The 72,089-nt window shown below is 43.9% G+C and overlaps 1 protein-coding gene across 1 annotated transcript; it reads right to left on the reverse strand.

Moving 5' to 3' along the window:
* Positions 1-2,582: 2,582 nt before the first annotated feature.
* On the reverse strand, positions 2,583-55,778 carry ADAMTS3 (ADAM metallopeptidase with thrombospondin type 1 motif 3). Its single transcript, XM_070949174.1, has 19 exons — positions 55,736-55,778; positions 54,561-54,751; positions 50,977-51,060; positions 48,072-48,228; positions 42,432-42,537; positions 39,360-39,503; positions 37,287-37,419; positions 35,060-35,173; positions 32,774-32,919; positions 31,108-31,283; positions 28,263-28,396; positions 26,290-26,413; positions 19,947-20,027; positions 18,723-18,886; positions 17,665-17,830; positions 15,829-15,961; positions 12,356-12,563; positions 9,667-9,784; positions 2,583-3,160 (listed from the first exon to the last, which is right to left on the reverse strand). The coding sequence occupies exons 1-19, from the start codon at positions 55,776-55,778 to the stop codon at positions 2,583-2,585; spliced, it is 3,000 nt and encodes a 999-aa protein (XP_070805275.1).
* Between the last annotated feature and the right edge of the window lie 16,311 nt (positions 55,779-72,089).

Here is a 72,089-nt window from a genome sequence, read left to right on the forward strand (position 1 = left end):
GTTGTAACTTGGGAAAGTTTCCTAAACCAGGGGTCACCAACCTTTCGGACCTCAGGAACCACTAAATTCATAATTTTAAATCCCACGGACCACTAATACGATCTGCCTAATGATTGGCTGGGTGGGCGTGGCTAGGTGGTCATGTGACTGGGTGGGCATGGCCAATTCGATGTCACTCATGTCAAGGGGTGCCTCGCCAGCCTCTACTCATCCCTCTCCTGCCAGCCACTCCTCGCCACCCTGCCCAGGCTCCTTAGGGCCCCAACAGGAAGCAGTTGTTGGAGCTAAGCAGCCACCACGAGAAAGAGTTGGCAAAACAGCTCAGTTCAAATTGGATCTGGCCGAGAAGGCGGCTCAGCAGAAGCACCTCCCTGAGGACTAGGAGCATAGGCTTTCCAAGCAGAGGGAAGACCTGAGGGAGTGCAAGACCAGGTACCGGCGCCTGGAGGCTCAGTGGGCTGAGATGGTCAGCCAGTTCCAGGCCATGATGCGGTCCCACTGGAACGAGGCCCTCTGGCTCCTTGCCAGCAGCGGATCTTCCCTCTAACCGTCACCCAAAGCACCGTACCAGGAGGCTGAAGCAGACCCCAAATCGTAATTTCTGTCCCCCCTCCGACCCACACAAAAAGACCCCGAAGGGGGAGACTCTCTGGAGCAACACAAACGTTCATTGCATGTATCTGGCCCGGGGGCCGTAGTTTGAGGACCCCTGATTTAGTGCAATATAAAAAAAATGCAAATAATTTTTCTGCGGACCCCCAAAATTTTCTCGCGGACCACCGGTGGTCCACGGACCACCAGTTGGTGACCGCTGCCCTAAACGAACTGTTATAAGTCAAGGACTACCTTCACTCTCCTTCCATTGTGGAAACGGCGCTAATGAATATCCTCCAGATGTTTTTCCTCCAGCTGTTTTAGGTCTACCCTCTCCCGTTAACTTTAAACATTTATTATCAGTAAAGGGGTTTGCAGTACGAAAACATCTGGGAGCGACCAGCTTGCCTGCTCTGGTTTTTGAGCATTTCATTTCCCAAAAAGAGCCTTGGTAGTACAGTGGTCTAAGGCACCCTGTTATTAAGCTGGTTATTAAGACCAGCTGCCTGCAGTTACTGCAGGTTCGAATCTCGCCAAGGCTCAAGGTTGACTCAGCCTTCCATCCTTTCTAAGGTAGGAAATTGAGGACCCAGTTTGTGGGGGCAATAAGCTGACTTTGTATAAATATACAAAAGAATGAAGGCTATTGCTGAGCACATTGTAAGCCGCCCTGAGTCTCCGGAGAAGGGCGGCATATAAATCAAATTAAAAAAAAAAAAAACACACTTCAGAGTTAACAATCTAGATGTCCTCTGACCGAGTGACAAACGGGAACGATTCCATGAAATGCAAATGGGAACGATTCCACTAAATATTCTCCGTGCAACAATATCTTGGTAGTACAGTGGTCTAAAGCACCCTGTTATTAAGACCAGCTGCCTGCAATTACTGCAGGTTTGAATCTCGCCAAGGCTCAAGGTTGACTCAGCCTTCCATCCTTTCTAAGGTAGGTAAATTGAGGACCCAGTTTGTGGGGGCAATAAGCTGACTTTGTATAAAATATACAAAAGGATGAAGGCTATTGCTTAGCGCATTGTAAGCCGCCCTGAGTCTCCGGAGAAGGGTGGCATATAAATCAAATTAAAAAAAAAAAAAATGTGCTAGGAACCGAAGAGCTGCAGATATAATTTCCACAGCTCATTGACCTTCCTATCAAGTTCTAAGGCTTCTAAATTACTGTATCTTTTTCTTGATCTCGCTCAAAAGATTGCCAGTGGATGGTTTTGACGTGGCACAAGAGATTTTCTAGAATTATTATTATTATTTTAAAAAAAGAAACATGCTTTCATAGATGCCCAGACTCTCAAGGTAATGCATCTATCCATCTTTTTTTTTCCAGACTCTGGCTAATAAACAGATTCATGGGATGTAAATAAGGGCTGACTCTGATATGCCAAGTCCATGAATAAGTGGATGAGAAAAAGCAGAAAACTCTTTAAAAAAAAACCCCAAAGCTTCTCTCTCCATAATATACATTATGTACACGGCATCCAGTACATTCCATATTATTTGTTGGCAGAGATAAATTAGTCATACAATTCAGATGGACGTCAATGGTGTACAGTCAAAAGCAACAACATTCCGTAAGAAGTGTAAACTTTGGTTATCTTTGAATGGCTTCTTCCCTCACCCCAAAACCAAAATTCAATCACATCCCTTTGAATTAAACGTCTGTCGATAACAATAAGAACAATAATAAGCACCTGATAGGCAACGTAGATTGGTTTGTGGGTTTGTTTTCAACGACGGAAATTGACCAGGCTTTCTCGATTTCACGCATTCAAGAGAGCCAGGTTTGGAGAAGAGAAGTTGGACACGGACAGAAGAAGGACACGGCTAGAAGCATCTGTAAAGTGAACCTGCACTTTTCTTTCTTTTTTTTTTTCAGTTGTTGACTTATGTGAGTCTTGGGTTTGACGATTTTGCACGGCGTCTTGGACAAAGCAAGGAGATTACCTCCCCGCTTTAAAATTAAAATTCCTAAAGTTTCATCTTCCTAGAGTGGAAGATCTTAAGGGTTGCTGTCTTTCGGCTTGCTTTTCATTTCTCCTTGGGCTTCTGGGAGAAGAATGAATGTCCACAGAACCAGGATGATGTGTCACCACCGGCCCAGTGTCAAACAAAGGTGAGGAACGGTGACTGAGAAGAAGCCCATTGTTGGTGGAAAGGTTATGGTGCAGTGCAGCTGGCCCGGGCATCTTGTGTAGGTCTTGATTCCGAAATTTCCGATGAGATGGATTATTAGCTCCTTGGACCTTCCTGTCGATCGGAGAAAGAACGACTTGAGTATTGTCTTCAGCCAAGGACATTCTGCCCGAAGCGCTTTGTCGCTCGGACCGAGGAGGGGCTAAAGAAGTCGGAGTGACCGAAGACTTTGGAAGGACAGCGGGGCTGGTGACGAAACCCTCTTCGGTTTCGGCCGCTTCACTGTAGAAAGGAAGAGGAAAGTTGCCACTACGTTTGCCGCAGGATTCACAGCATAACTTTTTATAGCCCGGGATGGAGCAGTATCGAGCGAGCACTTCCATCTGGCAGAAGATCGATTTGTCTCCTTGACAAGGTTCATCTGAAAAAAACAAAAAAGCCCTTTGTGAGTTAAGATGGCCAACCTCTTGAGAAACATGGGGTTATGGAGGTAGAAGAAGGAGCAGGTTCCGAAGAAGCTGCAAACCATGATGAGAATCAATCTGGCCCCATTCTTAATGTGCAGAATCATAGAATGTAAAGTTTAGAAGGATCTTGGAGAACATCTCTTCATACCCACTGCTGGAATTCACTGTTAAGAGTATTGAAAATAGGAGGCACCCCAGCTCTGGTTCGAACACCTTCAATGAAGGAGAGTCTACCACTCATAACTGTTCTACAGGGACAGTTAGTTTAGGCATAAATTATTTTCATTTTGATACTGCTCAGCAAAGCACAGAGACAAATTCCTCGTGTATCCAATCCCACTTGGCCAATAAAGTCCATTCCATTCCATTCCATTCCATTCCATTCCATTCCATTCCATTCCATTCCATTCCATTCCATTCCATTATTTCTACTCTACTCTACTCTACTCTACTCTACTCTACTCTACTCTACTCTACTCTACTCTACTCTACTCTACTCTACTCTTCCCTACTCTATTCTACTCTACTCTTCTCTACTCTACTCCTACTCCTACTCCTACTCCTACTCCTATTCCATTATCAAAATGGAATCCAGGAGCCCGGATAGCTCAGCAGACTAATGCATTGTAATTTAACTCCAGCTGTCTGCAATTAGTAAATTCGAATCTCGCCAGGCTCAAGGTTGACTCAGCCTTCCATCCTTTCTAAGGTAGGTGAAATGAGGACCCAGTTTGTGGGGGCAATAAGCTGACTTTGTAAAAACATACAAAAGTATGAAGGCTATTGCTTAACGCATTGTAAGCCGCCCTGAGTCTCCGGAGAAGGGCGGCATATAAATCAAATAAAAAATAAAAATAAAAATAAATCCAGGCATGTTTTTTCCTCTCTCATTTCGAGAAATGGGTGGTAGACTTCAGAAAAATTCTCACCTGTCCTGGGACACCCATGCATTTTTCCTATGCATTATTGATAAGCTTAATTATGAACATGGCTGAGGACAGAATTATAAACAGTAACTTAGCACTCTCTTTTGCGTTTTTAGCAACATTTTGAAACGTCAAAATGCTTCAGAAGTGCATCTCCAGGGAGCTACTGCTTGGATAAATAAGATTAGAGGGGATTAAGTCAATTGGCAACTGAACCTTACCTTGCTTTCTTGAAAGAAAAGCAATTTCTAAATACGCTACTTAAGAGGCCCACTCCAAGTTGAATCCTACATCATACATTTCATACAGGTTGGCCTTTTTTTTGCAAAGGCCACTGGGACTTCTTAATTTTTTTTTTTTTCTCTGAAAATTGCCTCACGTCCTCAACTCTCGGCTTTACTCAAAGCCTTTGAGAAGCTTTAATGGGAATTGCTGATCCTTTCACTAAGTGTTGGAAAGCTTCTGGGATCTCTTTCTCTAACTAACTAAGTAACTCTACCAAACAAGAAGAATATTATATAACAAAGAAGATAGAAAGGAGAAGGGAGGAGAGGGTAGGAAGAGGAGAGAGAGTGAGAGGAAAGGAAGAAAGGGAAAAGGAGAGCCTTGGTGGCGCAGCAGACTAAACGCTGTTAAGTAACACCAGCTACCTGCAATTACTGCAAGTTCAAATCTCATCAGGCTCAAGGTTGACTCAGCCTTCCATCCTTTCAAGGTAGGTAAAATGAGGACCCGGTTTGTGGGGGCAATAAGCTGACTTTGTATAAAAAAGAACACCGCTTAGGGGCCCCCGAAAGCCCTACTAAGCGGGTATATACACAAGTATGAAGGCTATTGCTTGACACATTGTAAGCTGCCCTGAGTCTCCGGAGAAGGGCGGCATATAAATAAATAAATAAATAAATAAATAAATAAATAAATAAATAAATAAATAAATAAATGGAAGGACAGGGGAAAGGAGTAGGAGAGAAGATCAGAGGAGGGAAAGAAGAGAGGATTGGGGGAAAGGAAGGGGAAGTAGGGAGGGAGGAGAGGAGGAAGGAGAAAGTAGGAGAGGAGAGGAGGTTGGGAAGGGAAAGAAAGGAGAAGAAGAAGGCTTGTTGCGAAAAGTGGGAAGAAAAGGTAGAAGAGCAACTCCGAATGTAATTAAAATCTTTGTCTTAGTTTAATGCTTTCTTTAAGGAAAATATATACATATATGATTAATTCTGTATAAGAAAATTCTGTACATTTTATATTATGTGGATAAAAAAAAATAAAACTGAAAAAACTTTTTGAAAAAAAAAAAAAAAAAGCTTGTCCCCAGGCTTTTAAATATCCGATGTGCTTGTCTAACACTACCATTACTTGCTGTTTTATTGATTAGGTTGAGGTTTGTATTTCCAAAGAGCTTTATTATTACTTATTCTTCTTTGCTTTTTCTTTTACTTTTTTTTTTCTTTCTGTAAATCACCCCGAAAAAGGCATTTATTGTTGAGTCCACTGCAGCCTATGAGGCTAATTGGAAAGGAGTGACGGCATGATTGTTTCAAAGCAAAAGAAAATTACAAAACAACAAAAACAACAACAACAGACCCATCTTAGCTATAGCAAGTGTGCCAAGAGGAAAAAAAAAAAATAGAACATACAGTAGTGGCCAAAATTGTGGAAACCTTTTGAGAAAAGTGTATTTTCTAAAACTTAGCTAATAACACCACTTTTTTTGGGGGGGGGAGTAGTACCCTAAAATTATATATCCATGGAAAGATAATTTAATCAACAATGCATTGCAATAACTTTTATGAAGGATTTGCTCTTAGAATAGCAGTTACAGTATAAAAGAAGAAAAGTGAAACACGTAGAAAAAAATGAGATATACAAAAATGATCACCATGTCTGTTAAGACTTAGTTAGGTAATCTTTAGCCTTACAACATCTTCCCATGGAGTGAACCAGGGGTGAAATTCTCCCCGTTCAGACTGGATCGCCCGATCCGGTAGCGATGGAGGCGGGTGGTTCGGAGAATCGGTAGCAAAAATCCCTGCCCCACCCCCGCCATACCCAGCTGAGCCACACAATCATCAGAGGCTTTTTTTTTTTACTTTTAAAAGCATTTTTTCTACAACCTCTTTGGCCGAAAAAATGCTTTTAAAAGTAAAAAAAAAAAAGCCTCTGATGATCGTGTGGCTCAGCTGGGATCGTCAAAGGCTTTTAAAAGAAAAAAAAGTCTCTGCCAGTCAGGCAACTCAGCTGGGATCGTCAGAGACATTTAAAAGAGAAAAACTCTTTCTAGGGTCTCAACCAGGGGTGAAATGCTACTGGTTCGGACCGATTCGGGCGAACCGATAGTAAAAAATGCTACCTGTTCGGGCAAACCGGTATTTCCGACGATCAGCTGGGTGACGATCAGCTGTGAGGTGCGATTTATATTAGCTAGCATCGTCAGATTTCCTGCTTTCTAGCTAATCTAAATCGCGTGGCACAGCGGATCCCTCCCCCCCTTTGCTATTCTATTTACCTTTGCAGACTTGGAAGGCTTCAAAATGTTCTTTTTTTAGCGCTGCGCGGGCGCGTCTCAAGTGCACATGACTCTCAGACTCACAGAACCGGTAGCAGACTTCATAGGATTTCACGCCTGATCTCAACATCTTTTTTTGGTATCGTGGTGACCAGAACTGGATGCTGTATTCTACATGTGGCCTCCCTAGTACAATGTGAAGTGGTACTAACACTAAGATGTGATCTTGATATTCTACCTCTGTTGATGTAATCTATGACTGCATTAGATATTTAGCAGCTGCAGCACACTGCTGGCTCATGCTTAAGTGGGGTTCTTCAACCCCCTGCTCAGGCAAGAAACCATATATCATTTCATACAGATGTTTGCCCAATCTCTTCTTAAAAACTTCCAGCGTTGGAGCATTTGCAACTTCTGGAGGCAAGTAGTTCCACTGGTTAATTGTTCTCACTGTCAGGAAATTTCTCCTTAGATCTAGGTTGCTTCTCTCCTTGATCAGTTTCCACCCGTTGTTTCTTGTCCTGCCATCAGGTGCTTTGGAGAATAGATTGACTCCCTCTTCTTTGTGGCAGCCCCTGAGATATTGGAAGACTGCTATCCTGTCCCCACCATCTTTCTTTTCATTCAATTAGACATACCCAATTCCTGTGACTGTTCTTTCTATGTTTTACTTTCCAATCCCCTAATCATCTTTGTTACTTTTCAACTCCTATCCTCAAAACGACGCTATAGAGCACTGCACACCAGAACAATAGAGACAAGGACAGTTTTTTTCCCCGAACGCCATCACTCTGCTAAACAAATCATTCCCTCAACACTGTCCAACTATTCACTAAGTCTGCACTACTATTAATCTTCTCATCATTCCCACCACCCATCTCCTTCCACTTATGACTGTACAACTGTAACTTTATTGCTTGTATCCTTACGATTTATATTGATTTTGTTTCCTGATTGCTTATTTGTACCCTATGACTATCATTAAGTGTTGTACCTTATGATTCTTGATGAACTTTTCTTTTATGTACACTGAGAGCATATGCACCAAGACAAATTCCTTGTGTGCCTAATCACACTTGGCCAATAAAAAATTCTTTCTATCTATCTATCTATCTATCTATCTATCTATCTATCTATCAATCATCTATCTATCTTTTCTCTGTAATCTTTCCAAAGTCTCAAGGGGTTTAAGGCACCCTGTTATTAAGCTGGTTATTAAGACCAGCTGCCTGCAATTACTGCAGGGGTCGAATCTCCCCAGGCTCAAGGTTGACTCAGCCTTCCATCCTTTCTAAGGTAGGTGAAATGAGGACCCAGTTGTGGGGGCAATAAGCTGACTTTGTATAAATATACAAAAGGATGAAGGCTATTGCTGAGCACATTGTAAGCCGCCCTGAGTCTTCGGAGAAGGGCGGCATATAAATCAAATTAAAAATATATATATATATTATGATTGATAGGGATGTAAAGAAAATCCTGAGATGCTGCTAGCTTTGTTTTTATGGATGCAGATTCTTCCTACACTTTGTGCCACTAATGAAGTCAGCTTAATAGGATTGTTTTGATAAATTCTAAAAGGTTTGAAATGAAGCAGAAACATTCTATGGATTCCCACAGTCCCCAAACGGGTAAAGCTCTGCTGCCCTCTAGTGTCCACAATGTTAAAAAACGAAAAGCAAGCCATATATTCTATTCCAGTGATGGCTAACTTTTTTGCCATCGCGTGCCAGGAGACGGGGGGGGGGAAGGTCACGCGGGCACGTGGTCCCGCTCCTGGCACATGATGGCCTGGTAGACCCGTTTTTCTTTCTTACCTGGTTCCAGATCCTCTCTGTGTATCTGGGAAGGGCGAAAACAGCCTTTCCCACTCCCCTGGAGGCCCTATGGAGGCTGAAACGGCCCATTTCCCAACTCTCCGTGGGACAGGAAGTGACATTTTTTGCTATCCCCAGCCTCCAGAATCTCTCTAGGAGTCTCTAGGAGCCTCTCTAGGAGTCTCTAGGAGCCTCTCTAGGAGTCTCTGGAGGATGGGGACAGGAAAAAACGTGCCATAGGTGGCACGCGTGCCATAGGTTCGCCATCACGGTTCTATTCTATTCTATTCTATTCTATTCTATTCTATTCTATTCTATTCTATTCTATTCTATTCTATTCTATTCTAATATGCATGCTGATTCTTTACAATCTATAAAATGCTGGTGTATTTTGTTACTGCATTTTCTTTTCCTTATTTGACCCTGAAATTAGATCCTGGACTTTATTATTTTCATTTCATTTTAAAAAAAAATATGGCGATAAGACTAATCAGTTAATAATAAGAGAGTAAACCCCACTCCCTTCTAGCACTGATGATGTTACCCAGTTGGATAATGAAACGTCTTGTTGGGGAAACAGGAGGGGTCAAGAGAGAGCCTAGTTTGGAGTCCATGTGCAGCTGCAAGCAGCGTAAGCTTGACCTGCCACAAACTCCATGAAGCTTTCTGGTCATTCCTAAGAGAAGGCAACAGTCTGGGGAGTCTCTTGTAACATAAAGGTAAAGGTTCCCCTCGCACATATGTGCTAGTCGTTCCCGACTCTAGGGGGCGGTGCTCATCTCCGTTTCAAAGCCGAAGAGCCAGCGCTGTCCAAAGACGTCCCCATGGTCATGTGGCCGGCATGACTCAACGTCAAAGGTGCATGGAACGCTGTTACCTTCCCACCAAAGGTGGTCCCTATTTTTCTACTTGCATTTTTTTACGTGCTTTCGAACTGCTAGGTTGGCAGAAGCTGAGACAAGTAACGGGAGCTCACCCCATTACGCGGCACTAGGGGATTCGAACCGCTGAGCTGCTGACCTTTCGATCGACAAGCTCAGCGTCTTAGCCACTGAGCCACCGCCTCCCTTTTTTCTTGTAACATAGGTAGTAGATAATAAAGTTACCGACTTTAATTGTTTACGATTTGCTCCGGTTGCTTACACCTGTCAGCAGGAAAAACAACCAAGCTCAGATACCACCAACGACCAGACAATTAATAAATTACTACCACTACTACTTACCATTGCAGGGTGCAAGTTTGCAAACCCTCATGGATTCTGGCTTTTCTCCATCACACTGATCGCCTGTGCGGCATGACACCTGCCTGGATTCTGTCCCTTCACCACAGGTGACTGAGCACTACGAGAAAAAAAAAACAAAGATGATACAAATATCTAGGTTTCTGCATGCGAATGGCCAGTTATGTTACAGATGGGTGCTTCGGTATTTTTTTGTTAATGTATAGAAATATAGACAGAAAGCTTCCCAGGACAAAATCCAGAATTAGGATTCCTTGCTTGGATGTATACCAAGCTCTTGCCAAAGAGCTTTGTATATTTAGTAGAGGCTAAAACATATGAAGAACAGTTGCAGGAACTGGGTATGTCTAGTCTAGTGAAAAGAAGGACTAGGGGAGACAGGATAGCAGTCTTCCAATATATCAGGGGCTGCCCCAAAGAAGAGGGAGTCAAGCTATTCTCCAAAGCACCTGAGGGCAGGACAAGGAGCAATGGGTGGAAACTAATCAAGGAGAGAAGCAACTTAGAACTAAGGAGAAATTTCCTGACAGTGAGAACAATTAATCAGTGGAACGACTTGCCTCCAGAAGTTGTGAATTCTCCAACACTGGAAGTTTTTAAGAAGATATTGGATAACCATTTGTCTGAAGTGGTGTAGGGTTTCCTGCCTAAGCAGGGGGCTGGACTAAAAGACTTCCAAGGACCTTTCCAACTCTTGTTATTCTATTTTATTTGATATACTGCTTGGAACAAAGACATTATACCAAGCACCAAGATATTAAAACACAGGCCTGACTTGCTAATTGCATATCGAGTTTCACTTTTAATATCCAGGTCCATCATCAATTGCTTTTCAGAAACACTAAAATGTGGTTTACAATGGCAACAACTCGTTAACTGCCTTGTTCAGCAACAGAAATTCTGATCCAATTGTGGTTGTAAGTTGAGGACTGTACTTTGGGCCGTGTGTTGTTAACCCAGTCAATTCAACTAGTCCATAATATTGTCTTAGGCATGGTCACTGTTATTTATTTATTTATTTATTTATTATTTATTTATTTTATCATATTTGTATACCGCCCTACTCCCGGAGGACTCAGGGCGGTGAACAGCCAAGATAAAAATACAAAAAACATACAAAAGTTAAAAGCTATTAAAAATAGATTAAATAATTTGGGCTCAAGAAACAAATTTAAAACATCCAATTTATATAAAACATTTAAGACCCAATTTAAAAGGGAGAGTTAGGCCAGACCAGCCTGTTGAAATAAAAACGTTTTTAGGATGCGGCGGAAGGTGTGTAAGTCTTGGATCCTCCATATCTCCGGGGGGAGCTCGTTCCAGATGGCAGGTGCCCCCACAGAAAAGGCTCTCCCCCTGGGGGCCGCCAGTCGACATTGTTTGTTAGGGTTAAACGTACAGTCGCGGAAGAAAATAACAGTCACGAAAGTATCAGAAACTTGGAATTTGGCTCAGGTTGTGCTAGTTTCCAGAAACGAGAAGACTTTAGATCAGGGGTGTCAAACTTGATGTCAGCACTTCAAGCTGCATTTACTCTAGTGCGGACATAAGAAGGAGAAGCGGAGGTGTCTGGAAAGGGACGTTTGACTTTTCACCTACTTATTTCCCCTGGAGATAATATCCCCTAGGAGATGGGATGGGAGGGGGGAAATTCCTTTGAGCTGGAACAGTAGATTAGAGGTAGAGTGATTTGGAAGATGGCCAATGAGTGCAGAGGAGTGGGGAAAGGAAAGGGAGGGTTTTGGGTCAGGAAGTCAGTGTTGGCTGCAATGGAGTCAGAGTTAGAATGTCGTTTTAATAAATGGGAATTTTTCATCAAAGACTTTGTTTGAAATGCAATTTATTTGAGACGACCTCGAAACCTGACACTTGATTTCATTGAGGGTCGCATCAGGGTTGTGTTTGACCTCGGGGCGGTGGGGGGTGGTGGTCAGGGTGGGTATGGCCAGCTTGACATCACTCGTGTTGGGGGCTCCTGTGGCGGCCTGAGCACTCTGCCAGCGAAAACGGCCTCATGAGCTCCATTTTTGGCTGCAACGGCCTCCTGCAACCCTCTGCCAGCGAAAACAGAGCTCCATTTTTGCTGGCAGAGGCACTGTGGGCCAGTCTTTTGCTGTTTGCAGGGCAGCCCGGTGGGCCAGATCTAAGCATCCCACAAGCCAGATCTGGCCCCCGGGCTGTCAGGTTTCAGTGTCGTCTCAAAATAAATTGCATTTTCAAACAAATAGTCTTTGATGAAATCTTTCATTTATTAAGCACGACAATCTGTCCCCGATTATATCGTAGTCAACACTGACTTCCTGACCCCAAACCTTCCCTTTCCGTTCCCCAATTCTCTGCGGCTCATTGGCCATCTTCCAAATCACTCTCCCAATATCTACCACTTCAGCTCCCAGGAATGTCCCCCCTCCCATCTCATCTCCTAGGGGATATTATCTTCAGGGAAAATAAGTAGGTGAAAAGTCAAGCATCCTCTTGCCAGCTGCCCCCCTCTTCTCCTCCTTATGTCAGCACTGGAACGAATGTAGTTTGGAGTGCTGACACGGGCCTTGCGTTTAACACCCCTGCTTTATATGCTTACTGAGAAATTAGCCTTTCAAAAGTATCAGAAACTTGGACTTTAGCTCAGGTTGTGCTAGTTTCCAGAAACGAGAAGACTTTAGATGCTTACTGAATTCCACGGCCCTGTTTTCCACTGAGCTGGACATGGTGTTCTGTTACAAGGCCTGCGACTTTCCGGGCGTTCTCCACTGCAGTACTTAAAATGGACAGAGCGGTTTGCACCATCGTGAAGCGGCTGAACGCAACGTACGCTTCGGATTTGGTAACCGGACGTCCCACAGGTTTTGGTGCAGTGCTCCCATTCTTCTGCTACCCAGCTGCAGAACAGAAATAATGTTTTGTTTTGTTTTTAACGCTGAAAAATGGAAGCCGATGGACAGGCATCATTGATGATCCATCAATGATCCTTGCAGACTGTTAGGAAATGGCTATGGTCTAACTAGTTGGTCAGGCAATATATAAACTATCAATACATGTTTGTCAAAAGGTATTATATTGCTTTAAGACTGTATTGCATCATCCTGTATCCTGATTGGCTAAGCTCTGTAGCCAATGTATTTAAGGAGAAGACTGAATCATGGCTTGTGGACACTACACCATTTTATCTGCTTATTTGCTGTTACTCTCTACCTGATCTCTCTGTATGATCACTGTCTGATCATTGCTACTTGTTGCTTTCTACTATTTATTGAATGTTTTAATACTGAACTTGTTCCTGTTTGAAACTCAAGAACTGTTTTATTGTGTAATGACAACAACTGGTAAGAAGACTTTGTACTTGGAATATCCCTGAATTGATATTTTAACTATCGCCTTATCTGTGTATGACTTGGATTGTTATTGGACTTTGCTTTACTTTTTTCTAAAAAGTAAAAGACTACCACAACTCAGTGTGTCAGTATATTAACTGTGGTATTCACTCTCAGCCGCTTTCATGTGCATACTCAAGGGGTACTCTGATCAATAACCCATTACATCGCTTATGAGCCAAGAATATCCTTATACAAACCGAAGAATATCTGCAGGATAGCAATATCAATAGCACTTAGACTTATATACCACTTCACAGTGCTTTTTACAGCCCTCTCTAAGCAGTTTACAGAGTCAGCCTCTTGCCCCCAACAATCTGGGTCCTCATTTTACCCACCTCGGAAGGACGGAAGGCTGAGTCCAACCTTGAGCCTGGTGAGATTCGAATTGCCAAACTGCAGTCAGCCGGCAGTCAGCAGAAGTAGCCTGCAGTACTGCACTCTAACCACTGCGCCACCATGGCTCATGAATGAAACATTAACGCTGCAACCTATTTGATTTATCTGTCATAGAATAAATTTTCCAAAATGGACTTCTTGTTACTGGTAGTCCTTGACTTATGACCACAATTAACCCCCAAATTTACCTCGCTAAGGGAGAAAATTGTTATGTGAGTTTTGCCCTGTTTTACAATGTTTCTTGTCAATCGCTGCAAATTAGTAACACGGTGAATCTGGTTTCCCCGTTGAATATCCTCATCAGGAGGTCGGGACACTGCAACTGTCGCAAATATGAGTCAGTGGCTAAGCATCTGAATTTTGATCCCGTGTCCATGGGCGTGCTGCAACGGTCATAAGTCACTTCTTTCAGGGCTGTCGTAACTTCAAGCGGTCACTAAATGAACTGTTGTAAGTCGAGGACTATCTGCAGATTCACCGTTCCGGTGTTTTATATTTTGATACACGTTTGATATGTTCTTTCAATGAATTTGATGTACTGGGCTGCCTTTTGCTACGCCGCACGAAACAAATAAATACATCAATCCAAGGGAATTGAACGATTCCCATTTGCCAAGAATCAGCACTTTAATAAAGCGGAATAATAAAAGCTCAGTGCCGGAGTCTAAGCCAATATTTTTTCTTTGCCTACTGGAGAGTCACTCTAAATGAACATGACTCTGCATGACATTCTCTTGTAATGTACAGTATAGTTGAGCAACATTTTTTTTACTTTGTTTTTACAACAAAGGATGCATTATTTTTCCTCTGCTTTTTCCCTGGAGCACAGAGATGGTTGCACTGGGCTCTTATAATATTACAGATGAGGCTGGAATCCCATTTTATGGCTAATCTTCATACCTCTAGGTTGGAAGCTCTATTTTAGTTTATTTTAGGTAAAGGTAAAGGTTCCCCTCGCACATATGGGCTACTCGTTCCCGACTCTAGGGGGCGGTGCTCATCTCCGTTTCAAAGCCGAAGAGCCAGCACTGTCCGAAGACGTCTCCGTGGTCATGTGACCAGCATGACTCAACGCCAAAGGCGCATGGAACGCTGTTACTTTCCCACCAAAGGTGGTCCCTATTTTTCTACTTGCATTTTTTACCTGCTTTCGAACTGCTAGGTTGGCAGAAGCTGGGACAAGTAATGGGAGCTCACCCCATTACGCAACACTAAGGATTCGAACTGCTGAACTGCCAACCTTTCGATCGACAAGCTCAGTGTCTTAGCCACTGAGCCACCGAGTCCCTTTATTTTATTTTATTTTATTTTATTTTATTTTATTTATTATTTTATATTATTTTATTATTCTATTCTATTCTATTCTATTCTATTCTATTCTATTCTATTCTATTCTATTCTATTCTATTCTATTCTATTCTATTCCATTCCATTTCATATTTTCTATTCTATTCTATTCTATTCTATTCTATTCTATTCTATTCTATTCTATTCTATTCTATTCCATTCCATTCCATATTTTCTATTCTATTCTATTCTATTCTATTCTATTCTATTCTATTCTATTCTATTCTATTCTATTCTATTCTATTCTATTCTATCGTATTCTATTCTATCGTATTCCATTCCATTCCATTTTTTAATTTATTTACCAGATTTTCATTCCACCTTTATGACTTTATAAGTAACTCATGGTGGCAAACATTCCTAGTATTCTTTTCTCCTCCTACTTTCTCCATAACAACTCTGTTAGGTGGGTTGGGTTGAGAGAGAGTAACTGGACCAAAGTTATCCAGTTGGCTTTCATGCCTAAGGTAGGGCTAGAACTTACAGACCACCTGGTGATTGGCCCAAAGTCAACCAACCAGCTTTCATGCCTAAAGTGGGACTAGAACTCCCAGTCTCCTGGTGATTGGCACAAAGTCTTTCTGCCAGCTTTCTTGCCTAAGGCAGGACTAGAACTTACAGTCCCCTGCTGACTGGTCCAGTCACCCAATCAGCTTTCATGCCCAAAAAGTGGGACTAGAACTCCCAGTCTCCTGGTGATTGGCACAAAGTCACTCTCCCAGCTTTCTTGCCTAAGGCGGGACTAGAACTTACAGTCCCCTGGTGACTGGCCCAAAGTCAACCAACCAGCTTTCATGCCTAAAGTGGGACTAGAACTCCCAGTCACCTGGTTCCTAGGCCAGCCCCTTAACCACTACTCCAAACTGGCTCTCCTTTGTCAACATGGGTTGACAACAAAACTGTCAATGAGCAACTCTACATTTTGTTTACTTAAGGAGAGATGCTACGCTTCTGCAAGAGGAAGTTCCTTTGTTCAACCTGAGTGGCCGGCACAAATTACATCCTGGGGAAACGAGCAGATGCTTACAATGGCTGGGTGCATTCTTGAAGGTTGCACATCCTACGAATCGGTTTAGGCTTTTTACTTGCATCACAGAAGCCACGTTGCACCATTTTGTTATCACTTTTCCTGCGGCATCCATATTTGGTGTATTGGAAACCTGGAGGGAGAGAGTGGGAGAACAGAAAACATCCATGTTAATAGCAATAGCAATAAGACTTAGACTTATATACCGCTTTATAGTGCTTTACAGCCCTCTCTAAGCAGTTTACAGAGTCAGCCTATTGCTGTTGTGGCCCACCAGCGGTCTGCGCGGATCGTGGCTGATCCCGATGACGAGGAGGCTGGTGTGGGGTTGCGTCAGCAGCCTGCGCAGCCGGCACTTGCGTTGGACAGCGAGGAGGCTGAAGAGGATGTGGTGCCAGAGGCAGAGACTCAGCCAGGGCCTTCAGAACCTCCAGAGGCTCCTTCAAGTGGAGAGAGCGAAGTGGAGGAGCCTCTCCTCAATGCTCGAGCACGCAGGGCTGCCAAAAGGCAGGAGTGGCTACTCAGGAAGAGGAAGTCTCCTCGAGAGTAAGGTTTGAGGATAATTGGCCACTCTCTTAGCCTATTTAAATCACATGCAGTTAGTAATTTGTTGCTGGAAACAATGTGTAATTATTACAGAGCATGTTGGAGAGTGAGTGTCTTATCATATCTTGTTTTCTGGGCTGGTTGCCAACCTTTGCCAGACTTTGTTTATTCTTGGTACGTTATAACTTTGATAAGGACAGAACAATTGCCCCCAACAATCTGGGTCTTCATTTTACCCACCTCGGAAGAATGGAAGCCTGAGTCAACCTTGAGCCTGGTGAGACTCAAACTGCCAAATTGCAGGTAGCCGGCAGTCAGCAGAAATAGCCTGCAGTACTGCACTCTAACCACTGCGCCACTGTGGCTCACGAATGAAACATTAATGCAGCAACCCATCTGATTTACTAAAATGCATATTAAAATTGTGTGTATGAATAGTTTACGCTCAGAACTGGAAAAATAACAATATCGGAAGACAATGTGATTAGAACAATCATGGAGTGTGCGGAAATGGATAAGCTTACGAAGGAGATACAAGAAAAAGAGGAAACAGAATACTACCTACTACCTAGCCTGGGAGAGATGGTATAAATGGTTGGAGGAAAAGGGAAAAAAAGGACAAGGAAAGATTAAATAATGGTTGAATTAGGAGTAGAAATATAAGAACAAATGGGAAGAAACAATCATTGTGGAAAGGAAATTGGGTACACGTTTATGTCTAATGTAAATAAAACAATTAGAATAATATAATACAATATAGTGGTATATATATGATATATTAGAAATATATGTATAAAAGATATACTAGGATAAGAGAGAGAAAATGTATAAAAGTATGGATTACCGACATGAAACTGTTGAAAAGAAGAAAGTGTTAATATTTCTTTTTGTTTTTTTTTTAAAAAACTGTTTAATAAAAATATTTTTTTAAAAAAAATTGTGTGTACTCAAGAAAACATTTTAGGGAATGTTCATTTTAGGGAATGTACGCATTTTAAAATGGATTTTTCAAAGTCCACCGTTGAGGAGATTTATTAGAGAAAATACTATCATGTTTCCCTGAAAATAAGACCCTGTCTTATATTTTTTGGGAATCCTGTAATAAGCGCTTGGCCTTATTGCCATGCGCTCAAAAGCCCGATTGGGCTTATTATCAGGGGATGTCTTATTTTTGGGGGAAAACAGGGTAATACAGAACGTATTAATGAACGGGGATGGATTATCAGCCAATCCCTAGGTACAAAATGCAGACAGCCCCTTGTTCTCCCCTTCCCAACTATTCCAACGTGCCTCCTCCACAGAGTTTGGAGCACTGGGACCAACTCTTCAAAGCCCACTCAAAGGTGTCCAGTTCCTCTTGGAGGACGTTGTTACTGCTGACATTGGGCACAGAATCCTCATGAATTATGTATCGGTAAATCAGGCTGGATTGGGTGTTGTTATCCTGAGGAATTACCTGTAAAAGGATGAGATGACAAAAGAAGATGTCAGTATTGCAAAACATGGAGTACTTCTCTACCTTAATAGGCCCTTCAGCAACTGCCTCAACCCAAAAAAAAGAACAAATCCTCAATTCTTTCCATACCATATTTGCACAGATTCTTCTTCAGCAAGATTTATTGAGCTGAAAGAACTGTCAGAAGTTCAGCGACTGACATTTTTCCATTCGGAACCAATGTGTCCCTTAGGATTAGCGTATGGTGTTGTTACAGTATCTAGGAGACCACAACGCTATTGCAAAGTAGTAGTTTGGCTTGCCAAGGTACCAGCCCTGTTGTAAGAAATGCTTGTACAACTTCCCAAGGGGTGCCACAGGAGGATGAGATGGCTTTGCACCAAAGAGAAAGATGAGTGTCACCCAAGTCCCCCTCCCTTCGCAGAGCTGTCTCGCAAGTGGATGTCCCAACCGGGAAGGTTCAGAGCCATCAGGAATCTGACTGCCTGCACAGAGCACAGCTCGTTTTCCCCACCAAAGTGGTACCTATCTATCTACTTGCACAGAACATGCTTTCGAACGATCAGGTGGACAGAAGCTGAGGTGGGTGACAGGAGCTCACCCCGTCATGCAGTGCTTGGTTGGGCTCGAACTGCTGGAGCTGAGACCATCTCCAATGTCATTAAGCCACCGAGCCACCGCACTTCTTAATAATGTGTCCCTTAATATATTAGGTCAAGCCCGAGATTCATCCTCTTCAAAAATTGCCATTAACTTTTACTGGGACAGACTTTTGAGAATAACATCAACAAAGTTGATGACATTGTATTGAAATTTACAGCTCTTTGGGGCAAAAGGGTAGACTCTGTTAAGCCTATGGGGAAAAGTAAACCACAAACATAGCATGACTTACCAGAACAAGAATGGCATCGTGCAGAGGCCCATCTGTCTGAAGGGTTTCTATACCATCTTCTATGTGGTATTCCCATTCTAAGCCAAAATCGATGAAGGAACGAGAGGTGGATCTTTCCCCTTTGCCGTTTAGGATGTAGTGGCCAGTTGCTTGGTTCTTAATGGCTAAGAGCAACAAAGGCAATAAGTGGTCAACTCTTCATAGGCAAGATGGCAATTCTTGTTTTTCTTCAAAGCGAAGACAAAATGTTTGGTCTTCATGATATAGCTTCTTGATGCCAAGGACTTCTTCTGTTTTGGGGACAATCTAGAACTTCTCAACCCTTCCATATTTTTATTTATTTACTTACTTATTTCTCGCCTTTATTATTTTTACAAATAACTCAAGGTGGTGAACATATCCCACACGCCTTCTTCCTCTTGTTTTCCCCACAACAACTCTGTGAGGTGAGATGGGCTGAGAGAGAGACACCCAGCCAATGTCCGTATCTAAGGTGGAACTAAGAATTCACCCAGCTTTAATACCTAAGGTGGGACTAGAATTCACAGTCTCCTGGTGAATGGCCAAAGACCAAACTGCTCTTTCTTTGAGTGACACTTTTTTTTAAAGAGGAGGGGTTTCTAAACAATCCCCAAAACATCTATTAGTGGATAGACTATAAGCCTAACAAAATAAATAGTTGAATAAGTAATCCATCACTCCAGAAAATATGGAAGTGAAGATTCATATAGAAACTAGCTTAGATAGAAACTCTTGTGAGCACAAGACAAAAGCAGTACAGCAATTAAGAGCCATGGTGGCACAGTGGTTAGAAGGCAGTACTGCAGGCTACTTCTGCTGATTGCCGGCTGCCAGCATTTCGGCAGTTCGAGTCTCACCGGCTGAAAGTTGACTCAGTCTTCCATCCTTCCGAGGTCATTAAAATGAGGACCCAGACTGTTGGGGGGCAATATGCTGACTCTGTAAACTGCTTAGAGAAGCACTGTGAAGCGGTATATAAGTCTAAGCGCTATTCCGATTGTTATTAACTGAATTGAGTGCTTGCACTGGTGGAAGATTTACTTGTGAAAATAATATACTCTGAAATATACACTGAATTCACCAACTTTTAAAGACATGCCTTTGACTACCCCTAGGCAACCATGCCCGCAGCTTCTAAAATAAGAAGACATTGGCATCAGCTCTGTTGGCATGATGGCCAAGTCTACGCAGGGAAGCACTTACCAAGAACGTGAGGGGAAGCCTCATCTTCTTGGACAGTCACATGTCGAGCACCCACTGGGATGTCAAACATCTTAAGGTACCCTTTGGCATGTGAGACATTGATAGACGGAGAAGAAGAAAGGAGGAGGAGGAGAAAAAGGAGAAGGAGAAAGAGAAAAAAATTGGCTAGCGTTAGTTAGTTGCAAGTGGAAATAAATCCCATTGAAGAATGGGTGCATCCATAGGTCTTTGACCATTAAATGAGAAGATTGAAAGACCTGCAGTTTGAGGACTAGGCTGCCTTACCTTTCCCAACTCTACATGGAGAAGGAAAAGACAAGCAAAGGTCCCTGCAAGACACTTACTTTGTTATGTTCTCTGAAGACCATAACATTGAGATCATTTAGACAAAGTATTTATGCTTCCTATATTTCATGGATGAAAACCACAGCATGGGGATATTCTTTCAAAACTCATGTGTATTGTTGGAAGGTAAAAGCTCCTATGAACCACACACACACCCTAGCCAGGTCATGCATCAAACCACCTCTGATCCATGGGAAATCTCCAAATAACATTTAGATGCTGCTTGGAGTTAGATAAGAGTCAACGGAGTTCAAGGACGGTTGGCGTAGATGACCAGACTGAGACTGAGGGAGAGGTCAAACGTGTCATCAGCCATGAGTCACTTCGCGACCCGCTTGAATTCCTTCTGTTCGTAACTCCCACTAGTTTCCCTTGAACATTAGTAGTTCAGATTCTTGTAGAAAGCCTAAGCTTATAATAAACCTTTATACACATTTGAACTGCCTAGCTCTCCTGATTTCCCTGGTGCATGACAGTTGGACTTAATTCGCATGTGGCTATATAGAGATTCTAGGCTTATTCCTCTTTTAACTCCACCCCACGTTCTGCCACTTCTTCTCCTCTAATAAATATTACAGCTTTCAGCATTCTAATTTCGTAACCATATTCCACATTAAGCTGTCGAATAAAACTACCTTCCTCTTCAAGCAGCTAGCCAGTATGTTTATTTGCAACCCGGACTGGATTCAAACCCAGGACTTTCTTCCAACAGTATGAAACACAGAAACCCCAATGAAGAATTTTAATTATGGAACTTTCTCTCGGGAGAAATTGCCATAGAAAGCATAAAAGATTTGTCTTTTTTTGCAGTTCTTGTAAGTGTCTGCCAGCAATGAGGAAGGAAGCAATGAGGAGGGATTAAGAGCAGCTATGGATGCCGTCATCCTGGAACGGGACAAAACTTACCCAGGATATTTTTTGAGACTCTGGTTTCAGAAATAGAAACATCACGAGCTCCTTTGGGCAAAGTAAATGCACCTCTTGTCTTCCCTTAAACAGAACGGTTTTTGTTAATGATCAGGTCACTAAAGTCTTGAGTTTTCATTGACTGTGTCTTGGTATTTTTTTTTTTTTTTTTTTACAACACAGTCAATGAAAGTTAAGACTAAGGAAAAAAATCAAGTGGATACTTGCAGATTTCATTTTCCAGATACTTGAATTCATTTTGACACCTCTTGCTTAATTGTTTCCCTGTTGGAAGAAGTTAAACTGTTTTGAGGACTTTTCAAAACAATAAAATAAAATAATCGAAGGACTAAATAGATAAAACTATTTGGTTACAGGTCTCCAAAGTATAAATCCTCAATCACTAAGTATGAACCATATATATATATATATATATATATATATATTTTGGCATTAAAATTGTGTCTGTTTAACTTGATCTATGGATAATTGTACAACGATCATAAATTCAGATAAATATGAAAACTTCACAAAATTTGCTTCTGCTTCTACATCTTTCCGTGACCAATTGGAAATCTCAATTTGATCATTTTAATCAAATGAAGTTGATTAAGCATAATATGAGCTAAAAGTTGCCAGTGTAACATAGTGGTTAAGATACTGGACTGATAGTAGGGAGATCTAAGTTCTAGATCAGTGTTTTTCAAACTTGCCAACTTTAAGATGTGTGGACTTCAACTCCCAGAATTCTCTAGCCAGAGTTGCATTCCCTACATCATAATGTTGCTAAGTTTTTGAAAAACACTGATGTAGTCTATTGTCAGTCATAGCTCATTGGATAACTTTGTGGCAGGGGTGAAATGCTCCCGGTTCAGACCGGATCACCCGATCCAGTAGCGATAGAGGCAGGTGGTTTGGAGAACCAGTAGCAAAAATCCCTGCCCCCCCTCCCCCCGTGCCCAGCTGAGCCGTGCAATCATCAGAGGCTTTTTTTGTATTTTTAAAAACATTTTTTCTACAACCTCTTTGGCCGAAGAGGTTATAGAAAAAAATGTTTTTAAAAGGAAAAAAAGCCTCTGCCGATCAGGCAAGTCAGCTGGGATCATCAGAGGCTTTTTTTTTAAAAAAAGAAAGCCTCTGCCGATCAGGCAAGTCAGCTGGGATCGGCAGAGGTTTTTTTTTTAAAAAAAGAAAGCCTCTGCCAATCAGGCAAGTCAGCTGGGATCGTCAGAGGCTTTTTTTTAAAAAAAGAAAGCCTCTGCCGATCAGGCAAGTCAGCTGGGATCGTCAGAGGCTTTTTTTAAAAAAAGAAAGCCTCTGCCGATCAGGCAAGTCAGCTGGGATCATCAGAGGCGTTAAAAAAAAAAGAAAGCCTCTGCCGATCAGGCAAGTCAGCTGGGATCGTCAGAGGCGTTAAAAAAAAAAGAAAGCCTCTGCCGATCAGGCAAGTCAGCTGGGATTGTCAGAGGCTTTTTTTTAAAAAAAGAAAGCCTCTGCCGATCAGGCAAGTCAGCTGGGATCGTCAGAGGCTTTTTTTTAAAAAAGAAAGCCTCTGCCGATCAGGCAAGTCAGCTGGCATCATCAGAGGCGTTAAAAAAAAAAGAAAGCCTCTGCTGATCAGGCAAGTCAGCTGGGATCATCAGAGGCGTTAAAAAAAAAAAGAAAGCCTCTGCTGATCAGGCAAGTCAGCTGGGATCGTCAGAGGCTTTTAAAAGCATTTTTTACAACCTCTTCAGACAAAGAGGTTGTAGAAAAAATGGTTTTAAAAGTTTTTTTTAAAAAAGGTTGGCCACGCCCACTCAGTCATATTACCCCCACCACCACCAAGCCACGCCCACAGAACCGGTAATAACAAATTTTACATTTCACCACTGCTTTGTGGGATCATAATGTACACGATCTTGAGTGGGTTAGGAACCTACAAAACAAATACACAACATGAATGTTGGATCCATGTTGTCTACCCAGACTGCAATATGGACCCACAGTCCCTCTAACTCTTTAAAACTCTACATTATAGTTGCAAGCAAAATGGCGAATCCTGTCATCTTCTAGCACTCAAATACATGGAAAACCACTGCCTGTGGTCTCCCTACGGGGAGCAGCTGTCCGGAGCACATATGGGCAATCTCCTGTCCTCTCCTCATCCAGACAGGTTCCAAGGAATTGATCTACTTATTGGTTCCTTGGTCTTTGCTGCAGTTGTTGGCTCCACTTTCACAGAGCTGTGATCAGTTAGTTGTGTCTCCCCACAAATGTTGCTTCTATATATGCAGTATCTTTCATTTTTTAAAGTAATCTGTCAATTTTTTTCTCCCACTTATTGCAATATGGGAGAATCGGATGCTCCAATCTTTTGGGTTCCCATAGCAGATACTGCTTAAAATGTCTTCTCGTGATTTAAATAAGCAAAACGAAGGGCTTATTTGTTTTGATATTTCATGCCGTTTCTTACAGCTGACATGGAGTTTCCAGATGGCCCTCATCCACATGCTGAAGAGTCCTTAATTATACTGAACCATATCACAGGATCAAGTACTATTGTTTAATTAATTAACTTTAATTTAATTCAATTCAATTTAATTAAAGTCTCTGTAATTTAAATATACAATAGTTACACTGCTAATATGTGAAATGAACAAATGATTGTTTTACGTTAATTATGGCCAGCTTGGGCTACCTATGGGAAGTCTTCTTCGAGTAAATTATTTTTCCCCCAAGAGATATGAAAGAAAAGTTATTTTTTTCATCCTCAGTTCTGTTTTTTATTGTTATGATAAGCTTTTCTTTAAATACAGATCTCTCTGGGCCCCCTCAGTTTTTAACAACAATCTGACATGCATTACCTTTAATAAATCTCTGGCATCTACTCTATAATATACCCAATTAGCTGATTGAGGAAAAAAAGGAACATCATGAGACTATTATGTTATGCAACCTTCAGTTGAACTTTTGATGTCTTCAACTTGCTTTTGTGGAAATAAACTTGTAAAATCAGTAGACACAATCCAGAAATCCTATCCAATCCAATCCTATCGTGATGGCTAGATAGATGTTCTCTCCTCCTTCTCTTTAGATAGAGCAGAAGAGTTTCATAAATTTCTAAGACCTGTGGTCATAGTCTAAGATTTCGTAAGTCACTAATAACCATGTGGAGATCTAAGTGCTTCCTACTGGTTTAACTCTAACCTAGTCTATATTCCTTGCAAAGAACACAGATTGATAGAGGAGAAAGCTCTAGACCAGTGATGACTAACCTTTTTTTCCTCAAGTGCCGAAAGTGTGTGCGTGCATGTGATAGCCCGCGCGCACGTGCCCACACCCATAATGCAATGACCCCCCTGTGTGACCCCCACACACGTGCATGGGACCCCCCTGTGCCGCTTTGCCCCCCTGCGCATGCACACATGATCCCGCTGTACCCCATTTTGGGCCTAGCAGGCCTCCCTAAAGCCTCTGGAGGCCGGAAACGGCCAGTTTCCAGACTTCCGGTACTTCCGGTAGGCCCATTTGTCACCCTCCCCAGGCTCCGGAGGCTTTCCTGGAGCCTCCAGGAGTGTGAAAACGGCCTCCCCCGGCCCTCTGAAGGCCAGAAACGGCCCATTTCCAGACTTCCGGGAGGCCCGTTTATCACACTCCCAGAGCCTCCGCGCAAGCCCTGTACTTACCTGGCATCCAAAATGGGTCACTTGGAGACTCCTGGGAGGGGATGGGTGGTGTGGGCGGGGCCAGGTGAAAATCAGCTGGCCAGCGCACACGCATGCACGGTGCAGCTGACCTGGGGCAACGGCTGACGTGCCCGCAGAGATGGCTCCATTTGCCACCTGTGGCACGTGTGCCACAGGTTCGCCATCACAGCTCTAGACAGTATACCCATGGTATCCGTCAGGTGTGAAAGAAAGATCTGGTCCACACATGAAGGTCCAATTAAACTGATTTATTGCTAATTGATTTTTTCCCCGAATGCCATCACTCTGCTAAACAAATAATTCCCTCAACATTGTCAAACTATTCACTAGGTCTGCATTACTATTACTATTAATCTTCTCATCGTTCCTATCACCCATCTCCTCCCACTTATGATTGTATGGCTGTAACTTTGTTGCTTGTATCCTTACGATTTATATTGATTGTTTCCTAGTATGATTTGATTGCTTATTTGTACCTTGTGACTATCATTGTTGTACCTTATGATTCTTGACGAATGTATCTTGTATTTTTATGTACACTGAGAGCATATGTACCAAAGACAAATTCCTTGTGTATCCAATCACACTTGGCCAATAAAGAATTCAATTCTATCTATCTATCTATCTATCTATCTATCTATCTATCTATCTATCTATCTATCATCTACCTACCTACCTATCTAAAAATGAATACAGAGGATTTTTTTTTCAACTAATAGTAAGAGGGTGAATGGAATTTAAGGGAGGATGGATTTTAGTTTGCTTGTGACTACGTAGAGATTCCAGGCTGATCCCTCTTTTAACTCCAACCCCAGTTTCCTCTGTTCCTTCTGCTACAGCAGGGGTGTCAAACTCAAGGCTCGGGGGCTAGATTAGGCCCATGCGGTGCTTAGATCTGGCCTGCAGCGCCAGTCTAGAAAAAGCAAAGGACCGGCTCATGGTGCCTCTGCCAGTGGAAATGGAGCTCTGTTTTCGCTGGCAGAGGGGGGCAGGAAGCTGTCACGGTTGAAAACGGAGCTCGGGAGCCCAAAACCCAGACCCCAAACTCTCCCTTTCCGTTCCCCACTCCCCTGCACTCATTGGCCATCTTCCAAGTTACTCTACCCCTAATCTACTGCTCCAGCTCAGAGGAATTTCCCCCCTCCCATCCCATCTCCTAGGGGATATTATCTCCAGGGAAAATAAGTAGGTGAAAAGTCAAACGTCCCTTTCCAGACGCCTCCGCTTCTCCTTCTTATGTCAGCACTAGAGTAAATGCAGCTTGAAGTGCTGACATCGAGTTTGACACCCCTGTCCTACAGCATCCTAGATCAAACTTGTTAACTTTTGTTTTCGCCCTTTTGAATCATCAAAATACAACTTAGAAACTAATAAACACCGTTAGGCAGATGGGTTATCCTTACCAGATTTTTTAGGGGTTCTGGTGAAGATCCCTTTCACCGTCCGGCAATGTGAGTTATCTCCTCCACATACTCCACATTTGTCTTCAGCTTTGTTGGATCCAATCTCTTTGTTGCAACCAACTTTCTGCCAAGAGAAGCAGATCAGCAGAAGGAAGAGAAGCAGGAAGAGGTGGATGAAAATGTAGCAATAGCAATAGCACTTAGACAGACTTACTGATTCATAATCATTTACAGCCCTAAGTGGTTTACAATGTCAACGTATCGCCCTCAACAAACTGGACCCTCATTTTACGGACCTCGGAAGGATGGAAGGCTGAGTCAACCTTAAGCCAGTCAGGATCGAACTCCTGGCAAAGTTAGCCCTGCAATGCTACATTCTAACCATTGCACCGCCACATGGAAATGTATCAGTTCCTGATGCTATTGTTGTGGCCTATCAGCCGCCGGCCTCTCCAGCAGCTGAATCAGAGGAGGAGGAGGCGTGGGAGTCAGCGTCAGCATCAAGGCAACCTGAGAGCTCTGAGGAGGAAGAGGGAATGGAGCTGGCAGAGAGAGAGACAGAGGGGGAGCCTGGGCCATCCGTCAGCCCTCAGATGGAGAGTCAACAGCCCCCAGGTCTGGAGGTGGCTGATGAAGAAGAGGAGGAACAGCTGGTTCCAGTGCCTGACGTGTGGATGCGCAGAAGGCAAGAGGAGAGGAGAGCAATGGAAATCTATGGGCCAGTCCTTGGGAGCCACCGCTGCTAGCAAAATCCCACCCTAGCTTTGGGGATAAAAGGCAGTGGGTGGAGATGAATAGATGTGTCAGAAAACCATTCATCTCCCCTGCCGGACAGACATGTTAGCCTGAGAGAGAAACTTTTTTTACCGGGGCTGCCAGCACTCCTAATAAAGAAATCTTTTTTTTTTTAATTTGATTTATATGCCGCCCTTCTCCGGAGACTCAGGGCGGCTTACAATGCGTTAAGCAATAGCCTTCATTCTTTTGTATATTTATACAAAGTCAGCTTATTGCCCCCGCAACTGGGTCCTCAATTTACCTACCTTAGAAAGGATGGAAGGCTGAGTCAACCTTGAGCCTGGCAAGATTCGAACCTGCAGTAATTGCAGGCAGCTGGTCTTAATAACAAGGTGCTTTAGACCACTATACTACCAAGGCTCACTTCAGAGCGTTTGTTGTGTTTGGGGAGCTGGGTCAGAACAGCTATTCATGATCTTAGCCTAAACTCTGAGTCAAGAAGGTGCATAGCGATCAGATTCATCTTACTCCTGTTGGCCTCTAGAAGTTGGGGGTGCTCCAATACTTTAAGGCAGTGATGGCGAACCTTTTCAGCACCGCGTGCCAAAAAGGTCGCGCGGAAATGTTGCACGCACGCGCTCATCAGGGTCGTGCTCCAGAAAAGCCGAACTTCTGGGTTCTAGCAGGCATGCACACCCAACAATCACCTGGCTGGTGCGCATGAACGGAACGATTTTTGGCACTACCGCGTGCAAAGAGATCGCACTCTGAAAAAGCTGAACTTTCGGGTTCTGGCGCACATTTGCACCCGACAATCAGCTGGTTGGCGTCCATGCGCACACCGGTTTTCGGCACTGCTGTGAGCACGAAGGGCAGCTGATCATCATGCGGCATGCGCACCAGAAACCCGGAAGACAAACAGGCAAGGCCGCGGGTACTGGGCGGCATGGCTTCACGTGTCACTTTGGGCACGCATGCCATAGGTTCACCATCACGGCTGTAGGGTTTTCAACTTCAAATGGTCACTCAACGAATGGTTGTAAGTCAAGGACTACCAGTACCTCGTTTCTATTTTTGACGTGGCCATTTTAACTTTTGGATAGGGAACGTTTTACCCTTATTTTTCTAAAATGTCCATGTTAAGTGAATATCTTCTACGTACATCTTAAGAGTTTTTGTGAGGTGTCCAAGGTCAAGCTGGAACAACCGAAGTTTGTAGAATGACGATCGCTTACCACACATTCTCCGCGGACGCATATACTGAAGGGGTCTTTGTATGAACAGCGGGTCCCGTCGTGGGTCAGTTGTTTCATGTAAGCAATGCCACCGGTCTCTTTGGACTGGCAGTACAGTTGACATCTCTTGGTGGCTACAGAGAGCAGAAAAAATAGCATTGCTTTGGTGACTTTTAGGCTGGGAACAATTTGCAATTTTACTACGTGATGTGGTGTTGGTGATAGGTTTGGAATGGACACTGAACGAATGCACCTAGCTAGCACGTATCTGGCTATCTATTCCCTACTTCTCCATTTTTAGAATAGTCCTAACTTTTCATGGGAAGAGATTTTGAAACTGAACGTTTCGTTTTGCGAAAAAAGTTGTTCTGGTTTGTGAAATGTGGTTCCCCTGAAACAATACCAGAATTTTCCCTTTCTTTCTTTCTTTCTTTCTTTCTTTCTTTCTTTCTTTCTTTCTTTCTTTCTTTCTTTCTTTCTTTCTTCCTTCCTTTCTTCCTTCCCTCCCTCCCTCCTTCCCTTCTTCCTCCCTCCCTCCCTGTCTCCCTCCTTCCCCCTCCTCCCTCTCTTCCTCTCCCCTCCCCTCCCTTTGTCCCCTCCCTCCTTCCCCTGCTCCCTCCCTCCTTCCTTCCTTCCTTCCTTCCTTCCTTCCTTCCTTCCTTCCTTCCTTCCTTCCTTCCTTCCTTCTTCCTTCCTTCCTTCCTTCCTTCCTTCCTTCCCTCCCTCCTTCCTCCCTCTCTCCCTGTCTCCCTCCTTCCCCCCTCCTCCCTCTCTTCCTCTCCCCTCCCCTCCCTTCCTCCCCTCCCTCCTTCCCCTGCTCCCTCCCTCCTTCCTTCCTTCTTTCTTTCTTTCCTTCCTTCCTTTGCCCCTCCTTCCTTCCTTCCTCTCCCCTCCTTCCCTCCCTCCCTCCCTCCCCTTCCCCCTTTCCTTCCTCTCCTCTCCTCTTCCCTCCCCTCCCCTCCCTTCCCTTCCTTTCCCTTCCTTCCCTCCTGTAAAATTACTAAAAAAAAAACACTGCATAAGACTGATGGAGACAGCTGGGATGTCAAAACTCTGATTAGAGAAAATTGGCTCCATTTAATAGGAATTTTGAACTTTTGGCACAAAAAAATAGAACTCATGTGGATCTGAGTATTAGTAGTATTTACAGATTATTTAAAAAAAATGGAGGCTACATCGTAACTGTAGACCAAGAGTTGAACTGAAGTTTTATTTATATCTGTATTAAAAGAAATTAGAATTTATTCATTTTCTGTAGCATTTTTGTTTCTTTCTATACTTCATTTTACTTGCACCTCTAGGTGTTCTTTCTCGTTATAGTTCTAACTCCTTTTCTATTCTCTCTCTCTTGGCTCAACAATGCCAGAGTCTTTTTTTTCAATGAACAACAACATTTATTTGCTAAAGCTACTGCTGTGGAATAAAAGACATATTGAACTCAGCTGAGTTAGTCTTTATTACAAAGTTTAAGGATTGTTTTGTAATGGTATTTACCTGGTTTATTTATTTATTTATTTATTGGTTCGATTTATATGCCACCCTTCTCTGGAGACTCAGGGCGGCTTACAATGCATTAAGCAATAGCCTTCATACTTTTGTATATACCTGCTTAGTAGAGCTTTCGCCCCCCCCCCCCCGGCCAAAGCGGTGTTCTTTTTTTATACAAAGTCAGCTTAATTGCCCCCACAAACCGGGTCCTCATTTTACCTACCTCGGAAGGATGGAAGGCTGAGTCAACCTTGAGCCTGGTGAGATTTGAACTTGCAGTAATTGCAGGCAGCTGGTGCTATTTAACAGTGCTTTAGTCTGCTGCACCACCAAGGCTCTTGGTTGGCTATTGCACAAAATCTGGTTATGGTTACCCTTCATCAGAGGTGAAATCCTCCACGGATCGCAACCAATTCGCTGCCCGGGCATGCGTGGTGTGTGCCAAACGCATGCTGCATGTGCAGGCGCACTGCGCACCAAACACACACTTTGCGTGGAAAAAGAAGACTTCACTAGGTAAGTAGAACAGTGTGTGTGTGGGCGGGACAGCTGTGCCGCACGATTTAGCTTCGCTAGAAAGCAGGATTTCCTGCTTTCTAGCAAATATAAACCGTGCGGCACAACTGATTGTCAGAAATATCGGTTCAGACAAACCGGTAGCTTTTTTTAACTACAGGTTCGTTCGAACCGGTAGCTTTTGGTTATGGTTACCCTTCATCAGTGGTGAAATCCTCCACGGATCGCAACCAATTCGCTGCCCATGCATGCATGGTGTGTGCCAAACGCATGCTACATGCGCGCATGCGCAGTGCATGCCGAAAGCACGCTGCATGCCCGCATGCACAGCATGCACCAAAACATGCTGCATGCACACTGCGCACCAAACTCCCACTTTGCGTGGAAAAAGAAGACTTCACTAGGTAAGTAGAACAGTGTGTGTGGGTGAGTGGGACAGCTGTGCTGCATGATTTAGCTTCGCTAGAAAGCAGGAAACTGTGCGGCACAGCTGATCGTCAGAAATATCAGTTCAGACAAACCGGTAGCTTTTTTTAACTACCGGTTCGCTTGAACCGGTAGCTTTTTAACTACCAGTTTGACTGAACCAGTAACTTTTTTTTTTTTTACCGGTTTTTATCAGTACCAGTTCGCCTGAACTGGAGCGAACCAATAGCATTTCACCCCTGCCCTTCACTAAATAATTCACTTTAGAACGAGTTTTCTGATATTTTTGAAAAGGACAAGTTGTTGGGAAGAAGTCAATAATATGTCAGTGAGTATACTACATTCCCTGCCTTCTTTGTGACATTTAAACCATTTTCTCAGAGAAGAACAGAAGCAGAGTCAAATCACTGCTTACCATCTGGGTGCTCGTACGGAAGCCAATGGTGTTTGCTGTTTTGATATTCAAAATGGGAGTTGCGTTGTTGACACTGCTGAGCTCGGAAATCTTCGTAAAGCTTCGGACATTCATCCAGGTTACACAACTGATACTCAAAGTTGATACCGGCACAATCTTGACCCCCATTCAGAGGCCTGGGAGGGAGGGAAAAAAATGAGGAACAAAATCAAAATTAATCGGGATTTAACTGCAGTTCCTCAACTCTTCCACATCAAAATACCAAGGCTATTTTTGTGGCGGATGGGATTCCTATCAATCTGAGCAGGTGAAATCAAATGGAGCTCAACAACATTTCAAGGGTATTAGTTCAGAATTTAATAATATAGTACCGTATTTCCACGAAACTATGACGTACCCAGAAAGTAAGTCCTACCTTGATTTTTACATGTGAGCCCAATATCAGCCCTACCCCCAAAATAAGCCCTAATTAAGATCCGGCCCACACCAAGGTGCACGGGTAAAAATTAAGCTAGGGTGGGGACGAAGGGGTGGTGGAGCTGCCCTACAACTTAGCTTCGGACAGTTGCAGCCAGCCCTTGCACACCCCAACACCACCTGCATTGCTGGCCTATTTCTTCTGCAGCCATCAAGCCCAGCAAAGCTTTTCTGAAGGCCTCTGCAGCCGATAACAGAGTTCTGGATTGATCCAAAGCTTTGCCGAATTTGCTGACCACAGAAGTAGTTCTGAAGGCCTCTGACAGTAAAAAGGAGGCTGGGGGTGACACACACAAGTGAAGCAAGTCAATGGATGGCATCCCCCTCGAATATAAGACCTGGTGCCCTTTTTTGGTGACAAAAAAAATATAAGACAGGATCTTATTTTTGGGGAAAGACAGTATTTCAATACCCTGTTTCCCCTAAAATAAGACATCCCCTGATAATAAGCCCAATCAGGCTTTTGAGCGCATGCACTAAAATAAGACCCCCCTGAAAATAAGCCCTCCCTGAAAATATTTAAACACATGCGCAGCTGGTCCCCGCCATTTCCTCTAGTTTCCTCCACACACCCGAAAATAATAAGACCTCCCTGAAAATAAGGCCAAGCACTTATTTTGGGGTTAAGAAATATATATATATAAGACAGGGTCTTATTTTCGGGGAAACACAGTATTTCAATACCCTGTTTCCCCTAAAATAAGACATCCCCTGATAATAAGCCCAATCAGGCTTTTGAGCGCATGAACTAAAATAAGCTCCCTCCCGAAAATATTTAAACACATGCGCAGCTGGTCCCCGCCATTTCCTCTGGTTAGGGTTAGGGAGACAGAGCTGGAAATCAGGTAAGAAGGCAAGAGGAGCCCCGTCTTTGTCCACGTGCCCCAAAATAATAAGATATCCTCAAAAATAAGGCCGAGCACTTATTTCGGGATTAAAAATATATAAGACAGGGTCTTATTTTCAGGAAAACACGGTACTAACTTCTTTCAATTTAGTTATTTATATTTATTTGTTGATATCCCATCTTTGGAGATTGCTGGCTCCCTCGGCTAAAAAATGCTACCACCCCATAGCATTGGACACAATATATATACTTTTACATATATGAATCAAATGGCAGTCTATATGAAATTTTTTAAAAAAATATGTAACTGCAAAAATGGCAGAAAACGCTGCACCGGTTTACATGGGATTGTTGCATTGTCGTGTTCTGAAGCGAACGCCAGTTCCGCAGGTCCTGGAGCAAGAGCCAAATTTTGTCCAAGCGCCCCAGCCGCCATCTTGTTTCAACTGGTTTGTATTCTTCCACATGCAGTGACCTTTATAGCACCACTGAAAGGAAAAAGCAGAACAGTCATTCCATTAAAAAGAGAAATAAAACCATTCTTGGAGTCCTAGTGGACAACCATTTAAATATGAGCCAGCCGTGTGCAGCAGCTGCCAAAAAAGCCAACACAGTTCTAGGCTGCATAAACAGAGGGATAGAATCAAGATCATGTGAAGTGTTAATACCACTTTATAATGCCTTGGTAAGGCCACACTTGGAATATTGCATCCAGTTTTGGTCGCCACGATGTAAAAAAGGATGTGGAGACTCTAGAAAGAGTGCAGAGAAGAGCAACAAAGATGATTAGGGGACTGGAGGCTAAAACATATGAAGAACGGTTGCAGGAACTGGGTATGTCTAGTTTTACGAAAAGAAGGACTAGGGGAGACATGATAGCAGTCTTCCAATATCTCAGGGTTGCCACAAAAAAGAGGGAGTCAAGCTATTCTCCAAAGCACATGAGGGCAGGACAAGAAGCAATGGGTGGAAACTAATGAAGGAGAGAAGCAACCTAGAACTAAGGAGAAATTTCCTGACAGTTAGAACAATTAATCAGTGGAACAACTTGCCTCCAGAAGTTGTGAATCCTCCAACACTGGAAGTTTTTAATAAGATGTTGGATAACCATTTGTCTGAAGTGGTGTAGGGTTTCTTGCCTAAGCAGGGGGTTGGACTGGAAGACCTCCAAGGTCCCTTCCAACTCTGTTATTATATTATATTATATTATATTATATTATATTATATTATATTATATTATATTATATTATATTATATTATATTATATTAGGAGGTCTTGCTTCATAATTGCATCTTCCCTGGGAGTCGAACTGCAGAGAAAATCATTCTCTTCGTTTTCACCTTGGAAAAATTGAGATTTGGTTTTTTTTCTATTCCTGGGACATATGGCAAGGGATCTCCATGGAAAATTTAGTAGAAGTTAGTCCTCGACTTATGACCACTCACTTAATGACCAATTCGAAGTCCAGTGGGTAATTATGAGGCAGATTCAATGTGCCAATGGCGGAACCATCTTCCATAAGAGGAGGCTTTTGGAAAAACAATCCAAGAACTGGATGGATTTTTAAGTGAGATGGAGAAGTTGGGCCATAATCTGCTCTCTATATAAATGGTTCTTAAAGTTTCATCACTTAATGTGATGTCATAATATTGGGCAAGGGGGAAGCTTTCAAGGGACTTTAACCAAACCACTCAGGACCATTTGTGCTTGGTGGTAAAATATTGTCCTATTGTTGCAAAAGAGAGATAGAAATTTGGAGGACGGGAGAACTTGAAATAGGACATTCATTGATAAAAGAAGGCACCAAAGAGCAACAATCTATATTGTTTTGGTTTTATCTATCATTATAATTGAAGCCCATGACTCATTATTTATTTATCTTATATTCTGCCTTTTTTTTATATGGACAGCTCAAAACATGTCCTCCTACTTCTCTACAACAACAACCCTGTGAGACAAGTTGGGCTAAGATAGAGAGATTGGTTCAAAGTCACTCAGTCAACTTTCATGCCTAAGGCAGGACTAGAATTCACCGTCTCCTAGTGATTGGCTCAGAGTCACCCAGCTGACTTTCATGACTAAGGCTAGAACTCACCATCCCCTGGTGATTGGCCCAGAGTTACCCAGCTGATTTTCATGCCTAAAATAGAACTAGAACTCACCGTCCCCTGGTGATTGGCCCAGAGTTACTCAGCTGACTTTCATGCCTAAGGCTGGACTAGAACTCACCGTCCCCTGGTGATTGGCCCAAAGTTACCCAGCTGACTTTCATGCCTAAGGCAGGACTAGAACTCACCGTCCCCTGGTGATTGGCCCAGAGTTACCCAGCTGACTTTCATGCCTAAGGCAGGACTAGAACTCACCATCCCCTGGTGATTGGCCCAGAGTTACCCAGCTGACTTTCATGCCTAAGGCTGGACTAGAACTCACCGTCCCCTGGTGATTGGCCCAGAGTTACCCAGCTGACTTTCATGCCTAAGGCTGGATTAGAACTCACCGTCCCCTGGTGATTGGCCCAGAGTTACCCAGCTGACTTTCATGCCTAAGGCAGGACTAGAATTCACTGTCTCCCTGTTTCCCTTGAAATACATCCATTTTTTTCAACCGGACAACACATCTCCACTTACTTTACTAGAGGCACATTCTGTCCCGTCAAGCGGAGGGCCCTTCTTAGTCTTGCAGAAATAAGGGTTGTCCGGATGACTGCACCACAACTGTTTACACGGATCGAACGTTCGAAACTGAAACAAGGGAGATACCATAAATATCTTTAGATGCTTAGGTGAGATAGAGTATGCAGGTAATCCTTGATTTACAACAGGTTGCTTGTTGATCGTTCAAAGTTGTGATGGATGGACCTCTTCAAAAGGTATTTACAACTTAGTTCCAAAGATCTGACAGCCACCAGCCCAGGGGCGAAATGCTCCCGGTTCAGACCAGATCGCCTGATCCGGTAGCGATGGAGACGGGTGGTTCGGAGAACAGGTAGCAAAAGTCCCTGCCCCCCCCCCCGCTCCCCATGCCCAGTTGAACTGCACAATCATCAGAGGCTTTTTAAAAAAAATTTAAAAGCATTTTTTCTACAACCTCTTCGGCTGGAAAAATGCTTTTAAAAGTTAAAAAAAAAGCCTCTGATGATCGCGCGACTCAGCTGGGATGGTCCCAGGCTTTTAAAAGCATTTTTTCTACAACCTCTTCAGAGGTTGTAGAAAAAATGGTTTTAAAAGCCTGGGACCATCCCAGCTGAGTTGCCTGATCAGCAGAGGCTTTTTTTCTTTTAAAAGCCTCTGAGGATCCAAGCTGAGTTGCCTGATCGGCAGAGGGTTTTTTTCTTTTAAAAGCCTCTGACGATCCAAGCTGAGTTGCCTGATCGGCAGAGGGTTTTTTTCTTTTAAAAGCCTCTGACGATCCAAGCTGAGTTGCCTGATCGGCAGAGGGTTTTTTTCTTTTAAAAGCCTCTGACGATCCAAGCTGAGTTGCCTGATCGGCAGAGGGTTTTTTTCTTTTAAAAGCCTCTGACGATCCAAGCTGAGTTGCCTGATTGGCAGCCTCTGACGATCCAAGCTGAGTTGCCTGATCGGCAGAGGGTTTTTTTCTTTTAAAAGCCTCTGACGATCCAAGCTGAGTTGCCTGATCGTCAGAGGCATTTAAAAGAAAAAAAAAGCCTCTGCCGATCAGGCAACTCAGCTGGGATCATCAGAGCCTTTTGAAAGCATTTTTTACAACCTCTTCCCCAAAGAGGTTGTAGAAAAAATGGTTTTAAAAGTAAAAAAAAAAAATTGGCCACGCCCACCCAGTCACATTACCCCCACCACCACCAAGCCACGCCCACAGAACTGGTAGTAACAAATTTTAGATTTCACCACTGCACCAGCTCTTCTGTGACCATTTGACCAATTTTGGGTGCTTAGCAATCAGCCTGCATTTATGGCCATTTGCAATACCCTGTAGTAAAATCACCATGATTTACAACACTTCTCCTGCAAAACCAGCTTCTGCTTCTGTTTTTTTGGGGGGGGCAATAATGAACAGTGGGGTTTCACTTAATGACACACCGCAAACATTTTGTAAAAATCGGGTCAGTCGTGTGAGGATTCATTTAACTACCCTAATGGCCAGGCCCCATTATAGCTGTCAGTTGAGGACTTCCTATATAGCAAACCCAAGAAAGCAAAAATGGGAAATTCTCCCTGAACCGAGATGGGTTTTGTCCTGACCCAGCTCTCCAAACACAGCAAGCCCTCTGACGTGAACTCAAGAGCAGCGGTGGCTCTTCCATCCCAAGGACCGCCCCATAGATTTCCACTGCTCTCCTCTCCTCTGCCTTATGCACATCTGCACGTCAGGCACAGGACCCAGCTGTTCCTCCTCTTCCTCATCAGTCGCCTCCAGACCTGGGGGCTGTTGCCTCTCTATCTGAGGGCTGACGGATGGCTCAGGCTCCGCCTCTCTCTCTCTCTCTCTCTCTCTCTCTCTCTCTCTCTCTCTCTCTCTCTCTCTCTGCCAGCTCCATTTCCTCTTCCCCCTCGGAGCTCCCAAGTTGCCCTGATGCTGACTCTCACTCCCACCCCTCCTGCTCCTATGATTTGACTGCTGGAGGGGCCAGCGGCCAACAGGCCACAACAGGTTTGTGGGAAGAAGTTGGCCATTGTCAGCCATCTGGATGTATTCAGGCTGAAAGTAGTCATAAATTTTAGTCCCTTCTCCTTTTTCCTCTCCAAATTGCAGCTCCTACACTGAAAATATGAGCAAAGGAAGGGAGCTACATGTCACAACCAATTCAGATTTGGGCTGATGTATCTTGATATAGAAACTATAATTCAGCTTTACGTTAAAGGAAGGAGGAAGACCTACCGCAGTGCACATTTTGTAGCCCACTCCAAAATCAAAGCGGCATTGCTCATCCATGGAATAATTTACCCCTGGCAACTCAGGAAGTTTCGGCCAATTATGTTCAAAAGGGTCATCAAGGAGACAATCGTAAGAACTGTGTGAGAAAGGAGACAAAATTATCAGCTGTGAATTACTGGAAGCCACAAGGATTTATCAAAACCAGATCATGCCAGATAAACTTTTATCGTGCCAATAATGGGGAGTATTTGTAGCTCAGGGTTGAAATGAGAGGTCCTTGGTGCTCTCTGAGCTTGGTTGTTTTCTTGCAGACGTTTCCTTACCAAAACTAGGTAACATCATCAGGAGCTTGGCAACCAGTCTATATTGGCAACATCTGATGATGCCACCTAGTTTTGGTAATGAAACTTCTGCAAGAAAATAACCAAGGTTGGAGAGCACCAAGGACTCCTCAAACTTTATTGCCTTTTTTGACAAAGCGACTAAATTAGTGGACCAGCAAAATGCTGTGGATATTGTATACTTGGACTTCAGAAAGGCATTTGACAAAGTAGACCACAACCTACTTCTTGGAATGTTAGCAAAAGGTGTTTTAGACAAGCTATAGATCAGTGATGGCTAACCTTTTTGCCATCGCGTGCCAGGAGAGGGGGGGGGCGGGGGAGGGTTGCGTGCGCACGTGCCCATGCGCATGCATGTACACCCCCTCCCCCCGCTCCTGGCACATGATGGCCTGGTAGGCCCGTTTTTCTTTCTTACCTGGTTCCAGATCCTCTCTGTGTATCTGGGAAGGGTGAAAACAGCCTTTCCCACTCCCTTGGAGGCCCTACGGAGGCTGAAAGGGCCCATTTCCCAACTCCCGGTGGGACTGGAAGTGACATTTTTTGCTGTCCCCAGCCTCCAGAACCTCTCTAGGAGTCTCTAGGAGCCCCTCTAGGAGTCTCTAGGAGCCTCTCTAGAAGTCTCTGGAGGCTGGGGACAACAAAAAATGTCACTTCCTGTCCCACCGGGAGTCGGGAAATGGGCCCTTTCAGGCTCCGTAGGGCCTCCAAGGGAGTGGGAAAGGCTGTTTTCGCCCTTCCCAGATACACAGAGAGGATCTGGAGCCAGGTAAGAAAGAAAAACAGGCCTTCCCCAGCCCGCCCCCAGGCCCTCCAGAGGCAGGAAACAGCCTGTTTCCCTACTTCTGGTGGGCCCAGAAGGCCCGAAAATCAGCTGGCCAGCGCGCGCATGCACCCCAGAGCTGAGCTGGCGTGCCCACTAATATGGCTCCGCGTGCCACCTGTGGCACGCGTGCCATAGGTTTGCCATCACGGCTATAGATAAACAAATTTTTCTAGGTTTTTAATCGGGGTGACAGTAAACACTTCTCTTCTTGCCTTTTCTTTTTCTTAACTGTATTAAGCTGTTTTAAGGCTTATATTGCAGTTGATTTTCTGTTTCCTACCACAGAACAGTGGCAGACCACAATAGCAATTTTTGGCAACTCTACTGCTGACTTTTGGCAGCTAGGCTGTTGAAATCTGGCGAATTGTTCAGAAGAGGCTCCTGGGAGCTTCAGAAAAGGATATGTAAGGCCATGTTAACCACAGGATGCTCTTCTTGTGTCTAAAATGAGCATCACTGGGAAGCATGGGCCCAACCCCACACTGTAAGCCAGCCAAACTTTGCCTCAATAAACTTATTGCCACTGCGGTTCCGATGAGGAACTGTTCACAGCGCATACCCAGGGATTCCACCCTCAGTATTGCGGCGAATAACAAGAAAGGGCCTCAGAGGGACCCCGGCTGGCATTACCGCATAGCCAGGGCTGAGCCTTCGGGCTCCGCCTCATTGTAGTAACGAGATGGCAGCCGACAGAACAGGGACAGAACAGAACATGAGAACCATTAGTTAATGAAAGAATTTGTCTCTTGGAGTTGTAGATGTTCCAATCTTTCAAGGAAAGATTGGACAACCATTTACCCAGGATGATATAAGAACTCCTGCCTTATATTGGATTACAATACCTCCAAGGACCTTTCCATCTGTATGATTCTATGATGTAGTATCTGTTAGCAAGAGATTGGTCCTTACTGTATGTATCTTTTGAGTTCTTGGCCACTACAACGGGACCAGTGGTATCGGTGGAAAGCTGCTTGAACCAAGGGAGCCATGACGCTTCCCATCGCTGTCTCATCCCCGCATCGGTTCCCTTGTCCGTCATGCTCCATCCCTAACCTGAATCGAAGAACGACATGTCAGAATTAATTGGGGGTGGGGATTGAGAAAAACTGTTTGGAAACATCTACTCAGTCTTTCAGAAGGGTTTGACTACAATTGCCCTCCTTTTAAAGCAGGGGTGTCAGACTCAAGGCCCGGGGCTGGAGGCGGCCAGTGGGGTGCTTAGATCTGGTCCATGGGGCTGCCCTGGAAACAGCAAAGGACCAGCCCATGGTACCTCTGGCTGCAAAAACGAAGCTTGGGACGGCTCACTCTGGCCCTTCTGAGCGCTGTTTTCACTGGCAGAGGGTTGCAGGATGCCGTCGCAGCCAAAAATGGAGCTCGGGAAGGCTGCAAGTGGCCCTCTCAAGCTCCGTTTTCACTGGCAGAAAGTTGCAGATAGCTGTCATAGCCGAAAACGGAGCTTGGGAGTCCATTTTTGCTGGCAGAGTGCTCAGGCCATCACAGGTGCACCCGACATGAGTGACGTCGAGCTGGCCACCCCCACCCTGGCCAGCACCCACCCTGGCCCCCCGAGGTCAAACACAACCCTGATGCGGCCCTCATTGAAATCGAGTTTGGCACCCCTGTTCTAAAGCGTCAAAATATGCAAGAAAAAGTGGAAAAACAACACGTGTGACTCCCGTTGGATGATAGCTCAACTAAAGGTCCGAAGTACCAGAAAGCAGAATTTAGACTCAGCAATTAATAAGTACAGGAAGTCCTTGGCTTACGACCACAAGTTTCTGTCCCTAAGTGAGACAGTGGTTAAATGAATTTTGCCCCATTTTGCGACCTTTCTGGCCACAGTTGTTAAGTGAATTGAGCGCCTCGCTGCAGTTGTTAAGTTAGTAATGTGGTTGCGAAAGGGATATAGCTTCCCCATTTGACTTTGCTTGTCAGAAGGTCGCAAAAGAGGATCACACAGGGGTGAAATGCTCCCGGTTTGGACCGGATTGCCCGATCCGGTAGTGATGGAGGCGGGTGGTTCGGTGAACCAGTAGCAAAAATCCCTGCCCCCACCATGCCCAGCTGAGCCGCGCGATCATCAGAGGCTTTTTTCCTTTTAAATGCTTCTGACGATCCAAGCTGAGTTGCCTGATTGGCAGAGGCTTTTTAAAAAAGCCACTGCCGATCAGGCAACTCAGCTTGGATCATCAGAGGCATTTAAAAGGAAAAAAGCCTCTGCTGATCAGGCAACTCAGCTGGGATCGTCAGAGGCATTTAAAAGAAAAAAAGCCACTGCCGATTAGGCAACTCAGCTTGGATCGTCAGAGGCTTTTAAAAGAAAAAAAGCCTCTGCTGATCAGGCAACTTTGCTTGGATCGTCAGAGGCATTTAAAAGAAAAAAAGCCTCTGCTGATCAGGCAACTCTGCTTGGATCGTCAGAGGCATTTAAAAGAAAAAAAGCCACTGCCGATCAGGCAACTCAGCTTGGATCGTCAGAGGCTTTTAAAAGAAAAAAAGCCTCTGCTGATCAGGCAACTCTGCTTGGATCGTCAGAGGCATTTAAAAGGAAAAAAGCCTCTGCTGATCAGGCAACTCAGCTGGGATCGTCAGAGGCATTTAAAAGAAAAAAAGCCACTGCCGATCAGGCAACTCAGCTTGGATCGTCAGAGGCTTTTAAAAGGAAAAAAGCCTCTGCTGATCAGGCAACTCTGCTTGGATCGTCAGAGGCATTTAAAAGGAAAAAAGCCTCTGCTGATCAGGCAACTCAGCTGGGATCGTCAGAGGCATTTAAAAGAAAAAAAGCCACTGCCGATCAGGCAACTCAGCTTGGATCGTCAGAGGCTTTTAAAAGGAAAAAAGCCTCTGCTGATCAGGCAACTCAGCTTGGATCGTCAGAGGCATTTAAAAGAAAAAAAGCCTCTGCTGATCAGGCAACTCTGCTTGGATCGTCAGAGGCATTTAAAAGAAAAAAAGCCTCTGCTGATCAGGCAACTCAGCTTGGATCGTCAGAGGCTTTTAAAAGGAAAAAGGCCTCTGCTGATCAGGCAACTCAGCTTGGATCGTCAGAGCCTTTTGAAAGCATTTTTTTACAACCTCTTCGCCAAAGAGGTTATAGAAAAAATGGTTTTAAAAGTAAAAAAAAAAAAAATTGGCCATGCCCACCCAGTCACATTACCCCCCCCCACACCAAGCCACGCCCACAGAACCGGTAGTAACAAATTTTAGATTTCACCACTGGGTCACATGACCCCGGGAAAGTGAAAAAATAAGTGCTGGTTGCCAATTTTGATCACGTGACCTGGGGGATACTACAACAATCGTATGAAAAAAAGGTCACAAATCACTTTTTTCAGTGCCGTTGTAACTTCAAACGGTCACTTAAACCAATGGTTGTTAAGTCAAGGATTTGCTGTAACAATTTTAAGGAGATATGGCTGGATACCCATGGTGAGCTTCCCCAGGTGGAAAGTTGGGTTGGGAGCAGGGGTGGGTTCTAATTTTTTTTACTACCAGTTCTGTGGGCGTGACTTATTTTGTGGGTGTGGCTTGGAGGTCATGTGACTAGGTGGGCATGGCTAGCTGGTCAGAGTCATTTCTGGAAGGTCCTTGCACTTACAACCAGTCCTCGCACTTATGACCCGACTCATTTGTTTGCTTTTAACACTGATCAGCTGTAGGGCGGCCCTTTGAAGCCCCGCGGCAAGAGTTTAAACAGTTTTTTTCCCTCTAGTCATCAGCTGGGACTCAGGAGGCAGCAATAGATTGGGGGTGGGACCAAATAAAAGGTAAGAATAACGTGGGGGGGGTGGGGGGGTGGGAGGGCGGGGGGGGAGAACCGGTTCGGTGACGTCATATCATCACCGCTACCGGCTCGGCTGAACCGGACTGAACCGGGAGGAACCCACCACTGGGTGGGAGAAGAAAGGTATAATCTACCGGGATTTGATTTAATTTAGGAACTGCCAAGTGTTCGTCCTGTTTTATGTTGAGACTTACACGTGACCCGTTTCGTGGGCGACCACAAAAGCAGAAGAAAATCCATCTTCGTGATTTAGAGTGCAGCTTCTTACCGGATGACACATGCCTGTGACGGGAGCATAGCCTGTGGAGCACATAAAAAAAATGGAAATGTTTTCAAAGCAAGTAAGTGAAGGATATTGAGTTTCTCGATCGTCCAGGTCACAGTTGTCCCAAAGTTTCTTTTTCAAAAGGCAGCTGGACTTTTCTTGGGTTTCCCCCCCCCCCTTGAAAACATTTTGCCTCTCATCCAAGAAGCTTCTTCAAATCTGACTGAATGGTGGAGAATAGAAGGATTTATATTCTTTAATATAATAATTTATTTTAATATAATTTGGTCTTCCATATAATTGTGGTCTTCCGGGTGCGCTTCAAGGTATTGGTTCTCACCTTTGAAGCACTCCATGGCTTAGTGCCAGGGTATTTACGAGACCGCCTTCTGCTACCGATAACCTCCCACCGGCCAATACGCTCTCACAGAGAGGGCCTCCTCAGGGTGCCATCGGTCAAACAATGTCGGCTGGCGGCCCCCAGGGGGAGAGCCTTCTCTGTGGGGGCACCCGCCCTCTGGAATGAGTGTCCTCCCGGAATACGACTGATCCCGAATCTCCGCACTTTCCATAAGGCCCTGAAGACGTTTTTATTTCAGCAAGCCGGCCTGGCCTGAATAGGTTTTATGGGTTAGTTTTTAATTGTATAGCTTGGGGTTTTAAATTGAGAGGCCGATTAATTTAATTTATTTTTAGTTATCTTAACTTTTACATTGTATGTTATTTTAATTTTCGGCTGTTCACCGCCCTGAGTCCCTTCGGGGAGAAGGGCGGGATATAAATAAATAAATAAATAAATAAATAAATAAATAAATAAATAAATAAATAAATAAATGAATGAATGAATGAATGAATGAATGAATGAATAAATAAATAAATAAATAAATAAATAAATAAATAAATAAATAAATAAATAAATAAATAAAATAAAATAAAATAAAATAAAATAAAATAATTTAAGGTCCAACACTCTTCATACTTTACATAAATGACTTTTGCGATCATATTAAAAGTAACTGTGTTCTCTTCGCTGATGATGTTAAACTTTTCAACACCACCGACAATGCAACTACCCTTCAAAAAGACCTCGACTATGAGTCAGATTGGTCTAACAAGTGGCAACTTCAAATCTCAACCAACAAATGCTCTGTCTTGCACATTGGTAAAAAAAAATAAAAAAAAAATAAAAACATAAAATACAGATTAGATGGACATGACCTCGTAGATGACCCTCACTCTGTCAAGGACCTTGGAGTACTCATATCAAATGATCTAAGTGCCAAAGCCCACTGTAATAACAGTGCCAAAAAGGCATTAAGAGTTGTTAACCTAATCTTGCATAGCTTCTTCTCTGGTAATGTTGTACTACTAACTAGAGTATGTAAAACATTTGCTAGACCAATTCTTGAATACAGCTCATCTGTCTGGAACCCGCACCGCATATCGGACATAAATACAATCGAGAGAGTCCAGAGATATTTTACGAAAAGAGTCCTCCATTCTTCTAACCGCAATAAAATATCTTATGCCACCAGACTCCAAATTTTGGGCTTAGACAATTTAGAACTATGCCGACTTCAGTCTGACCTAAGCATAGTTGAGAATTTAGGGTGGTTGAGGGCAATTCTGGTCACCACGTAATAAAAAAAGAGGTTGAGACTTTGGAAAATGTGCAAAGAAGAGCAACTAAAATGATTAAAGGCCTGGAGACTAAAACATATGAAGAACGGTTGCAGGAATTGCCAGTCTAGAGAAAAGAAGGACTAGGAATGGCATGATAGCAGTATTTCAGTATTTGAGGGGCTGCCACAAAGAAGAGGGAGTCAAGCTATTCTCCAAAGCACCTGAGGGTAGAACAAGAAGCAATGGGTGGAAACTAATCGAGGAGAGAAGCAATCTAGAACTTAAGGAGAAATTTCCTGACAGTTAGAACAATTAACCAGTGGAACAACTTGCCTCCAGAAGTTGTGAATGCTCCAACACTGGAAGTTTTTAAGAAGAGATTGGATAACCATTTGTCTGAAGTGGTGTAGGGTTTCCTGCCTAAGCAGGGGGTTGGACTAGAAGACCTCCAAGGTCCTTTGCAGCTCTAATCTGATTGATTTGTTAATTGAGGGCTGCTACCTCTAGTGCAGGGCTGTAAATCTCCTGGCCTATGGGCCAGATGCGTCATGCGCTGGCCATGCCCACGCCCAGTTTAGCGAAAGGGAAAAAAGTCCCAATAAGTCATGTGATGATATTGTTGACGACATGAGTTTGACACCCTTGTTCTAGTGAGAATCAGTTTGGTGCAATATTTAAGGCGCCAGGTTAGAAGCCGGGAGTTCTAATCCTGCGTTAGGCCCAAAGTCAAGTGGAATGACCTTAGCCCAGCCATTCTCTCTCAGCCCTAGGAAGAAAGCAATGGCAAACCACTTAAGAGCCGAGGTGGCGCAGTGGTTAGAGTGCAGTACTGCAGCTACTTCAGCTGACTGCTAGTTCAGCAGATCAGCGGATCAAATCTCACCGGCTCAAGGTTGACTCAGCCTTCCCTCCTTCCGAGGTGGGTAAAATGAGGACCCAGATTGTTGGGAGCAATATGCTATTTAGTATACTGTCTTTGGTGTAAGCCGCCCAGAGTCCTCGGAGAGTGGGTGGCATAGTAATAGTAATAGTAATAGTAATAGTAATAGTAATAGTAATAGTAATAGTAATAATAATAATAACTTCCCACAGAAAGCTGAAAACTTCAACGACTTGTTCAGGCCATTGTCAGGAGTCAACACTGACTCAAAGCACAAAATACCCACTCAAAACATCTTTAACAAAGCATCACGAAGCAGTTGTGTTCATGGAAAACTGGGCAGTTTAGAATGTCCTCCTCTCGTCTCGTCTCTTTGGGTTTACAAGCTCTGAGCTGAGAGGAGTTTATTTTGGCACAGAATAAATTATCTGGGCGGTCTACTAAAGCGCCCTCAAAGCCCACTTGATCAAAACCGCTTAAGGTTGCGGCAAGGTGGAGTTCTTTGAAGCTGTTCTTATCATCGGAGGTCATTCCACAAGCCTTCGTGGGAATCCTGTTTCATTTCACTCTCGTAACAACTGAAGAGTTCTTCCCAGCTTTTAAAAACTGAATTTCCTCAAAGAATATCTCAGGTCAGGAATTCCATGTTTACTTGGGCTCACTGCTGTGAAAAGTAAGGATGGTCTTACGTTGAACTGGACTCCTTGTGAACTGATGGACATGGGCACAATATGGTAGCAGTATGGAAGTGTTTTTTTTACATGACCTCCTGGTATGTTTTCTTTGGCTGGCCAGTGTTTGAACGGTCACTAAGTCATTCATTCATTCATTCATTCATTCATTCATTCATTCAATCAATCAATCAATCAATCAATCAATCAATCAATCAATCAGAATACAATAGTGGCCAAAATTGTGGAAACCTTTTGGGAAAAGTGTATTTTCTAAAACTAGCTAATAACACCACTTTTTGGGGGGAGTAGTACCATAAAATTATATATCAATGGGAAGATAATTTAATGAAGAATGTAATGCAATAACTTTCACAAAGGATTGGCTATTACAAGAGTAGTTACAGTATAAAGAAGAAAAGTGAAACACGTAGAAAAAACGAGATATACAAAAACGATCACCATAGAAAAAAACAAGATAGACAAAAATGATCACCATGTCAGTTAATACTTAGTTGGGTAACGTTTAGCATGAATTAGGGCCTTACAATGTCTTCCCATGGAATGAACCAAATCTTTTAGTTCTGCAGCTGTTATAATGTGAAACCAAGATGGAAGGATCGCTTCCATTAACTGGGTTTTATTGCTTCTGACTAACAAGTTTCTTTAGTCGGCTCCATAGATTTTCAGTTGAGTTAAGGTCTAGACTATTCCCAGGCCATTCCAGCAGTGAAATATGATTATCTTGAAACTCATAAAAAAAAAAGTGGTGTTATTAGCCATCAAGCCTCAAAAATATACTTTCCCCAAAAGGTTTCCACAATTTTGGCCACTACTGTAGAACCCAAGGGACCCTGGAGATCTTCCAGTCCAGCCCTTGCTCAAGCAGGAGACCTTATATGATTTCAGACAAGTGACTGTCCAGTCTCTTCTTAAAAACCTTCAGTGATGGAGCACTTCTGGAGGCAAGCCATTCCACTGTTTAATTGTCCTTACTGGTAGGAAGTTTCTCCTCAGTTCCAGGTTGCTTCTCTCCTTGATTAGTTTCCATCCCTTGTTTCTTGTCCTGCCTACAGGTTCTTTGGTAAATAAATTGACCCCCCTCCTGTTTGTGGCAGCCCCTCAAATATTGGAAGAATGCTATGAACTGTTATGCTATAATACTACTATGAAATGAACTATTGCAAGTGAAGGACTACTTGTAGCCCAAACAGGAGATGACCAAAGCATGAGTGAACAAGCAGAGAGAACCTCTATCAGTGAATACTGCAATGCTCTCTATATGGGGCTCCCCTTGGGGTGCACCCGGAGGCTCCAGTTGGTCCACAATGCGGCCGCGCGGGGGATTATGGGAGCGACGGGGCGCTCCCATGTGACACCTCTCCTGCGTGAGCTGCACTGGCTTCCTGTGGTCTTCAGGGTGCGCTTCAAGGTGTTGGTGACCACCTTTAAAGCGCTCCATGGCTTAGGGCCGGGGTATTTACGAGACCGCCTTCTGCCGCCGATAGCCTCCCACCGGCCAGTATGCTCCCACAGAGAGGGACTCCTCAGGGTGCCGTCAGCCAGACAATGTCGGCTGGCGACCCCCAGGGGGAGAGCCTTCTCTGTGGCAGCACCTGCCCTCTGGAACGACCTGCCCCCAGAGATACGCACGATACCAGACCTCCGGACTTTTCGTCGGGCCCTGAAAACACATCTTTTTCACCTAGCCAGGCTGGCTTGATCCCATCGCTTTGGTTTTAATTTGTAATTGGTTTTAATTCGGGTTGTTTTAAATGGATAGCCAAAATTATTTAATGTTTTTTAAGTTGTTTTTAAATTTTATATGTTAACGTTTTTACTATGGCTGTTCACTGCCCTGAGTCCTGTTGGAGAAGGGCGGTATACAAATTAAATAAATAAATAAATAAATAAATAAATAAATAAATAAATAAATAAATAAATAAATAAATAAATACAGGTAGACCTCAACTAACAACAGTGTCAGCTTTGGAAGCCATATGAATGCCGGACACTTCCACCTTGCCACCTTCTCGTGTATGGGAAATTAGGAGTGGGGATTTAGTAGCAGGGGATGTAGTTAGACAAAATAGCATTCTTCTTTTCGGTCAAGGTCAAGGCAGTCTTGCATCTGGAGAAGGAGTGGTTGAAGTGGAGATGGGACAGATGGTGAATGGACCATGTGATGGACGGATGGGTGCAGGGGTTGGACTGAACCGGTAGCATTTCACTCCTGAGACAAAGGAAATGTGTATAACTTAGGGCAAAAGCTGCAAGGTGCAGAGCGTCAGGGAAGAGAAGTCACCTGGATTTTCCAAAGATTGAGCCAGCTCTTCATCGTGAAGAGCTGAAGTGGGTTTTGAAGGAGTTGTGAGTGCGTACTTGTGCGCTTTACCTTGCATTCCGGCTGGTCCAAAGTCTTGCCTGGTGAGAAAGATTGCATGATCGTGATGTTCTGAATGACTGGGGTCTGTTTTTTGTTGCTGGTATGCCCAGCGACACACGTTCTCCAGGCTTCTGGATGGGTTTCCTCGTTCGATGAGGCTGACGGACTAGGAAAAAAAAACATAACAACATGCAAACAGGTTACAAAGCAATCTATTGTTTCCATCGTAGCTGGTTAGCTTAGCATTTTCCTTCTTCCCTTCCCTTCCCACCTCCTGGATACATAAATGGATGATTGATACGTGGATGGATAGAGAGAGAGAGATGATAGATAGATAGATAGATAGATAGATAGATAGATAGATAGATAGATAGATAGATGATAGACAGACAGATAGATGGTTGGTTGGTAGGAAGGTAGGTGGATGGATGGATGAATGGGATAGATGGATGGATGGATGGATGGATGGATGGATAGATAGATAGATAGATAGATAGATAGATAGATAGATAGATAATAGACAGACAGACAGATGGATGGATGGAAGATAGATGGATGGATGGATGGATGGTAGGTAGGTAGATAGATAGATAGAATTTAGGTAGATAGGTAGGTAGGTAGATAGGTAGGTAGGTAGGTAGGTAGGTAGGTAGATAGATAGATAGATAGATAGATAGATAGATAGATGATATAGATAGATGATAGATAGATAGATAGATAGATAGATAGATAGATAGATAGATAGATAGATCCTAGTTTAACTATTGTCCTCCTGAAGAACTGATGGAAGTGCAATATAAGATAAAGAAATCTCAATAATTTTTTTTTTCAACCAGCAAGCAGAGGCCTTCATAATAATATAGTACCCACAGGCACCATGTCTTAAAAGAACCAAATTTATGGCTAAGAACAACTTCATCCAAATCCCATTTTCTGCAACATTCCAGAATCTAATTGGATTCTTATCTCATACTTCATACTCATACATTGATTTGTGTGAACTGCCCCCTAAAAAAAGATGGCAGCTGTCCAGGCCTGCCTCAGGATTTATTTTTACGGAATCTCTCTATTTTGTAACCACAGATTTATATTTGGAAGGACATATTTTCTGCTTCAAACTCCCCATTTTTTTAAAAAAAATAAATAAATAAATTCCAAGTGCCTTAGATTTGCTTGTTAAAGCTACATATTGCAAACTTTGCAGGAACCATGATCTCAACTGTTTATATATTCTTTCGGAAAATAACGAACTTGGGGTCCTTCAACTGGAACAAAACATCTCATGAGGAAGAGCAGATATTCAACTGAGGAGACCAAACAAGCACATTTTGCCGGGATTCCAGATTTATTCCGTTTCTAAAACGACTCCGAGGACACTGACCGCTAAATTAATACCCACTAGCACACTGTCTGGGAAACGCACAACATGCTGTGTGTATATATACACGAGAGTTGTGTGTGCCAATACAAAAGTACAGAGTAAATATTTATTAGCTTTGGTGGAAGTCGAACCCAACCGCCTGATGTTCTTCTGCTAAATAATGTAGCGATGTTCTAAATGAATAATTAACAATAAAGGCCGCATAATGATATGCGTATTTATTTCTCTATCCGATGTTAGCATCCAGGATTTGGATCTTTGTTTCGGTTTGGTTTACCGCGAGGTAAACAGGAGGCAGTGTATACCCTGTGTTTTCCCGAAAATAAGACCCTGTCTTATTCTTTTTTTTGAACCCCGAAATAAGCACTTGGCCTTATTTTCGGGGAGGTCTTATTATTTGGGGGTGCGCGGAGGAAACCAGAAGAAATGGCGGGGGATCAGCTGCGCATGTGTTTAAATATTTTTGGGGAGGGCTTATTTTCAGGAGGGCTTATTTTAGGGCAGTGATGGCTAACCTTTTTGCCATCGCGTGCCAGGAAAGGGCAGGGATGGTGTGTGTGTGTGTGTGTGTGTGTCATGCGCACACGTGCCCACACGCATAATTCTATGCGACCCACCCACCCCCCTCTCACGGCATGCAATGGCCTGGTAGGCCTGTTTTTCTTTCTCACCTGGCTCCAGGACCTCTCTAGGCGTCTGGGGAGGGTGAAAACAGCCTTCCCCACCCCTCTGGAGGCACTCCGGAGGCCAAAAATGGCCTGTTTGACAACTTCCAGTCCCATCGGGAGCTGAGCTTGCGTGCCCATTGATATGGTTACGTGTGCCACCTGTGGCACGCGTGCCATAGGTTCGCCATCACGGTTTTAGGGCATGCACTCAAAAGCCTGATTGGACTTATTATCAGGGGATGTCTTATTTTCAGGGAAACAGGGTATATGCTGCTGCCCTCTGGAACGATTTGCCCCCGGAGATACGAAGGATATCGGATCTCCGGGTCTTTCGCCATGCCCTAAAAACTTTTCTTTTCCATCAAGCAGGGCTGGCGTGAAACACCCCCCCCCCTATTTTTAGCCTTTTAAATTGTCAATGGGTTTTAGTTTGAATGTTTTAAATTTTGGGCCAAAGTCATATAATTCTTTTAAAAAATTTAAATTTTGTATTGGTATGTGTTTTAGTTCTGGATGTGCACCGCCCTAAGTCCACTAGGAGAAGGGCGGGATACAAATTGAATAAAATAAAATAAAATAAAATAAAATAAATAAATAAATAAATAAATAAATAAATAAATAAATAAATAAATAAATATATGATGATCTGGGGAGATATTTTCTCAGAGAGGGGCTTATTTTTATTTTTTGAGAAAAAGAACACCAAACAGCACAGCTGAAAATGATTCACTCAGCTTGCAAATTCTCACAGTGCGGTTTTTTTAAAAAAACAAGGTCATACCAAGCATCTTCCTACATATTCTATTGAGTCGCTATGACTGTTTCCGTGCAGGAGACAGGTGAGCCTTCCACCTGGTTTACTTACCTTGGCATAACCTAACATCATCATTCGAACAAGCACAACGTTTATGTGGATGCCAAGGGATTCATCGTGATAAATTTCATTCACCTAAACGGAAGAAAGAGAAAAGGAAACAACATAAGAATTTTTTTTTTTACTAATGAGATAGTCAAGAAAAACATGGATTGAAGACTCCACATTGATTGATTGATTGATTGATTGATTGATTCATTCATTCATTCATTCATTCATTCATTCATTCATTCAATTTCTCTAACAGCCCATCTCAATCAATGACCGGAGGTAGCTTACAATCGCAAAACTATAAAAATTATTTTAAAAAGTTAGAATGATAAAAAAAAAAAATCTTAACAATGATAAAAAAAAACATTTTAAAAGAAAAAAAACATCCAGAATAAATATACACAGCAACAGAGATAGTTACTGTATTTTTCGGACTATAAAACGTACCTATCTTTTTTGGTGAGGAAAAGAAGAAAAAGAAATCTCCCTCTGCCTCTGCGCAATTTTGCCTCGTTGCAGCAAACAGCAAATTGCCTGCTTTACTCTCATTTTCGTTTTCAGCATAGCTTGATTGACAAGGAAAAAAAAAAATCTGCTCCAGCAAATTACCTCCTTTCAGCAAGCAGTAGAAGCCCGCGTAAAACAGCTGAGAGTCGGGAGGCGGATCCAATCAACTTGTGCTAATTAGGCTGTGCTGAAGCTGAAATGGGATGTTTCTTCTTGCTGCTTGCTGCAAGGAGGTAAATTGCTGGGAGGCAGAGGCCAAAGGGCGGGGGCCAGTGGGTGGGCGAGGCTACATTCGGTGTATAAGACGCACCTAAATTTTCACTCCCTTTTGGGGGGGGAAAAAGGTGCGTCTTATACCCCGAAAAATACAGTAATCAGTTAACAGTAAAGCCAAGAAATGAGACCTTTAACGCATTCAGCACCAGGGGTGGGTTTCACTTACCTTCTGCGCATGTGCAGATTGTATTTGATGACATCCGGGCCGATGGGCGGAGCCTTCCACTGCTGCTGCTACCGGTTTGCCCGAACTGGTAGCAAGCCACTGCTGTTTAGCACCCCTGAGCTACGGATCACAGCCAAATTTGTAAACCCTTTTAAAAGGCCAACTGGCTTGGAGCCATTCTAATCTATGAGGGAAAGATCTCCCATGGGGCCGCTGCAGAAAAGGCCCCGTCTACAAGTCCCCATAGTTGACACACTTTGGCTGACAGGATCTACAGCATGCCCAGTCTGTTAGATAGAATTGGACGGGTAGAAATTCTTAGAAGAAAACAATCCCTCACGTAATTTGCAGTCTGCGTCAGATATAAGGTACAAGTTAGGAATCCTTGCTTAGATGTTTGTTTGTTTGTTTTTCTAAATGGGTAAATGATCCAGGGCTTATGTATGTCTCAGGACCTCACTAATTGGCCAGGGTTTACTTCCCTCTTTCTAGGTTACAACCAGTTGTTCCAGTTATTTACCAGAAACTTCTAAAGCACTTTAGTAACTGGAGATACCAACTTTCTTTCGGTCAGGACCAACATTGGAGGCCACCAGTAGATGGGGCTGGAACAAGCAGGGAACCTCAGCAAAGCCAAAATGGATGGGAGTCTCATTATTTGTCTTTCAACTTTCTTTCTTTCTTTCTTTCTTTCTTTCTTTCTTTCTTTCTTTCTTTCTTTCTTTCTTTCTTTCTTTCTTTCTTTCTTTTTTTTCTTTCTTCCTCCCCTCCCCCCACCTCTCTTCTTTCCTCCCCCCACATTTTTTCCTTCTGTCCTCCCTTCCTCCCTCCTTCACTCCCTCCTTTCTTTCTTCTTTCCTCCCTCCCTCCCTCCATTCCTTCTTTCCTTCTGTCCTCCCTCCCTTCTTTCTTTCCTTGCTTCCTCCCACCCACCCTCCCTCTTTTTCTCTCTCTCTCTTTCGCTCCCCTCCCATCCTCTTTCTTTCTTTCTTTCTTTCTTTCTTTCTTTCTTTCTTTCTTTCTTTCTTTCTTTCTTTCTTTCTTTCTTTCTTTCTCATATGTTACCCATTTCATGCCACTCTGGGCAGCTTACAATATGACAAAAGCCAAAATACAAACTACTCAATATTCAAAATTCTTTCTCTGAAACTCTCTTGTTGTTTTCCTTTGCTTTGTTTGGAAAGCATCTCTCCATTCCCTAAAATTATGCTTTCACAGCAACCGCAACTTTTTAATTTGTGGTCTTTCTTTAAAGGCGACGTTTGCTGCTGAAACGCTGCTCTGTTGCTTAAAACGCAGCGTGGCTCTGACGCTGGAAAATTGAATTACTCTGGAAAGCAACACCCATTTTTGCATTTATTTGGTGCTAACAGCTCCGAGAGCAGGTCTTCTGACCCCCAGAAACATTCATTCTGGAACAAAGAGACCAAAGCTTTTCAAATGCCAATATTCTAAAGGCACTGGAAATGTAATCAGAAAGGTCAGCACTAGGATTTTTGCTCTTTAGGGGAGAAATTAGATAAAAACTAGACCTGTGCATTGCTTTGGATTTCCAGGCGTACAAGAGTACGAATGTTAGTTCTGTCTTCCTTAAAGCACTGCTACAACTTTTTCTGGGAAGTCCTATGAGCTATTTTTGGGTATAAAATGTAAAGGTAAAAAGGTAAAGTTTCCCCTTGTGCATATGTGCAAGTCGTTTCCGACTCTAGGGGGCGGTGCTCATCTCCGTTTCAAAGCCGAAGAGCCAGCGCTGTCCAGAGACGTCTCCGTGGTCATGTGGCCGGCATGACTCAACGCCAAAGATGCACGGAACGCTGTTACCTTCCCACCAAAGGTGGTCCCTATTTTTCTACTTCCATTTTTGACGTGCTTTCGAACTGCTAGGTTGGCAGAAGCCGGGACAAGTCACAGGAGCTCACCCCACGGTGAATTATGGGGAATTATGGTCCCTTTATAATCTGTGGACTTCAACTCCCAGAATTCCTGAGCCAGCCACAAATCACAAAAGGGGCCATAGTTACCCACCCCTGTTCTAGATGTTCTACTTTCCAGTCTTACCTGTAAGCCTTAGCATTTCCTGGCAAATCGGCCACCCAAAAAGTAAGTCGGTTCAACCCTCTGTAGCAGTGGTGGGTTTCAAAATTTTTTACTACCGGTTCTGTGGGTGTGGCTTGGTGGGCGTGACAGGAGAAGGATACTGCAAAATCCCCATTTCCTCCCGATCAGCTGGGACTTGGGAGGCAGAAAATAGAAATGGGGGCGGGTCCAGTCAGAATTTTTACTACCGGTTCTCCGAACTACTCAAAATTTCCGCTACCGGTTCTCCAGAACTGGTCAGAACCTGCTGAAACCCACCTCTGCCCTGTAGCTTTTTCAAGATTATCCACGATCACTTTGCGACTGAAGTAGTGGTGAAATTCAGCCGGTTATATCCGGTTCGGGCTAACCGGTAGCGCCAGCAGTGGGAGGCTCCTGCCCAGACATCATCACATCCCATTTTTGACCCTCTGCGTGGAGGAGGCAGGCACGCTTAAATTTGCGAATTGTTAACGAAGGTAAGTGAATTTCACCCCTGGACTGAAGTGACCGAGATCTTTATTTCTCCCAAATCAAGACAAGAAAAGTTTGCACTCACAATATTCATCAGCGTGAGAAGATAGTTCTGCACGTGTTCTTTGCCATGGAATCGGACCACGGAATCATCTACTCCAAGGAGAACCTCAATGTTGTAGTCATTTTCTCCGGCGTGTCTGCGCCGCCTCAGCGTTTCGTTCAGATCCTGCTGTATTCTTGCATAAGTTGGCTCCAGACTGAGTAGATCAGATTCTGAGTGAAGCAAAGAAACAAATCCAAGGATTAGAAGCTAATTACCATTATCCATAGCTGGACCGTGGTTCTCCACAGAGAATATCCCACATATGTAACAGAGATTTTGTCAGCTCAGAAAGGAAACACCGTACATCTGGGATTACATCTGGAATCTTAGATCGTGAGGCTCAGCGTCAAAAGAATGATTAGCAACATAAACTCAGTCAGAGGTTAGTCCAGAAAAAAGTTTGATCTTTATCCAGGATGACTGATTCTGTACTGTTATTCCTTTTTTTGCTGCTTATCTGGAGACCGTGAAGATTCAAGAGGGCCTCAGATGACGTCTAAACGCTTCCTCAATTGAGGGTCTTCAGAATGTAGGCCCAGTGGTGTTCTCAGCACTTCTAGAGTCTACCCTGTTTCCCCGAAAATAAGACATCCCCTGATAATAAGCCCAATCGGGCTTTTGAGCACATGTGCTAAAATAAGACTTCCCCAAAAATAAGCCCTCCCTGAAAATATTTAAACACAGAGCTGGAAATCAGGTAAGACGGCAAGAGGAGCCCCATCTTGCTCCATGCACCCCAAAATAATAAGACTTCGCTGAAAATGAGGCCAAGTGCTTATTTCAGGGTTCAAAAAAATATAAGACAAGGTCTTATTTTCGGGGAAACATGGCAGACATTATTTATTGACTAGATTTTTATCCCATCTTTATTATTTTATAAGTAACTCAAGGCAACGAACATACATTATACTCTTTTCTCCTCCAATTTTCCCCATGACAATAGTGGGTTGGATTGAGAGAGAGTGACTGGCCCAAAGTCATATAGTTGGCTTTGGTTCGTAAGGAGGACTAGAACTCAGAGTCTCTTGCTGATTGGCCCAAAGTCACCTCGCTGGTTTTCAATTCCTAAGGTGGGACTAGAACTCACTGTCTCCTGGTGATCGGTTCAAAGACACCCAGCCAACTTTCATGCCTAAGGCACGACTCGAACTTACCGTCTCTTAGTGATTGGCTGAAAGTCACCCAACCAGCTTTCATGCCTAAAATAGGACTAGAATTCACAGTTTCCTGATTTCTAAGCCAGCACCTTAACCACTACGCCAAACTGGCTATCCATCAAGATATCTATTTGTACGGAGGACTAGAACTCAGAGTCTCTTGCTGATTGGCCCAAAGTCACCTTGCTGGCTTTCAACTCCTAAGGTGGGACTAGAACTCACTGTCTCCTGGTGATCAGTTCAAAGACACCCAGCCAACTTTCATGCCTAAGGCACAATTCGAACTTACCGTCTCCTAGTGATTGGCCCAAAGTCACCCAACCAACTTTCATGCGTAAGGTAGGACTAGAATTCACAGTCTCCTGGTTTCTAGGCCAGCACCTTAACCGCTACACCAAACTGGCTATCCACCAAGATATCCATGCAGGAACCATCAATAAGAGAAGGCCGGTAACACCATGACTAGGAAGCAATTGCATATACTGGCAAAAGATCAATTATTATAACCTTCATTCTCACTAAATCTAGCAAAAAGAAAATTAGGGAAGTAAACTGAAGTTAATGTGCCAATTAGGAGGACCAGGCAGGGTGAACTTCTGTTTATTTAAATAAAAAGCAGATGAACGGAAGAATAGAGATGCTGAATAATGTTTGAAGAACGGCGAATATTATGGATGCAACAAAATGATGTAAATGCAAGTTGACTGCCAAGCAGAGGTGGCATTCAGCTGGTTCAGACCAGTTCGGGCGAACTGGTAGTAGCGACCTGCAGGTACCGGCACAATGCCGTCCTATTTAGCCCCGTTTTCAAGCTGTGCGCATACGTTGGAGCCATGCGTGCGAGCAAAGTGCATGCGTGGAAAGCCGTGCACATACATGGAGGTGGCGGGTATGCTCACATTTTCGGTGCTGGGCGAACCAGTAGGTAAATTATATGAATCCTACCCAGTGGTGAAATGTAAAATTTGTTACTACCGGTTCTGTGGGCGTGGCTTGGTGGGGGCGGATAATATGACTGAGTGGGCGTGGCCAACTTTTTTTTAATTTTTATTGTTAAAACCATTTTTTCTATAACTTCTTTGGCCGAAGAGGTTGTAAAAAGATGCTTTAAGATGCCAGCTGAAGATGCCAGCTGACTTGCCTGATCGGCAGAGGCTTTTTCTTTTTTTTCTTTTAAGCCTCTGAAGTTTGCAGCTGACTTGCCTGATCGGCAGAGGCTTTTTCTTTCTTTTTTTTTTTAACCTCTGACCATCCCAGCTGAGTTGTCTGATCAGCAGAGGCTTTTTTTCTTTTAAAAACATTTTTTTCTACAACCTCTTCGTCAAAAGAGGTTGTAGAAAAAATGCTTTTAAAAGCCTCTGACGATTCCAGCTCAGCCGCGCGATCATCAGAGGCTTTTTTTTTTTACTTTTAAAAGCATTTTTTTCGGCCGAAGAGGCTGTAGAAAAAATGCTTTTAAAAATTAAAAAAAAAGCCTCTGATGATTGCGCAGCTCAGCTGGGCATGGGAGTGGGGTAGGGATTTTTGCTACCGGTTCTCCAAACCACCTGCGCCATCGCTACCGGATTGGGCGATCCAGTCCGAACCGGGAGCATTTCACCCCTGATCCCACCCCTGCTCCCAAGCATCGAAAATGCGATCGTGTGCCATGGAGTAGGTGGCTAACTTCAAAATCAGATCATAAATAGCTTTGGGGAGGTCCGTCGTAACTTTAAATGCTCACTAAGCCTTATTTCAATTGAAATAAAACTTAGAAACAAGAAGTTTAATATATGAAATTGTAGTAGTTGGAACATTTGGGTTAAGATAGATACTTAATTGGATTCTACTAATATGTTGAATTGTATTATTTGGAATAGTTGATAAAAGAGTCATTTGTGACTAGAATAAGAGAATTTAAGGAAATAATTGGGGATTGTACCATGTTGTGTGAATTTAAACTTAGGGGTTCAAATTTTAGGGAGGGAAAATTGAATTATATCAGGATGAGAAGTTAAGATGAAGGGTAATATTGGTTTCTTAAAATTAGAGAGAATAAATGCTATGATAAAAATTGAACATATAAAATTGAGTTAAAGATGAACAAAAATCTGTATAAATTTAAAACCAGCGCCAATATTCTATTTAGAAAAGATGTATTGTATGTTTGTTTGTGCGTTTAAAAAAATAAAAAAAATTTACAAAAAAAAAATAGTCACTAGACATACCCAGTACCTGCAACCGTTCTTCATATGTTTTAGCCTCCAGTCTCCTAATCATCTTCGTTGCTCTTCTCTACACTCTTTCTAGAGTCTCCACCTATTTTTTTTATATCGTGGCGACCAAAACTGAATGCAGTAATGCAATATCTACAGGCTTCCTTTGATTTTATACTTCAAAGTCTTGCAATTGCCATCAGTTGAGCTTAACAAAGCCGAGCGTTGATTTGCACACCAATTAAAAAAAAAGAAAAGAAAAGAAAACGCACCAACTGTTGGAGATCAGCTATGATTATCGCCCGTTTTCTTCCCAGCCTGGCACATTAGCCAGATCACAGAGTGCACAAAATCCAAAGCGTGCACCGGTATGCTTGATCAAAAGCTTAATGACCGAATGAAAAGGAGTTCAACCATGGCTGCTGCCGTGAAGTCCCTTTGCGTGCTTTTCAAACTGAATTGCCTTTGGCTACGTGGAATCTTTCTAGCTCAGAGGCAGGCTGAAAACTGCCGAAGTTGGACTTGACTTTTAGAAATCCCACCTGGGAATGTGCTGTTGCGCTGTTTTAGATGTACCGTATTTATGTATGTATGTATGTATGTATGTATGTATGTATTTATTTATTTATTTATTTATTTATTATAAAATTTATAGAGCGCCCTTCTCCCAAAGGACTCAGGACGGTGTACAGCCAAAGTAAAAAAAAAAAACATATTTATTATTTATTTATTTATTTATTTTATTAAATTTCTATATCGCCCTTCTCCCGAAGGACTCAGGGCGGTGAACAGCCATAAGATAAAATTCAAAAATTTAAAATAGATTAAAAACGAATTAAATAATTTGGCTGAATTTAAAATACCCCAAAATTTAAAGCAGATTAAAATTTATATTTAAGATTTATATTTAAAAGGGGAGAAGATTTAGGCCAGGCCAGCTTGATGAAATAAAAAAGTTTTAAGCGCGCGACGGAAGGTGCGCAGATCCGGGATCCTCCGTATCTCCGGGGGGAGCTCGTTCCAGATCGTAGGTGCCCCCACAGAGAAGGCTCTCCCCCTAGGGGCCGCCAGTCGACATTGTTTGGCCGACGGCACCCGGAGGAGCCCCTCTCTATGGGAGCGTACTGGCCGGTGGGAGGCTATTGGTGGTAGCAGGCGGTCCCGTAGATAACCAGGTCCTAGATACAAACATTAAAAACAATTTAAAAAGATATATATAAACTTGGCCCCAAAGTTAAAAAACATTAACAAAACATATTAAAAACATTTAAAAAGCATTAAGCCAGCCCGGCTTGCTGAAAAAGGAAGGTCTTCAGGGCACGGCGGAAGGCACCGAGGTCTTGAATTCTTCGTATCTCTGGGGGCAGTTGATTCCAGAGGGCAGGTGCCCCCACAGAGAAGGCCCTCCCCCTGGGGCCACCAGTCTACATTGCTTGGCCGATGGCACCCCGAGAAGGCCCTCTCTGTGGGAGCGCACCGGTCGGTGGGAGGTCATTGGTGGCAGCAGACGGTCTCGAAGGTATCCAGGTCCTATGCCATGGAGCGCTTTAAAGGTGATAACCAACACATTGAAGCGCACCCGGAAGACCACTGGGAGCCAGTGCAGCTCACACAGGAGAGGTGTTATGTGGGAGCGCCATGCAGCTCCCGTCACTACCCGCGCGGCTGCATTCTGGACCAGCTGGAGTCTCCGGGTGCTCTTCAAGGGGAGCCCCATGTAGAGAGTGTTGCCGTAGTCCAGGCGAGAGGTGACGAGGGCATGAGTGACTGTGCACAAGGAACGAGTTCTGTCTGTCTGTCTGACTGACTGTCTGTCTATGGTTTGTGTCGCTTTATACTGCTTTGGTAAGACTGCATTTGGAATACTACATCCAGTTTTGGTCACCACGAGGCAAAAAAAGATGTTGAGACTCTAGAAAGAGTGCAGAGAAGAGGAACAACAAGGGAACTGGAGCAGGGGTGGGCTTCAAAAATTTCAACAAGGGATTCTTTGCCCGGTTGCTGGATGGGTGTGGCCATGGTGGGCGTGGCCAGGGGTGTGATAGGCAGCACGCAGCCTCCTGCACCTCCCTGGGAGCAAAAACGGGCCGTGGGGGCGCACGCCACACCCCCTCTGTGCCTCGTTTTTTGGCCTAGTAGGCCTTCCTGCAGCCTTCTGGGAGGGAAAACAGGGCACAAGGGGGCGCATCACTCCCCGCGCCCTGTTTTGGGCCTAGTAGGCCTCCCTGCAGCCTCCTGAGAGCAAAAATGGGGCGAGTGGGGACTCATGGAAGGGGTGGGGTGGGGCAGGGCAGGGTGGGGTGGGGCTAGCCCAGTGGTCGGATTCAAATAATTTAACAACCGGTTCTCTGCCCTAATTATTTCTTCCAATAACCAATACACCAAACTGCTCAGAATGTTAACAACCGGTTCTCCCGAAGTGGTACGAACTGGCTGAATCCCACCACCGGGCCATCCATCCATTTAACAACCGGTTTGCCCGAACCGGCTGAATCCCCTGTCCAAGGTCCCTTCTAACTCTGTCATTCTATAGTCTCAGCTCAATAGCGCCTCAGTCTCTTTCCTTGACATCCTCACATCAAACCCTGAGATCTCCCTGGACCCGCCTCGCAGGTGAGAAACTCAGCATCACAAATTAGCGTCACCATTCGACCTCAGCAATTTTCAGGCTCCAAAATAAATAAAAATAAAATTAAATTAAAATGCAAAGCTGGCATAGCATACGAGTGGGAAATTTAGAGCCTGGCTCCCGTTTCTAAAAATTGCTGCGACCTGCAGAGGTTTTGCTGGGGTGCCACGTCCAGTGGAAACATAGAATCAAGCCTTCAGAATGGCTTACGTATGGGATGAATGAGAGACCCCGAACAGGACAGATTGAACAATAACAACAACAATACACACACACAAAAAAATACAGCAGTCTATTCCACATCGGCCTGGTGGGTTTGGCTGTTGTATCCCTCTTTAAATAAGTGGTTTTTGTGGTTAGGAAAAACTGGAGATCCCTCCTTTTTTCTCTGCGTACCCGAGCAGGAAATATGTCAGAAAGACGAAACTTTTTCTGTCTTTTTTTCCCCCCTTCTTCATATTCAACTACTTATAGCACGGCAGATTTATGGCGTAAATTACACATGTTCTCAGTTTTCTCCACACTGATTTTTTTTTTTAAAGGGTTTAAAAACCTGTTCTAAAGATAAAAATAGCTTTGCGCTGGGAATGAAAGCATCCAACAGTTAACCGTTTTAGACCTTGAAGGTGGATTCTTGGAAACGGATATAGCATCGTTCGCAGGAGGAGGGAATACAGTAAAATATTCTCCATAAGAGGGAAGGGAAGCAGTGGTGGGATTCAATTTTTTTTTTACTACCGGTTCTGTGGGCGTGGCTTGGTGGGCGTGGCAGGGGAAGGATACTGTAAAATCTCCATTCCCACCCCACTCCGGGGGAAGGATATTGCAAAATCACCATTTCCTCCCGATCAGCTAAGGACTCAGGAGGCAGCGAATAGATGGGCCGGGGACCGGTTCGGGGGCATGGCCAGCCAATGTTATTACTGGTTCTCCGAACTACTACAAATTTTTACTACCGGTTCTTGCGAACTGGTGCAAACTGGGAACAACCCACCACTGGGTTTGGGGGATCCTGAGGTCATGGGACACATTTTTTTAGGTTTTCTTAGCAGTGGTATAGCAATGGATTGCTTGCCACTATCTTCTTGGATGGTCTGTTGATGGTCTGAGGGGGTTTGGGTACTCTCTGAGTTAGGTTGTGTTCTTGCAGACATTTATATTACCCAAACTAGGTAACATCATCACTGCTAGAAGGAGAGGGGTTCGCAAGGAGGAGGAGGAGGAGGACAATGACTCTGGGGTACTTGGTGCTCTGTGAGCTTGGTAGTTTCCCTGAAGACACTTAATTACCAAACCAGGTAACATCATCAGTGCTAGATGGAGAGGGGTTTGCCAGGAGGAGGAGGAGGAGGAGGAGGAGGAGGAGGAGGACGACGACGACTCTGGGATACTTGGTGCTCTCTGAGCTTGGTAGCTTTCTTGAAGACATTTAATTACCAAACCAGGTAACATCATCAGTGCTAGAAGGAGAGGGGTTTGCCAGGAGGAGGAGGAGGAGGAGGAGGAGGAGGAGGAGGAGGAGGAGGAGGAGGAGGAGGAGGAGGAAGAGGAGGAGAATGACTCTGGGATACTTGGTGCTCTCTGAGCTTGGTAGTTTCCCTGAAGACATTTAATTACCAAACCAGGTAACATCATCAGTGCTAGAAGGAGAGGGGTTTGCCAGGAGGAGGAGGAGGAAGAGGGGAAGAGGGGGAGGAAGAGGAGGGGGAGGGGAGGGGGGAGGAGGGGGATTCTGTGGTCCTTGGTGCTCTCTTGAGTTTGGTAGTTTTCTTGAAGACGTTTCATTACCAAACTAGATAACATCCTCAGGGCTAGTGACTGTTGATGGTCTGCTCTAATTTATGGATCTTGGAGTTCTTTGAGGTCCCGTTTCCAAGCGCTACCTTGGTCTGACCTTGCTTGGCTTCTTTTAACATCAGCTAAGCTTGACTAGGTGCTGTTTTTTGGGGGGTGGGGTGGGGTGATTTAAGCATAAATGAAATGAACCGTCCATCACTACATGTCAGCAGTGAAAGAGCAGGTCCATATGGGAAAGTCCAATGAAACAGATGTATTGCTAAAAGGCCTATGCACAAGGATCTTCTCAGCTAATGGTTCGCACCTGCTAGGAGTTAGATAAGACTCAATGGGATTTGGGCTTAATTTGCTTGTGGTTACGTACGGATTCTAGACTGATCCCTCTTTTAACTCCCCCTCCACAGGTTCTGCCACTCCTTCTCCTACAGTACACGTTAAGCCAGAGCTTCCCACAGCTGGATAAATGACTCAAAATCGGATAAAAGTATTTTTTTTTCTTTGCACGACACACGAACCCATTATCCAATCGCCACAGGGACATTTAAAGAAGGACTTTCTGAGATGCGGTTTCGGGCGATCCGGAAAAAAAGTTTGGCAAGCAATCCTTTCCCTATATCCTATGGAAAATAACATAAAATAAGGAAAACGATTATTATAATGTCCCGGGACTCTTCCAAACCCATCCCTGGAATATCCTGGGCAATTCTGGACGCCAACGCTTTGAACAGCTGTTGGAAGAAATGTCCATCTGGGTTCAGTTCCAAGTGGGGAAAAAAGACACTGGAAACATGGAGACTGCTTGGAAAGATGGTTTTTAACGGTGGACATCAGGATCACACGGTTTGAGATCCTGGGGGGGGGGGGAAAGGGAAGAGATGCTGAGAGTGCCTGGGTGAAATTAAAAAAATTCCCCTACCGGTTCTGTGGGTGTGGCTTGTTGGGGGGGAAGGTCATGTGACTGGGTGGGCATGGCCAACTCGACATCACTCACATTGAGGGGCTCCTCACCGGCCCCTCCCCTCCCAGCCACTCCTTGTCGTGAATGGAGCCTGGATAGCTCAACAGACAGAGCTCTGTAATTTAACACCAGCTGTCTGCAATTAAAGTAAGATCGAATCTCGCCAGGCTCAAGGTCGACTCAGCCTTCCATCCTTTCTAAGGTAGGTAAATTGAGGACCCAGTTTGTGGGGGCAATAAGCTGACTTTGTATAAATATACAAAAGTATGAAGGCTATTGCTTAACGCATTGTAAGCCGCTCTGAGTCTCCGGAGAAGGGCGGCATATAAATCAAATTAAAAAAAAAAAATTGGGGGTGCCCCAACAACCCTGGAGGCTTTCAAGAAACGACTCGGAACGTTGTAAGTCGAGGACCGTCTGTACAAGGGTCTCCTGCTTGAGCAACGGGGTGGAGGGTGGGGGTTGGACTAGAAGACCTCTGAGGTCCCTTCCAGGTCCCTATTCTGAATAAAGTCGGGAGTGCCCCAATTTTGGAGGCTTTGAAGAAGAGGCTCCGGAAAGAGCCTTGGTGGCGCAGTGGACTAAGTGCTGTTAAAGTAGCACTTAGTTGCCAGCTGCCTGCAATTACCGCAAGTTCGAATCTCACCAGGCTCAAGGTTGACTCAGCCTTCCATCCTTTCGAGGTAGGTAAATTGAGGACCCAGTTTGTGGGGGCAATAAGCTGACTTTGTATAAATATACAAAAGTATGAAGGCTATTGCTTAACGCATTGTAAGCCGCCCTGAGTCTCCGGAGAAGGGCGGCATATAAATCAAATTTAAAAAAAAAAATGGCAGGAAAATGGAGAGGGGAATATTCCTGCCTATCATCCTTCCCTCAGTCTGTGCTGAGATTGAGGAATGGATGACAGGCAGGAAAATCCGCTTCCCCATTTTCCTGCCTTTCACAAAAAAAGGCCCCATTCCAGTTGCTTCCCTCCTTGTCCCCCTTCCTCCTGGGGCCGGGGCAGGAGCTCCGTTGTGAATGGAGTGTTCTGTCCCAGCTACGGAACCCAAGAAATGTAGCGCACACAAAACTCCGAACAACTCCCTTTACTACAAACACAGTCTTTTTCAACTGCAGGTTATTACTAAAAATGTCCTTAACAGCCTGCCAGAAATTCCAAAGATTAGATAAAGGCTTACAAGAGTTGGCAATTAGCCCAGAAACCATGTTTGCAAGGAAAATTCACTCTCAAATGCTCAATGAACGACCGGACGAACATACGTTGTTTCCTGCAACGTTTGCCAGCTGTGTGCAAACTTAAATAGGCTAAGGGAGTGGCCAATTAGCCCCAAGCCTTACTCTCGAGGAGACCTCCTCCTGAGTAACCACTCCTGCCTTTAGGCAGTTCTGCGTGCTCGTGCATTGAGAACAGGCTCCTCCACTTCACTCTCTTCACTTGAAGGAGCCTCTGGAGGATCTGAAGGCCCTGGCTGAATCTCTGCCTCTGGCACCACATCTTCTTCAGCCTCCTCGCTGTCTGACTCGAGCGCTGGCTGCACAGGCTGCTGGCGCGACACCATACCAGCCTCCTCGTCGTCAGGATCAGCCTCAATTCGCGCAGGCCGCTGGCGGGCCACAACATGGAGGGAGAAAAGTTAGCATTCTCTCTGCTGCATTTAACATTGAATTCTGCGGCAGAGAGAATGCTAACTTTTCTCCCTCCATTCAGAACGGAGCTGCTGCTCCCTTTATGGTTTCCTCCCGGCCCCCTCCCTCCTGGGGACCACCTTAAAGGGACAGGCTGCAGCAGCTCCCTTGTGAACGGAGGGAGAAAAGTTAGCATTCTCTCTGCTGCATTTAACATTGAATTCTGTGGAATATTGAGCAGCTGGAAGAAGTGAGCGGTGACCGGCCAGGCGTGGGTGGGTCAAGGAGGAGTAATTACTACCGGTTCGGCGAACTGATGCCCATAATCCCTAGCGGTTCACCCGAACTGGTCAGATTTCACCCCTGGTTTTATGCTCTCTCTGGGCTTTTGAATTTGAGCTTGTATTCTGCTTGGTTGTCAGACTCCCATGGGGTCATGCAGGGGTAACTTTGTAGGTTGTGTTTTTGAGTCCCAAGCTTGGTTGAGCCTTGCTGGGTGATGATGATCTCAAAGGTGGGGCGGGCTGAGTTTCTGCCTCCCTTTTAGGGGAAATATTCTGCCCTTTTAATATTTCCTAAAATATCTCATTTTCCTAGGAGAGGGGTGGGTGGTAAGTCCCTACACAGCTTAAAAATAGATCCAGAGAAAGGGAACAGAAATGATCCAGGGACTTCAAAAGACGGCTTTGAGGAAAGGGTGAAATCCAGTAGGTTCTAACAGGTTCTGGAGAACCGGTAGCGGAAATTTTGAGTAGTTTGGAGAATCGGCAAATACCACCTCTGGCTGGCCCCAGAATGGGGTGGAAATACAGATTTTGCAATATCCTTTCCCCAGGAGTAGGGAGGAAATGGGGATTTTGCAGTATCCTTCCCCTGCCATGCCCATCAAGCCACACCCACCAAGCCACACCATGCCACACACACCAAGCCACGCCCACAGAACCGGAAGTTTAAAAAAAATGGATTTCACCACTGCTTTGAGGTTATGCCAATGAACTTGGAATGTCCATTCAGGAGATCAGAAGATTAGAGGGACACGAGACAACTGTATTCACCGTACCTAATAATTATAATTGATTTATTTGTAACCTGCCTTTATTATTTTTACAAATAATTCAAGACGACAAATGTATCCAACACATCTTCCTTCTCCTATTTTCTCCATAACAACAACTCTGTGAGGTGAGTTAGTTAGTTAGTTAGTTAGGGACTCGGGGCAGTGAACAGCCAGCAAATAAAATACACAGATACAAAATTTAAAACAATATTAAAATCCAATTAAATCAATTTGGCCCATAGTTAAAAACCCTATATTAAAACCCCTAATTTTTAAAACAATTCTTTTTAAAAAGAGTAGGTCAGGCCAGCCGGCTTGATGAAACAAAAACGTCTTTAGGGCAGTTCGGAAAGCACAAAGGTCAGGGATCCGCTGTATCTCTGGGGGCAACTCGTTCCAGAGGGTAGGTGCCCCCACAGAGAAGGCCCTCCCCCTGGGGGCCGCCAGCCGGCATTGTCTGGCCGACGGCACCCTGAGGAAGCCCTCTCTGTAGGAGTGTACTGGTCGGTGGGAGGCTACCGGTGGCAGAAGACGGTCTTGTAAATACCCGGGTCCTAAGCCATGGAGCGCTCTAAAGGTGGTAACCAATACCTTGAAGCGCACCCGGAAGACCACCGGGAGCCAGTGCAGCTCGCGCAGGAGAGGTGTTACATGGGAGCACCGAGTCGCCCCCATAACCACCCGCGTGGCCGCATTCTGGACCAGTTGGAGCCTCCGGGTGCTCCTCAAGGGGAGCCCCATGTAGAGAGCATTACAGTAGTCCAGGTGGGACGTTGGACAAAGAGTGGGTGACTGGCTCAAAGTCACCCAGCCGGCTTTCATGCCAAAAGGCAGGACTAGAACTCACCGTCTCCTGGTGAATGGCCCCAAAGGGATCCATTTGCCATTCGTGGCTAAGGTGAGGCTAGAACTTACAGTCTCAGAAAGTTCCAGAAAAGAATTTCGTTTAGCATCCTTTCGTACAAAGAAAGAGTCATCTGTCTCTCAAAAGAAATTATTCTGTGGATGCTACACGACCAAACTTTCTGAATTATGGGTCTAGTTTTTCCGTAGGTTCTATTTTTAGTTACCAAATAATCTATTTAGATTTACACTACCAGCTTCTTCTGAATTTTTTATTCAGGACATTTTTGACTTGCCAAAGGGGAAACGTTATTTAAATCGGTTTTCTTTCTTGGCGATTTAAAACTGCCCTTCAATTTCACAACCGAAATAGATCCAACACTGGTCCTTGTTTGGTGTTGAACAAGGACTCTCCTGTTTACTGGGAGCCTTTTAAACCGAGTCCCTAGAGAGAACAGCAACTTCAAACCTACCTTCTATTAAATTCACTGCAGCTAACAACCAGACATGCTCTGCAGTTAACATCCTGATACTTTTCATTCATTCATTCATTCATTCATTCATTCATTCATTCATTTTTCTACAGCTGCCCATCTCAATCATGACTCTGCATCAAGGGTGAAATGCTCCCGGTTTGGACTGGCTCGGGCGAGTAGGTAGCAATGGCGGTGGGCAGTTCGGAGGACCGGTAGCAAAAATCCTTGCCCCTGCCCCCCCCATGCCCAGCTGAGCCGCGCGATCATCAGAGGCTTTTTTTCTTTTAAATGCCTCTGACGAGCCAAGCTCTGACGATCCCAGCTGAGTTGCCGGCCATCAGGCAACTCAGCTGGGATCGTCAGAGCCATTTAAAAGAAAAAAACTTATTTTCTTTTAAATGGCTCTGACAATCCAAGCTCTGACGATCCCAGCTGAGTTGGTTTTTTAAAAAAACCCTCTGACGATCAGGCAACTCAGCTGGGATCGACAGAGCCTTTTGAAAGCATTTTTTTTAACATGGTTTTACATGTAAAAAATGCTTTTAAAAGTAAAAAAAAAATTGGCCACGCCCACCCAGTCACATTACCCCCCCACCACCAAGCCACGCCCACAGAACCGGTAGTGACAAATTTGAGATTTCACCGCTGCTCTGCATGGCTTACAATTAAAAAAAAAAAAAACTACAATTAAACACTACAAACATTTTAAAACAATAAAAGCAATAAAGAGAATGACAGAGTTGGAAGGGACCTTGGAGATCTTCTAGTCCAACCCCCTCTTCATGCAGGAAACCCTATGGCAGTGGTGGCGAACCTTTTACTCACTGAGTGCCAAACAGGTTCCGCACTGCGCTTACACGCAGCTCCTCCCCCGGGCGCTGCACATGCAACCTCAGCATCTGATGTGGTTGCATGTGCACCTCTGGTGCAGCTCATATAGTGCTGTGTAGCCAGGTATTTATTACCTGTTGCACCCATTGGAGTTTCCAAGTGCTCTTCAAGGGCAGCCCCATGTAGAGTGCTTTGCAGTAATCTAAGCGAGATGTTGTAAGCCGCTCAGAGATGGCTGACAGTGAGACGGGCAGCATTTAAATTTTTTTTTAATTTTTTTTAATTTATTTTTTATTTTATAATTTGATTTATATGCCGCCCTTCTCTGGGGACTCAGGGCGGCTTACAATGCGTTAAGCAATAGCCTTCATACTTTTGTATATTTGATAAATGAATAAAATAAAAACATCTCAGCCTTCAACCTTTCCAAGTCTGAATTACCTGTTGAACCCTAAAGGTAAAAGTTCCCCTCGCACATATGTGCTAGTCGTTCCTGACTCTAGGGCGCGGTGCTCATCTCCGTTTCAAAGCCAAAGAGCCAGCGCTGTCCGAAGACGTCTCTGTAGTCATGTGGCCGGCATGACTCAACGCCAAAGGTGCACGGAACTCTGTTACCTTCTCACCAAAGGTGGTCCCTATTTTTCTACTTGCATTTTTCACGTGCTTTCCAACTGCTAGGTTGGCAGAAGCTGGAACAAGTAACGGGAGCTCACCCCCTTACGCGGCACTAGGGATTCGAACCGCTGAACTGCCGACCTTTCGATCGACAAGCTCAACCCTATGTACCTGTTTAAAATTAGATTCCACGCACCTGATTTGATTTCCAATAAAGACCCATCTTTGTCTACTTGGCCTCTGAATCAAAGAGGCCTCGCTCTCTAATCTGTTTTTCCAACAGTCTGACAGCTGCCTTAGTCCGACCTAAAAGCACACTGCTTAGGCGAGATGTGTCTCTATGCCAGCTGAGAAATTCCACTCTGGCACTTCAAAAATAAACCTTGAAACAGGGTGCACTGCCCACCCAAAAGGTGATGTCATCTCTGGAATCTTTATTAGATAACAGAGGCATTTATGGACGTGTCCAGGGTTATGAATGTTGGCTATTGCTTACCTATTAAGCATGTGTGAAGAATTTCTATGTGCTATTTTCTTAGCTTGGCATGCAGCTGAGCTGCTTGCTGTTATTCAGGGTAATCTATATTAGAATGCAATGTGGAAAGCATTAATACGTGTTATTATCCACATTTATATATGCATATACACAAACACACATCTCTCTCTTTCTCTATCTATATCTCTCTGTCTTTCTGTCTATCACGCTGTCTATCTATCTATCTATCTATCTATCTATCATCTATCTATCTATCTATCTATCTATCTATCTATCTATCTATCTATCTATTATCTATCTATCCCATCCATCCATCCACCCACCCACCTACCTACCAACCATCTATCTGTCTGTCTGTCTGCCTATCTATCTATCTATCTATCTATCTATCTATCTATCTATCTATCTATTATCTATCTATCCCATCCATCCATCCATCCATCCATCCATCCATCCATCCATCCACCCACCTACCTACCAACCATCTATCTGTCTATCTATCTATCTATCTATCTATCTATCTATCTATCTATCTATCTATCTATCATCTATCTATCTATCTATCTATCTATCTATCATCTATCTATCTATTATCTATCTATCCCATCCATCCATCCATCCACCCACCTACCTACCATCTATCTGTCTGTCTGTCTGTCTGTCTGCCTATCTATCTATCTATCTATCTATCTATCTATCTATCTATCTATCTATCATCTATCTATCTATTATCTATCTATCCCATCCATCCATCCATCCATCCATCCATTTATCCATCCACCCACCTACCTACCAACCATCTATCTATCTGTCTGTCTGTCTGCCTATCTATCTATCTATCTATCTATCTATCTATCTATTTATCTATCTATCTATCTATCTATCTATCTATCTATCTATCTATCTATCTATCTGAGAGAGGGCCTCCTCAGGGTGCCGTCGGCCAAGCAATGTCGACTGACGACCCCCAGGGGGAGAGACTTCTCTGTGGGGGCACCCGCCCTCTGGAACGAGCTACCTCCAGGAATACGACTGATCCCGGACTTCCGGACTTTCCGTCGAGCTTTGAAGACCTTCCTATTCCAGCAAGCCGGGCTGGCTTAAAATTTTAATGGGTTATTTTATGGGCAAAGAGTTTTAAATTTTGGGAAGCCAACTTAATTTAATTCTGTTTTAATTTATTTTAATTTTTATATTGCATGCATTTTAATCTTGGCTGTTCACCACCCTGAGTCCTTCGGGAGAAGGGCGGTATACAAATTTAATAAACCTAACCTATCTATCCCATCCATCCATCCATTCATCCATCCACCCACCCACCTACCAACCATTTCTCTCTCTCTCTGTCTGTCTGTCTGTCTGTCCGTCCGTCCCTCTATCTATCTATCTATCTATCTATCTATCTATCTATCTATCTATCTATCTATCTATCTAGGGATGGCATGGTGGCTCAGTGGATAAGACACAGGTTCGAGATCCGAGTGTCACCTGATGGGGTGAGCTCCCGTCCTCACCTCAGCTCCTGTGAACCTAGCATGTAAATGTGAGCAGATAAATAGGTACTACTTCAGTGGGAAGATAACAGCTCTCCCTGAGGTCATGCTGGCCACATGACCAAAAATATGTCTTTGGATAGCGCTGGCTCAATGGCCTTGAAACAGGGATGGGCATCGCCCCCTATGGTCGGGAATAACTAGTGGAGTAAAATCTGTAGGGACTCTTTTACTTTTTTTTTTCTTTTTTTTCTTTTTTTTTTTTATTGAAAAAGTTTTTCGAATACAAGTTTTTCCCCCTTTTCCTCCCTTCTTCCCTAACCCCCCCTCACCACCCATCCCCCCCTGTGACTTCTTCTTCACAACAATAAACTAATTCATAATTAATTACATAATATTTTACTTTTGACTTTTTATATATTATATATACTTTATCTCCATCTATATATGTGTATGTATATATACACATAAATACGTGTGTGTGTATCTATATATATATCTATATCTCATCTATATTTTAATCTATCTCTGTCTATCATCTATCATCTACCTATCTAACAATCTATCATCTATCTATCTATCTATCTATCTATCTATCTATCTATCTATCTATCTAATCAATCAATCTAATCTATCTATCATCTATCAATGTATCTGAAAGTTGGACCATAAGGAAGGCTGAGCACCAAAAAATGGAGGCCTTTGAACTCTGGTGCTGGAGAAGACTCCTGTGAATCCCTTGGACTGCAAGGCAATCCAACTGGTCAGTCCTAGAGGAGATCAACCCTGACTGCTCTTTAGAAGGCCAGATCCTGAAGAGGAAACTCAAATACTTTGGCCGCCTAATGAGAAGGAAGGACTCCCTGGAGCAGAGCATAATAATGAAATGAAATAAATGAAAATATAAATCCAATAAATGAAATGAAATAATGCTGGGAACGATTGAGGGCAAAAGAAGAAGGGGACGGCAGAGAACGAGGTGGCCGGATGGAGTCACTGAAGCAGTCGGCGTGAGCTTCAATGGACTCCAGAGGATGGTAGAGGACAGGAAGGCCTGGAGGAACGTTGTCCATGTGGTTGTGATGGGTCAGAAACGACTTCGCAACTACCAACAACAATTTTTCAACTCTCTTGTTTCTCTCTGGCCTTCACACCTGCTTACATTTCATTGATTAGATAGGAAGGGAGAGCCTGTCAAAATTCTCCGCCTGACTTTTTTTTTTTCTCTCTCTCTCCCTTTACAAGGCACAAACACGTTTGCTGCCTCGGTGTGACAGTGCGTTCTCTCACAGTCTGTGCGAAACAAAAGCCGAGAACAAATCCGAGTGT

This window comes from Pituophis catenifer, unplaced genomic scaffold (assembly GCF_029215685.1).
Source record: "Pituophis catenifer annectens isolate HBS135680 unplaced genomic scaffold, rPitCat1.0.hap2 SCAF_8, whole genome shotgun sequence".
NCBI classification, from domain to species: domain Eukaryota; kingdom Metazoa; phylum Chordata; class Lepidosauria; order Squamata; family Colubridae; genus Pituophis; species Pituophis catenifer.

What these genes read in the sequence shown, in the direction of transcription:
- ADAMTS3 (XM_070949174.1), bottom strand. Translation starts at nt 55,778, where the DNA reads ATGAAAGCTGGTTGGGTGACTTTCAGCCAATCACTAAGAGACG. An exon ending in GCGTCCGCGGAGAATGTGTG is followed by an intron (nt 26,414 to 28,262) that starts GTAAGCGATCGT and finishes TTCTCTTGGCAG; the next exon opens with AAAGTTGGTTGCAACAAAGA. An exon ending in CAGAACCCCTAAAAAATCTG is followed by an intron (nt 20,028 to 26,289) that starts GTAAGGATAACC and finishes CACATGCCAAAG; the next exon opens with GGTACCTTAAGATGTTTGAC.